Genomic DNA, 72089 nt, shown 5'->3' with positions numbered 1-72089 from the left:
AATCATTTTAATTAACTAAAGTTGTTAGTTAGTTACTTGGGCTTTAATTGGATTTAATTGTTAATTAATGGAACTTGGGCTTGTTTAAAGTAAATGGACTCATGATATTGGGCTTTCAAGCCCACCCTACTTCTTTCATGGAGTTAGTTAGCCCATTTATGTATGTAAGTATTACTTTGAATTTAAACTAAATTGGTTATGTTACATGGAATCTAGTTATCATCTAATCTCCATGCATGGCCATCCATTAACCACATTTTATGAGCTTTACATGTATAAACCTAGTGGACTATTTTCTTCTCCCTTCCCCCCATAGAAACCGTCGGTTTGGTGTATACAAGGGAGGGTTTGATCATTTTTTTTTATTTACTTCTCACTTATACTTCATTCATTTCAAAAACACACACACATACTTGCTTACTTTTCCTCTCTTTTTCTCTCTAGATTGTAAGCATTATGAACTTCTTTTCTTCCTTTTCTTTCTTACAAAACCGAAACATGAACACCCTAGATCATCATCATCATTTGTTATTTGTTACTTGTTCTTGATTATTGTTTAACTACTTGTCTTTGTTAATTGTTGTTACTTACTTACATGTTACAAGAATAAACTTTCTAGTTTGACTCTTCTTTTATCTTGTTTTACAAGAACAACAAGAACATAAACTTACTAGTTATGTTCTACATACACTTTCTTAAAAGATTGCAAGTTCATGTGTTGATTAAAATCATACTTGTAGTTCTTGAAGTAAACTTAAGGTTTACTTTACTTAAAGATCAAACTTTGGTTGAATCTTTAAAAGTATGAACAACCATGAACCTTTTACTTGTTTATTTAGTTTTACTTGCACTTTAATTTTATGATTTTGGTTGTTGTTGGTCAAGTACTATAAATTAGTCTTGATCTCATATCTCTTGAACTAAAAGTAACTTTAAAAGTTCAAGAACATGTAAATAAGTTTTCTTTAAATATAACTTTGTATACTTATGTTTGATCTAGACTTTTGGGTCTTGGATCTTCAAGATCTAACTAAGAACTATGTTCTACATCTTAAGATCTTGATTAGTTAGTTTACTTCAAGTTTGTAACTTGTTATTACTTTTACATTTCATGTATGTGCTAAATCTAAGACTTTGATGAAACTTTGGCCCATCAAAACACTTGCAACACTTAAGTGAGTTGTACTTCATGTCTTAGACTTGCACTTGGGTTATGATGGTCAAACCATGGTAAAGATGATGTAAACACATCAAAGAGTTGTACACTTGAAGCTATATGCATCAAGAATGAGAACCATGATGAACATCAAGCACCAAGACCACCGGAACACACTTTTAACTTCCTGTTTTCTGTTTACAGCCCTCTGTCCTACTGTTTCTGTAACAGACCAGTAGACCTGGGCAACTGAGACGTTGATTTTCAAATAGATCTTTTCGAGTAGATAATTTTTCATATAAGACTCGTCTTAATCCGAGTTACGGTTTAGGATTTATGGCCCTCCGATCGTCATTATGTCCTTTAACGTTGTGCAGAAATTTCTGACCTACTCGCACTTAGACCGTCGCCACGGTCAAACGAAGACGATTTTGCTTTTGTAAATTTTACCACACTTAAAGGACTCATATACGGAGTCATGGCCACTGGTCTCACCTTATTTCAGTAAGGGTAGAGGCCGTGGCGACTGATCGAAGTCAGCTTTTGTTTTAAACTACTTTCATGAACGAAACCTACTTTACACCTTTTGTTAAATGATGATGATGATGACCTTTAAGACCTTATTTACATACTTTTAAACCTAATAAGACGATTTACTGACTTAGTACTATTTGACTTAGGTTGAGGACCTTCGGACCGATTACTTGCACACCTTTTCCGAACCGACTTTACAACTACATTATCATTGTGAGTTATAGCATTCCCTTTTTACTTTAACTTATTTTGGGAACTGAGAATACATGCAGATTTTATGTTTTACATACTAGGCACGAGTACTTAAACTTATATATGTGTGGGTTATACAACGGCATAAACATTCCTTTTAGCTCGGTAACGTTTAATCATTGGTTTTTGAACCGTGAACGCGAATCTTAGATATGGATCCATAGGGTTTGACATCGCCACTCGGGCTAGTAGTGTAACGACCCGTCAAAATCGCTATTGACGCGGCACGTTAATCATTGATTCCACAGTGAGGTTTTGACCTCTATATGATACGTTTTGATAAAATATTGCATTCATTAAAATAAGTGACTTTCTAAACATAGAAAGTTATAAACATGTGGGCGAGTGCTTAGGTATAAGCAAAACCCCAAAATACATAAGTCTTTAATTTACAGGTTGACATCACAGTCCAATTATTTATTACACAAAGCAGTTTTATTTTGAATGCAATAAACTTTGTACAAAGCATGAGAGACTCCATGCAGGCAACAAGCACATCACAGCGGAAGCATTCTAAGGACCTGAGAATAAAACATGCTAAAAAGTCAACACGAATGTTGGTGAGTTATAGGTTTAATTGCTCGAGTCATAAACATATATAAAGATAGACCACAAGATTTCATCAAAAGTTTATCAATAGATTCTACGTAACAGAGTACCCTGGTAACTAAACTTAACGCTATAGTGATAATTACCCCATTCGTTTTAATACGCGCAAACCAACGTGTCTTAAACTCAAATAATATACGTCCGTTAAAAGGCTAGCGCTCTAGCTCGGACGGGGATGTCAAGCCCTATGGATCTATATACAATTATTCGCGCCCACCAGTCCATATCCTATGTACTGGCAGCTACTAGTTACCAAAGCTAAGGGATTTTCGGTTTAACTCAGTGTAGAATTTTGTATGTACTTGTGTCTTATTGCGTTTAAAATAAATTGCATGTATTCTCAGCCCAAAAATATTTAAAGTATTTAAAAAGGGAGACTATAACTCACAGTTCAATATTGAGACTCAATATTGTTGGCAAATTGCGTAGACGTAATGATGGTAGACGACTGTATGGTTGGCCTTGGATTCAAGAACAATACCCCGAACAATACCCAATATTTCCTTAGCTTAAAGCGGTTTGAAACCCGAATTAAAAACACCCTCGTATATACCTTATTATTATTAAACTTAAATTTAAAATTATAATTATAATATAAATATAAATATTGAGATTAATGTGATAGAGTTCGTCGAACAAACTGCGTATTTATATTACTTTTCGATTTACTGTAGCTCATGCGATCGCATGAGTTTTCAGTGTTTTTGCCATGCGATCGCATGGCCGCCTTTTCCGTTTTTGTTTGCTAGTTCGTCGACATCAAATAGTGTTTTACTGTAGCAAATAGTGTTTTACTGTAGCAAATAGTGTTACTGTAGCAAATAGTGTTTACTGTAGCAAATAGTGTTTTACTGTAGCAAATCACTGTAGCAAAGTCGTTTTCACTGTAGCACTGTAGCAAAATACGGTTTCACTGTAGCAAATAGTGTTTTACTGTAGCAAAGTCATTTTTACTGTAGCAATTAATGTTTTACTGTAGGAAAGTCGTTTTTGCTTGTACATCTTATAATATATATATATATATATATACATACATATATGTATATTTACATAATATTAAATCATAAAGAGAATTGGTTTAAATTAGTCGAAATTTTTCGGGTCATCACAGTACCTCCCCGTTAAAGAAAATTTCGTCCCGAAATTTTGAGTAGTACCTGTTTCATGAGCGATATCAGTGAACAAATGTGGATACTTTTGCTTCATTTGATCTTCACGTTCCCAAGTAAACTCGGGTCCTCGTCTTGCGTTCCAATGAACTCTAACTATCGGTATTTTGCTTTGTTTTAATTGTTTGACCTCACGGTCCATGATTTCAACAGGTTCTTCGACAAAATGGAGTTTATCATTGATTCGTATTTCATCAAGAGGAATTACGACATCCTCTTCAGCTAAACATTTCTTCAAATTTGACACGTGAAATGTGTCGTGAACACTACTAAGTTCTTGTGGTAGCTTTAATCGATAAGCAACTGCTCCAATTCTTTCGGTGATTTCAAAGGGTCCTACGTACCTAGGACTTAGCTTTCCTCGTTTACCGAATCGTACAACGCCTTTCCAGGGTGACACCTTCAACATGACTTTGTCGCCCACTTGAAATTCTAGCGGTTTTCTTCTTACATCAGCATAACTCTTTTGGCGACTCATGGCCGTTTTCAATCGCTGTTGTATTTGAATGATCTTTTCGGTGGTTTCATGAATAATTTCTGGTCCAGTAAGTTGTCTTTCTCCTACTTCACTCCAACAGATAGGAGATCTGCACTTTCTACCGTAAAGTGCTTCAAATGGTGCTGCGTTGATGCTTGTATGATAGCTGTTATTGTATGAAAATTCTGCCAACGGTAAGTGTCGATCCCAACTGGTTCCAAAGTCAATCACTCATGCCCGTAACATGTCTTCCAATGTTTGTATTGTTCTTTCACTTTGACCATCTGTCTGTGGGTGATAAGCGGTGCTCATATCTAATCGAGTTCCCAATGCTTTTTGTAATGACTGCCAGAAACGTGATGTGAATCGGGTGTCGCGATCAGATATGATAGAGATGGGTACACCATGCCTGGAAACTACTTCCTTCAAATATAGGCGTGCTAATTTCTCCATACTGTCTGTCTCCTTTATTGGTAGAAAGTGAGCTGATTTAGTTAGACGATCAACTATCACCCAAATAGTATCATGACTACTTGCAGTCCTTGGCAATTTCGTAATGAAATCCATGGTTATTCTTTCCCATTTCCACTGTGGAATTTCTGGTTGTTGCAGTAATCCTGACGGCTTTTGGTGCTCAGCTTTAACCTTTGCACACGTCAAACATTTGCTTACATAAGTAGCAATTTCTGTCTTCATATTAGGCCACCAATAAAACTTCTTGAGATCGTGGTACATTTTCCCGTTTCCTGGGTGAATTGAGTACCTCGTTTTGTGTGCTTCATCTAGTACTAGTTGCCTTAGATTACCATGTTTTGGTACCCATATCCTATCAGCAAAATACAGGGTTCCATCGGCTTTTACTTCAAGCTATTTTTCTAACCCTCTGCTCATTTCGCCTTTTTCATTTTCTTCTTTTAAAGTCTCTAACTGTGCTGCTTGAATTTGCTTTGTGAGATCAGTACGAATTGTAATATTCAAAGCTCGGACCCTAAGAGGTTTTACTCTTTCTTTTCGACTTAGGGCATCAGCTACAACATTAGCTTTTCCGGGGTGGTAACGGATTTCACAATCGTAATCGTTTAACAACTCTACCCAGCGACGTTGCCTCATATTGAGTTGTTTTTGATCAAAAATATGCTGAAGACTCTTATGGTCGGTGTACACTGTACACTTGGTGCCATATAGATAGTGTCTCCATATTTTGAGTGCAAAAACTACTGCTCCAAGTTCCAAATCGTGCGTCGTATAGTTCTTTTCATGAATTTTTAGTTGTCGTGAGGCATATGCGATAACTTTTGTGCGTTGCATTAATACACATCCTAAACCTTGGCGTGAAGCATCACAATAGATCACGAAATCATCATTTCCTTCTGGTAATGACAAAATGGGTGCAGACGTTAACTTCTTCTTTAATAACTGGAATGAGGATTCCTGTTCCGTGGACCAATCATATTTCTTTCCCTTTTGAGTCAATGAAGTTAAGGGTTTGGCGATTCTAGAGAAATCTTGAATGAATCTTCGGTAGTAACCAGCAAGACCTAAGAATTGGCGGATTTGTGTTGGAGTCTTCGGTGTTTCCCATTTACTAATGGCTTCGATCTTGGCGGGGTCAACTTTAATTCCATGTTTACTGACAACATGGCCCAAAAATTGTACTTCTTGTAACCAGAAATCACACTTCGAAAATTTTGCGTACAATTCTTCTTTCTTGAGTATCTCTAGTACCAGTCTTAAGTGTTGCTCATGTTCTTCCTTGTTCTTCGAGTAAATCAATATGTCGTCGATAAAAACAATGACAAATTTGTCTAAATACGGTCTACAGATGCGATTCATTAGATCCATGAATACTGCTGGAGCATTAGTCAATCCAAAAGGCATGACTAAAAATTCATAGTGACCGTAACGGGTTCTGAACGCTGTTTTAGGAACATCTTCTTCCTTCACTCTCAGCTGATGATATCCGGAGCGTAGATCAATCTTAGAATAAACACTTGATCCTTGCAATTGATCAAACAAATCATCAATCCTCGGTAATGGGTACCGATTCTTGATCGTTAATTTGTTTAATTCTCGGTAATCTATGCACATTCTCATAGATCCATCCTTCTTCTTGACGAACAGAATAGGAGCACCCCAAGGTGAAAAACTAGGACGAATAAATCCACGGTCCGATAATTCTTGCAACTGGTCCTGTAATTCTTGCATTTCTGAAGGTGCAAGTCTATATGGAGATCGGGCTACAGGTGCAGCTCCTGGTATGAGATCAATCTGGAATTCTACACATCTGTGTGGAGGTAGCCCCGGTAATTCTTCTGGAAATACTCCGGGATATTCTCTTACAACCGGCATGTCATCAATGCTTCTTTCTTCAGTATCGATCTTCTTTACGTGTGCCAGAATAGCATAACAACCTTTTCTTATAAGTTTCTGGGCCTTCATACAGCTGATAAAGTTCAGTTTTGAGTTGTTCTTCTCCCCATAAATCATTAATGACGTTTCATCCTTACGAGGGATGCGGATTGCTTTCTCAGCACAAACAACTTCCGCTCTTGTTTTGGACATCCAGTCCATGCCAACGATTACGTCAAAACTTCCTAGTTCTACGGGTATCAAATCGATTTTGAAGGTTTCACCAGCGAGATTCATTTCGCAACCATGGCAAATTTTATCGGCTTTTATCAGTTTACCATTAGCTAATTCAATAGTATATTTATCGTCTAGAGGTAATGATGCACATTTTAGTTTAAAACTAAAGTCTTTACACATATAACTTCTATCAGCACCCGTATCAAACATAATAGAAGCTAGTTGATTATTAACGGTAAACGTACCCGTGACAAGATTAGGATCCTCACGTGCTTTACTGGCACTAACATTAAATGCCCTCCCACGTGCGGGTTCTTTGTTCTTCTCCTTATCAGGGCATTGATTTATAAAGTGACCAGACTTCCCGCATCCATAACATTTCTTGACATCGGTCAATTTTGTCTTTACTTCAGAAACGGTGGCATAACAATCTTTCGCCACATGTCCTTTCTTGTTGCACTTATCACAGACCACTTGGCAATAGCCTGCATGATGTGTGTAACACCTTTTGCAGAACGGATGAGGTCCCTTATAGTTTGGACTTGCAGTTGCCCCATCTTGTTTACCTTTAAAAGTTTCTTGTTTCTTCAGGTGAGTACTTTTACCCTTATAGTCTTCCCATTTCCTCTTTCCTTCAGTTGTCTTGACTTCGGTAATTGGTGTCTTAATCGAACTCTCTGTGATCTGGTCCATGAGTTGGTGTGCCATTGTCATGGCTTCCTGCATCGTATTCGGTTTGGACGATGTAACATTTCCTTTGATATTGATCGATAAACCGTCAATATACATTTCTATCTTTCGTTTCTCGTTTGGCACCAATTCGGGACACAACAAGGCTAGTTCCATGAAACGCTTTTCATAGTTATTGAGATTCGCGCCGATAACCTTCAGATTACGTAACTCAGATTCCATTTTTCTGATCTCGTTTCGAGGACAGTACTCCTCGATTAGCATCTTTTTCAGTTCTTCCCAAGAGATATCATATGCCGTATCTATTCCTTCTGCTTTAGCATAATTGTTCCACCAAGTAAGTGCACCATCTTGCAATGTGCACGAAGCATACTTTGACTTGTCTCCGTTCGCACAATTACTGATTTTGAAAACGGACTCCATCTTTTCAAACCATCGGGTTAGACCGACTGGTCCCTCAGTTCCACTAAACGTCTGTGGTTTGCATCCTTGAAAAGTTTTGTATGAGCATCCGTTTCGTGAATTTGTGTTTACGGCTGCTGCTTTGGCTGCTGCTTCAGCTGTTGCTTTTGCTGCTTCGGTTGCAGCAATTCTTTCATTCACACGTTTCTCGACTAGTTGCTCAAACTCAGCATCCGACATTTGAGACATGTTTCTTCAATAAACACAACAGATATAATTTAATCATATAGAATATTATAGGTAAAATGAGTTGTCAATAGTTAATCGTAGCATATTAATAATATGAACCGATTATTATAAAAGCCTTTTCTTCTTATTAGCATTTTATAATTATTTCTAGGGTATTACCTACCCGTTAAGTTCATACATAATAGCTAGTACAAGGAATTAACTACTAAAATCCTAATAATATTCCACTATGAAAAATTATAGCGAGTTACTACATTATTATGTAATAATAATAATAAGAAGTAGTAATAATACAAATAATCATTCCATGCATTTATTATTAATAAACCAAAATAATACAATACCATACAATACTGATATTTTACATATGCTTATTTTACATAACAAGATAGAGTAGCACACATAAGCAATAAAATAGCGCATGGAAGATTTATGGTTGCGAGGTCGTTTATTCAGAACTATCAGAAACTTCTTCCCATTTGGTTCTCTCTGCCAATTGTTTGTGTGCACATGGTCCGACAGACATTCTGGCAGTGTATTTTATTTTTAGTTGGGGTTTTGAGGTACCCGTTGCCTCAGTGGGTTTAATACAATATGGGTGGTTACGGATCGAATGGTCCTGTTCTTTTTTAATAATTAAGGACATTTTATTATTGTGGTTGTTTTTATTATCTATAGCAAGTTGGAATTTCTCCTTAGTGATCTCTTTTATTTCATTAGCGAAATCCTCCTCCTTACTGATCTCGTCTGATGACGAACTGTCTGAGTCATGTGTAGGAGAATATGATGACGAACTGCAAGAATATGTACCGGTGGTCATGAACCGAAATCTGCCAGGCGTAATCGGCACAACCCGCCCGTCGACGGTATATCTGGACCAATGTCCATATTTGTTTAGAAATGGACGATCCTCGTTTACTCCAGGGATCATGGGTCCATGCCAACGATACTGTGGCTCCGGAAAACTAAAGCTGGGTGGAGCTGGAACCTCCTCTGGGTTTACCGGGAGTTGAGATTCCCCGGCTAACACAATTTCTTCTTTAATAGGTATTGGAACGCCCTTTTCAGTTGTGGATAGAATAGATTCAGTGTCCGATTCCGAGTCGTACAAAATGATAGGATTAGAAGAAGTCATCTATCACATAATTGAAACAACAATTACGTTAGCATATAAATATATCACATATAATGTTTTTGACCAAATAATAAGCAAAAATCAGTAAAAACAAATATGGTCATAGTCCAGGCTCACTAATGCATCCTAACAATTACCAGTTAAACACACTAATGTAATTTCTGGTTCCCTATGACCTCAAGCTCGGATACCAACTGTAACGACCCGTCAAAATCGCTATTGACGCGGCACGTTAATCATTGATTCCACAGTGAGGTTTTGACCTCTATATGATACGTTTTGATAAAATATTGCATTCATTAAAATAAGTGACTTTCTAAACATAGAAAGTTATAAACATGTGGGCGAGTGCTTAGGTATAAGCAAAACCCCAAAATACATAAGTCTTTAATTTACAGGTTGACATCACAGTCCAATTATTTATTACACAACGCAGTTTTATTTTGAATGCAATAAACTTTGTACAAAGCATGAGAGACTCCATGCAGGCAACAAGCACATCACAGCGGAAGCATTCTAAGGACCTGAGAATAAAACATGCTAAAAAGTCAACACGAATGTTGGTGAGTTATAGGTTTAATTGCTCGAGTCATAAACATATATAAAGATAGACCACAAGATTTCATCAAAAGTTTATCAATAGATTCTACGTAACAGAGTACCCTGGTAACTAAACTTAACGCTATAGTGATAATTACCCCATTCGTTTTAATACGCGCAAACCAACGTGTCTTAAACTCAAATAATATACGTCCGTTAAAAGGCTAGCGCTCTAGCTCGGACGGGGATGTCAAGCCCTATGGATCTATATACAATTATTCGCGCCCACCAGTCCATATCCTATGTACTGGCAGCTACTAGTTACCAAAGCTAAGGGATTTTCGGTTTAACTCAGTGTAGAATTTTGTATGTACTTGTGTCTTATTGCGTTTAAAATAAATTGCATGTATTCTCAGCCCAAAAATATTTAAAGTATTTAAAAAGGGAGACTATAACTCACAGTTCAATATTGAGACTCAATATTGTTGGCAAATTGCGTAGACGTAATGATGGTAGACGACTGTATGGTTGGCCTTGGATTCAAGAACAATACCCCGAACAATACCCAATATTTCCTTAGCTTAAAGCGGTTTGAAACCCGAATTAAAAACACCCTCGTATATACCTTATTATTATTAAACTTAAATTTAAAATTATAATTATAATATAAATATAAATATTGAGATTAATGTGATAGAGTTCGTCGAACAAACTGCGTATTTATATTACTTTTCGATTTACTGTAGCTCATGCGATCGCATGAGTTTTCAGTGTTTTTGCCATGCGATCGCATGGCCGCCTTTTCCGTTTTTGTTTGCTAGTTCGTCGACATCAAATAGTGTTTTACTGTAGCAAATAGTGTTTTACTGTAGCAAATAGTGTTACTGTAGCAAATAGTGTTTACTGTAGCAAATAGTGTTTTACTGTAGCAAATCACTGTAGCAAAGTCGTTTTCACTGTAGCACTGTAGCAAAATACGGTTTCACTGTAGCAAATAGTGTTTTACTGTAGCAAAGTCATTTTTACTGTAGCAATTAATGTTTTACTGTAGCAATTAATGTTTTACTGTAGGAAAGTCGTTTTTGCTTGTACATCTTATAATATATATATATATATATATACATACATATATGTATATTTACATAATATTAAATCATAAAGAGAATTGGTTTAAATTAGTCGAAATTTTTCGGGTCATCACAAGTAGCGCTAGCATTTAACGAGTGTTTAATACTTCGTAGACATATGCACTTGCCAAGTGTACTTTCAGGGGGTATAAACGTTAAGTTAGTTACCAAGTACCCACGGTTAACATATACTTTATCATACTGTTTTGAAACGCTCTTTGTAGCACTGAAATCTCGTGGCCTACCTTACTTACTGTTATACTTAAACTATAGCTCACCAATCTTTGTGTTGACGTTTTAAAGCATGTTTTTCTCAGGTGTTTGAGGTTAGCTTCCGATGTGTACTAGTCGTGCTGTAGACACCCGCTGCTTAGAGTTGTTATCGCATAAACTACTTTATTTTGCATTCAAACATTAGTACTTTTGAACTATGACTTGTAACGACCGTTGTGGTCACATATACTTATTATTTGCTTCTACTTAATGAAGCATGCTTTTGGATTGTAAAACATTCGATGCTGGTTTAGACATCACTTTATTAATGAATGCAAACTCTTTTTGAAAACGCATATAGTACTTAACCTTGTAATGATCCTGTTGTTGATGATTCGTACACGATGGTTTTGTACGGGGCATCACACTCACCATCACCATGACACTCATTGAACCCTACTGCTACTATTGTGCGTATTATTTTGTTTCAACAACCCAATCGAAACCCTTCTACTTCTAACTGTAGATCGAATTGACCACCATCAATATGAACTCCATATCACAGGTCGAACCTACCATTGTTATCTTGTGGTCGATGAAGATCACAACCTGAAACCATCGAATAACACCCTTATTAATAACAATCAAAACACGGCTGCTATGTAGACTGTGATTGCTATTCGGTTTGATAAAAGAAAACGAAACCAAAACCTGTTACTACTATTCAATGACTACTGTTGCACGCTATTTTTTTCATTCACTCGAAACTGCAACTTCCATGTTGCTCATTGTACTGGATGCTGTTATCTATACGGTTCAATTATGTAAAGGATGAAGAAGGTAAACATTAGAGTTAATAAGAGAAGAAGTTGATAGTTGATTAAGAGATAAAGCTTAAGTAAACGTATTTTATTACAATTAGTGGGATGATAAGATTAGGTGGGGTTTGAATATAAGAACAAAGTTTAAAGTAGTGAGCTAGACATTTTTTTTCTTTCTTCTATTAGACGTATCAAATTAAATGGCAGAGGGACTTGATTTATTTTAAGTATTGGGCTAGTGAGCTGCTACATGGGCCGTGATCTTTGTTTTGATGATTGGACCGTAATACTTTTCATTTGTGGGTCGTGAGGGAAATAAAACCACAAAGGGGTCGAATTAGTTACGTGTGCAGTGGGATAAATATGAGGATTAGGATGATAAATATAATATCATGTTTAAGATAAGGATGGGTAACATTTAGGATAATTGATGATGATGATTACGGGATAATATTGATTCGAATGAGGAAGGTCAGAAAACTTTGATGAATGAATGATGATAATAGGCGGTGTTAATGATAGATGATGATGTGATTTATGTGTAGATGATATTAGTGATGGTTACATACGATAATAATTATGTGATAAGTGATGATGAATATGGTGTTGTTGATGATGATGATATAATTAGAATGATAATGAAGATGTAAGTGGGTTTGGTTGTGGAAGAAGAAGAACACAGAAAACACGAGTTAGATAGATTTAATTATCAATTATAACAGAAAACAATAAGCAGAGGATTGGTTAGTCTTGTGTTTGGGGAACGAGAGGTCTTGGGTTCGAGCCCAAGCTCTGGCATTTTTTTTTTAGAAAAAGAAGAAAAAGGGGAAAGAGTATTTTACCGGTTAAATAGATTTGGTTAGCAAATTACAACAGAAAAACATGGAATGGTTCATTAGTTTGGAAAGTTATTGGAGTAGCGGGACGTCGCGGGTTCAAACCTGGACTCGGGCATTTTTTTTAAGGACTACTTCTTTGAGGTAGTTATTCAATTATTTATTTATTCAAATTATTATTATTATTATCATTATTATCATTATGTTTATTTTTATTATTATTAAGTATTAGTATTATCATTATTAAGTATATAAGATAGAAGTATTATGGCATAATTATAATAATTATTATTATTATTATTATTATTATTATCATATCATTATTAGGAATATAGGTATTATTATTATTATTATTATTATTATTATTATTATTATTATTATTATTATTATTATTATTATTATTATTATTATTATTATTATTATTATCAATATTATTATCATTATAAGTATTATTATTTTTAGTATCATAATTATTATTATTATCATTTTTAAGTATATTTACTAATATTATTATTATAAAATGATACAAATTTTTATTTATTATTATTAATATTATTTTATCAAATAATTTTTGGTTATATAATATTATAACTAATACATAAAATATATCTATATTAACATCTTATGTTAAATACTACTTATTTAGTTAAAGTACATAAAATAGAAATATTTAAATTAGTTATTAATGAAATATATAATTTATTCAAATAACAATTATATCTTTAACAGTATATAAATTCGTTCGATTACAATTATATGTGTTAATATATATATATATATATATATATATATATATATACATATATATATATATATATATATATATATATATATATATATATATATATATATATAATATAGGTTCGTGAATCCGAGGCCAACCCTGCATTGTTCAGTTGTGCAATGTCGTCATATGTATTTTTACTACAAAATACAGTATTGTGAGTTCATTTGATTCCCTTTTACTCTTTACATTTTTGGGACTGAGAATACATGCGCTACTTTTACAACTGCTTTATTAAATGCTTTTGAAATACATTTTGAACTGCGAATACATGAAATGCTTTTATAAATGTTTGACAAGATAGACACAAGCAAAACATTCCTCGAATGAATTATGTGGACGTGATAATTGCCACAATTGATATGAATATTTTTCCCCTAATTATTATTGCTTGGTAACCTAATAATTAGGGAACATCACTAATTTTGAGAATTAGTGCACGCCTAATTGACGCGAATCCTAAAGGTAGCTACCGGGTTTAACATCCCCACCCAGAATGTTCACTAGACGGAAGGGCTAGTGGGCGTGGTGTTTAGTACTTCGAAGTTTATATGATTATTATACATACGAGATGTTCTGTTTTGGGGATATTATTATGCACATTATATGTTAAGGTCGGTTACCAAGCCAAGCTATGAATGAAATGAAAAGTGAATGTTATGTATCGAGAGAATGATTTTATACACAGGTTATGTGTATGTTATTTTTGTGCACGAGATATGTGTACGGTTACTAAGATTTATGAAAGATGATTTCGTACACGAGAAAGGTGTACTGTATTTAAAAGATATCGCATGTACATTACAGGTGGGTATAGGATTCGGGCCCATTTGTACCATGCAGGATTTAAATCTTGTGGTCTATCAAAATGATGAATTTTATTGTTTTATGATAAACCTATGAACTCACCAACTTTTTGGTTGACACTTGAAAGCATGTTTATTCTCAGGTATGAAAGAAATCATCCGCTGTGCATTTGCTCATTTTAAAAGACATCATTTGGAGTCGATCATCGCAATGAGACCAGATGTTGGTGACTTCGTCCAGATGGATTAGGACGGGGTATGACATGTGGTATCAGAGCGGTGGTCTTAGCGAACCAGGTCTGCATTAGTGTGTCTAACTGATGTTGTTAGAATACATTAGTGAGTCTGGACTTCGACCGTGTCTGCATGTCAAAAGTTTTGCTTATCATTTCGTGTAGAAAATTATTTGCTTATCATCCTTAAAGTCTAGACACGTCTTATTGCATTGATTGCTTGAATAGTGTATAGACAAAATTCATATCTTAGCGTATCTGTTACTGTAGACTTTGCTTGACAATTTCCGTAGATTCCTCCGTAACTTATGGGATTTTAGTATTATATATGCATATGTAAATTATGTATTACAGGGTACTAATCTACATCCTATAATCTATTTCTTATCGAAAATCCTTCATCTGATCGTATGAGATGAATCCCTCAACCAGTTCGAGTCCCTTAGATTACGATAGCTATTCCAATAGTTATTTCGACAGCTATTCCGATATGGATTTCCACTCGAACTTTGAAAGCAGTGTAACCGGAATGGAGCAACCAATCAGCCATCCCCAATTCATCTGATGGGTTCGTAGTCGACTTAATCAATGGAGACGCGAAGAAGGCGATCCTTTTCACCAACCGAATTTACCTCTTGACGATGAACCTAAAGCACTTACCGGCGAACCTGTCCGTAATACCATTTTCTCGCTCATTTCCAGAGTATCTCGTCATGATTATATTTTATCCACAATCCTAAAACTTATTCATCCACTCGTTCTGACCGACAATCATCTCGGAATAATGGAAGAAGTCAACGAACTTCGCACTTGAATAATCAATCTGGAAAACGTGGTGCAAAACCTACCAGCTTCAGCAACAGCACCGGTAACACCAGTACCATCAACAACATCATCTGCAGCACAAACCTCAACATCTCATTCTATACCTCGAGTATAATCATCGTTCTACGTATCGTTCTACATCATTTATCTTCATTCGACATGGCGATTATGTAATCTCTAATGTTTTAGAGATTATATATTCTTGTTCTAACGGTAAATCAAATGAGTTTAATATCATATTGACTCATTAAATCCATGATTACATCTGAAAAAAATATATGTGTATATATATTTTCATAAAGATTGTAATTAAAAATTCTTTCGTACAAACTGTTAATGGTGAAAATATTTTAAAGGGTAGGTAATACCCGAGGAATATTTAGATTTCACCTTAATAAGTTACATTGTACATTCGTCGAAGCTGATTCAACAGTCATTTACTATCCTACTTACAACCACCGATATACGTATCCTTTCACCGCAGAATAACCATTTTCATTCAATTTCATATTTGAATTTTGACCTATCAGAATCCAACAAGTGGCATAATGAAGAAAATATATGACATAATAAAATTTGTTAGAAACAGACAAATTAACTATGAGAAATTTTGTTAAGAATCCACACTAACTGTTCCTAGCTAAATGATTACATTTTATTTATCGCAATTTAATTATCGCAGTTTATATTCTCGCAAATTTATTTATCGTCATTTAATTTCTGTTATTTATTTTACGCACTTTAAATATCGGGACACGTATACAAGGTTTTGACATATCATATCGACGCATCTATATATATTATTTGGAATAACCATAGACACTCTATATGCAGTAATGCTGGAGTTAGCTATACATGGTTGAGGTTGATTCTACAATAATATATATAGTTTGAGTTGTGATAGAGTCTGAGACATGTACACGGGTCACGATACGTATTAATTAATTCGAATATTATATATTAAACTATATATGAATTATTGAACTGTAACTGTGGACTATCGACTGTGGACTAATAATATTGGACAATTAAAATGAATTAAAATATTGAATATAACATATGAAACTAAACATTTCTTCAAGTTTGCCACTTGATTTCATCTTAAACCTCATTGGTATTTTGACGGTTACAATCTGCGTTCAAACCTTTCATAATTCTTGAAAACACCTGAATTGAGAGAATGAACCAACTGCATCTCATCTACGGAAGAAAAGATTTATGCATATAGTTATGTACCTGAAAAACTCTTGGAACCTGAGTAAAGGTTTAACACGTATCCGTGCTAGCTCCTTTGGCATTGTTATTACAGAAAATAACATTGCAACTCTTTTTCACAATAGTCAGTCTTGTCACAGCTCTAGCAAGTCAACTTCAACTTTTCGTTCGAAACAAACTTATTATAACCTTGATATATATGCTTGCTCTTTTATTGTTACCGGAGAACCTTTTATATTCCCCCATATTACCAGCAGATGTATAAGCAACCTCATTGCTCCTTGGTTTAAATATCTCTGACAAATCACTATATTTATCTATTGAAGTCTTATCATGAACTCATCGGCATCTTGTAACGATAATTACCATACCAAATACCGGGAGGCATCAATCGATAATCTCAAATTCCTCAGTGATTCTACGACAACATATATATATATATATATATATATATATATATATATATATATATATATATATATATATATATATATATATATATTCATTCTATCTCCTGGATTTACAAAACTTCAATTCTGAATTTCTGAAAAGCGCTTTAGTCTATGAATCAGTTTTCTGAGTTTTGAAAAATAAAAGCTAATGAAATCTGTAGCGAATACCTTGCTCCTTACTCTAAATCCTTGCGGACGAATTTCTTCATCATCTTCTGATCTTAAATATTTTAAATTCTAAAGATATCATCGTATCTTTCGTTATAAATATCTTAGATATTTCTGAAGATACCTTCATAAATATCTTTATTCGAAATTATCTATCTCTTCGTGCTATCTGTGTTACGTCATAAAGGAAACTATCTTAGTTTCTAAATTTCTTTAAAATTCGAGTTTGAATTATGAATGGTTTATGGAGAAGTGTTGGGAATTGAAGCATGAGTTAGTATAATATAATGACGTCAGGCCAATGTGGTTATATTACAGTAAGTCATACTGAATTTCTAATGGAACGTGATGATGGTTCACAGATCTTACCCTCATCATGTGCCATGATACATAACTCTTTCATTCTACTTAACCTCTAAACATATCAAGAGATTATTTTCTTAATAGTTCTATCCTTACCGTGATTCCAGCAGTTTGCTAATTAATCATGATATTACATTTTCTTTCTGATTAGAAGATTTCCTTAAATTCCTTGAATTCCGAAAATCCACCAAGACTACGTCAAAAGTTCGGATGAAACTTTTCACTCTTTTGTGATAGCTTTACTCGTACGCTTCACGTGATCGAATCGTTTTATCTATATTAATCAATAATGATAAAACTCTAACTCATATTCGACATGAAAATATTTTTATTGTTAGCCATGACGACCTCACTCAAATTTCAGGACGAAATTTCTTTAACGGGTAGGTACTGTAGTGACCCGGAAAATTTCGACTAATTTTAAATCAAACTCTCGATACGATATTGTATTTTCAACACGATAAGCAAAGTCTATTAGGTAGAGTCTCAAAAAGTTTGAACTGTTCATATAATCAATTACCTTTTGACTGTGCTCGACGATTCACGAAAAATTAATTGTAAATAGTTATGTGTGTATGTATATATAAATAATAATTCGAAATATAATTTGAGGTATTATATGTTGTTGTTAGTAAAAAATAAATAAAATAAAAATAGGATATTATAATAATTATTATTTAAAATATATCTCTATATATAAATAAAGTATATTAAAAATAAATATTTAATGATTGTAATACTCGTTTGATGTCCCGATTGATATTAAGTAAGTTAAATTCAAACTTATATGATTTTAAAATAAACGGTAATTCGAAACTGAGTTCTATAAATTTTAGGCTTATTAAAAATGTATTTAGGATCTAGTTGTTAAATTTTAAAACTTTTTATATTTTACTTGGGGTTGGGAGTGAATAATTAATGTAATTTTTATTTAATAATTAATGACCGAATTTTATACCATAATGACCAAAATAAGTAAATATAGTTAATTAAAAAATATGAGATTTTTCTGAACACTTTTATTCGCCACTGATTTTATCAACGGAGTACGATATTGCAGTTCGTGGAATCTGTCGGTACAAAACACCAAGTTATGTGATGGCTAACTGTGCCAATGATTTGCATTATATTACTGTGATGCTTGTGATTCTCTCCATTCAACTTGCATAATATAAATATATAGTATATACTACACATATTTAAAACTTATTATTATTATATTTATTTCTTACTTCTTAACTGTAATACCACTGGCAACAATCGAATCTTAATATTGTTTTTGAATTCTTGTGTGAATTAAATATCGATATATGTACTACACATTTGCATTACATACATGAACATCACCTATATCTTTTTCTATTCTTTGGTTCTTTCTTTGTGAACCTCAAAACCATCACTCATCTCAACCATCACCATAATCACCATCTCTCCCAAACTGAGAACCACCATTGACTCCATTACAACCACCAATCGATACCATCTCCCTTTCATCAAACCTTACGATCATTTTTTATTTTTATTTTTGCTTTATTAATGGATCGAGGACAACACAACCTCCACCATCCCACGACTATGCTACAACCTCAACCTTCGAATCTATTTCCTTTTTCTTTTCTATCGTGATCAACCATAATAACCACCAATTCGGAACCAATGTTACTATCTTCGTTTTATGTTTCATTCCAAGGACCACCACAACACTATCTCTCTTCTCTCCCTCCTTTCTTTAAGTGTTAAACTGTGAACCACCTTTGAACATCAAACATGATCACAAACCCACCACCACTTGCTCGATCAACTACTATCAAACCGCCACCACATCATTGTCCTCTCTCACACTTAACTTTGAACCACCACCTTCTTCATTTTACACCATGTAACCACCACCATTTCGCCACTCTACAATCTCACCACCCTCACCATCACCATCACACTCATTGAACCCTACTGCTACTATTGTGCGTATTATTTTGTTTCAACAACCCAATTGATACCCTTCTACTTCTAACTATAGATCGAATTGACCACCATCAATATGAACTCCATATCACAGGTCGAACCTACTATTGTTATCTTGTGGTCGATGAAGATCACAACCTGGAACCATCGAATAACACCCTTATCAATAACAATCGAAAAACGGCTGCTATGTAGACTGTGATTGCTATTCGGTTTGATAAAAGAAAACGAAACCAAAACCTGTTACTACTATTCGATGACTACTGCTGCACGCTATTTTTTTCATTCACTCGAAACTGCAACTTGAAATGTCCCGTTCATATTGATTATAAACGTTCCATATTAATTGATTTCGTCGCGAGGTTTTGACCTCTATATGAGACGTTTTTCAAAGACTGCATTCATTTTTAAAACAACCATAGCCTTTATTTTATCGATAAAGGTTTAAAAAGCATTACGTAGATTATCAAATAATGATAATCTAAAATATACCGTTTACACACGACCATTACATAATGGTTTACAATAAGAATATATTACATCAAAAATAAGTTTCTTGAATGCAGTTTTTACATAATATCATACAAGCATGGACTCCAAATCTTGTCCTTATTTTAGTATGCAACAGCGGAAGCTCTTAATAATCACCTGAGAATAAACATGCTTAAAACGTCAACAAAAATGTTGGTGAGTTATAGGTTTAACCTATATATTATCAAATCATAATAATAGACCACAAGATTTCATATTTCAATATACATCCCATACATAGAGATAAAATTCATTCATATGGTGAACACCTGGTAACCGACATTAACAAGATGCATATACGAATATCCCCTATCATTCCTGGAAATTCTTCAGACATGATATAAACGAATTCGAAGTACTAAAGCATCCGGTACTTTGGATGAGGTTCGTTAGGCCCAATAGATCTATCTTTAAGATTCGCGTCAATTAGTAGATCGGTTTACTAATTCTTAGGTTACCAAGCAAAAGGGGCATATTCGGCTTTGATCATTCACCCATATAATTTAGTTTCAATTACTTGTGTCTATTTCGTAAAACATTTATAAAACTACATGTATTCTCATCCCAAAATATTAGATTTTAAAAGTGGAACTATAACTCAATTTCACAGATTTTTACTGCGTCGGGAAGTAAGACTTGGCCATTGGTCGATTCACGAACCTATATAAAATATGTACATATATATCAAAGTATGTTCAAAATATATTTACAACATTTTTAATACGTTTAACTGTTTTAAATTTATTAAGTCAGCTGTCCTCGTTTGTAACCTACAACTAGTTGTCCACAGTTAGATGTACAGAAATAAATCGATATATATTATCTTGAATCAATCCACGACCCAGTGTATACACGTCTCAGGCTAGATCACAACTCAAAGTATATATATTTTTGGAATCAACCTCAACCCTGTATAGCTAACTCCAACATTACTGCATATAGAGTGTCTATGGTTGTTCCAAATAATATATATACATGGGTCGATATGATATGTCAAAACATTTGCATACGTGTCTATGGTATCCCAAGATTAAATTAGAATACATGTATAATACAATATAAGTTAGCTAGGATATGATTTGTATAAAATTGTTACAATATTTTCCGTAGCTACAACAATAAAAAAATATCCAATCTTGTTTTACCCATAACTTCTTCGTTTTAAATCCGATTTGAGTGAATCAAATTGTTATGATTTTATATTGAACTCTATTTTATGAATCTAAACATAAAAAGTATAGGTTTATAGTCAGAAAAATAAGTTACAAGTCATTTTTGTAAAGGTAGTCATTTCAGTCGAAAGAACGACGTCTAGATGACCATTTTGAAAAACATACTTCCACTTTGAGTTTAACCATGATTCTTGGATATAGTTTCATGTTCATAAGAAAAAATCATTTTCCCAGAAGAACAACTTTTAAATCAAAGTTTATCATAGTTTTTAATTAACTAACCCAAAACAGCCCGCGGTGTTACTACGACGGCGTATATCCGGTTTTACGGTGTTTTTCGTGTTTTTCGGTTTTAAATCATTAAGCTAGCATATCATATAGATATAGAACATGTGTTTAGTTGATTTTAAAAGTCAAGTTATAAGGATTAACTTTTGTTTGCGAACAAGTTTAGAATTAACTAAACTATATTCTGGTGATTACATGTTCAAATCTTCGAATAAGATAGTTTTATATGTATGAATCGAATGATGTTAAGAACATCATTACTACCTCAAGTTTAGTATGTAAACCTACTGGAAGTGACAAGAAATGATCTAGCTTCAAAGGATCTTGGATGGCTTGAAAGTTCTTGAAGTAGAATCATGACACGAAAACAAGTTCAAGTAAGATTATCACTCGAATTAAGATAGTTATAGTTATAAGAATTGAATCAAAGTTTGTATATGAGTATTACCTTGATTTAGAAAGATATATTACTGTAAACAACAAGGATTTCTTGAGGTTGGATGATCACTTTACAAGATTGGAAGTGAGCTAGTAAACTTGGAAGTATATGTCTCGTTTCGAAATTCTTAAGTTAGTAGTCTTGTTTTACATGTGTAGTTCATTGTTAATATACATAATGACATGTTTAATTATCATTTATCATGATTAAACATACTGTAACAATATCTTAATATGATTCATATGTAATTAGTAAGACGTTGTTATAACGATAATCGTTATATATCGTTTCGAGTTTCTTAATTCAATAAACACAATTTTATGTATATAACTCCTTGTTAAAATATCTAATGAGATACTTACTTATCATAATATCATGTTAATTATATATATATAATCATATATATGTCATCATATAGTTTTTACAAGTTTTAACGTTCGTGAATCACCGGTCAACTTGGGTGGTCAATTGTCTATATGAAACCTATTTGCAATTAATAAAGTCTTAACAAGTTTGATTGCTTAACATGTTGGAAACACTTAATCATGTAAATATCAATTTCATTTAATATATATAAACATGGAAAAGTTCGGGTCACTACAGTACCTACCCGTTAAATAAATTTCGTCCCGAAATTTTAAGCAGTTGGAGGTGTTGACGTATCTTCTGGAAATAAGTGCGGGTATTTTTCTTCTTCATCTGATCTTCTCATTCCCAGGTGAACTTGGGTCCTCTACGAGCATTCCATCGAACCTTAACAATTGGTATCTTGTTTTGTTTAAGTCTTTTAACCTCATGATCCATTATTTCGACGGGTTCTTCGTTGAATTGAAGTTTTTCGTTGATTTGGATTTCGTCTAATGGAATAGTGAGATCTTCTTTAGCAAAACATTTATTCAAATTCGAGACGTGGAAAGTGTTATGTACAGCCGCGAGTTGTTGAGGTAACTCAAGTCGGTAAGCTACTGGTCCGACACGATCAATAATCTTGAATGGTCCAATATACCTTGGATTTAATTTCTCTCGTTTACCAAATCGAACAACGCCTTTCCAAGGTGCAACCTTAAGCATGACCATCTCTCTAATTTCAAATTCTATATCTTTTCTTTTAATGTCGGCGTAGCTCTTTTGTCGACTTTGGGAGGTTTTCAACCGTTGTTGAATTTTGATGATCTTCTCGGTAGTTTCTTGTATTATCTCCGGACCCGTAATCTATCTATCCCCCACTTCACTCCAACAAATTGGAGACCTGCACTTTCTACCATAAAGTGCTTCAAACGGCGCCATCTCAATGCTTGAATGGTAGCTGTTGTTGTAGGAAAATTCTGCTAACGGTAGATGTCGATCCCAACTGTTTCCAAAATCAATAACACATGCTCGTAGCATGTCTTCAAGCGTTTGTATCATCCTTTCACTCTGCCCATCAGTTTGTGGATGATAGGCAGTAATCATGTCTAGACGAGTTCCTAATGCTTGCTGTAATGTCTGCCAGAATCTTGAAATAAATCTGCCATCCCAATCAGAGATAATAGATATTGGTATTCCATGTCTGGAGACGACTTCCTTCAAATACAGTCGTGCTAACTTCTCCATCTTGTCATCTTCTCTTATTGACAGGAAGTATTCTGATTTGGTGAGACGATCAACTATTACCCAAATAGTATCAAAACCACTTGCAGTCCTTGGCAATTTAGTGATGAAATCCATGGTAATGTTTTCCCATTTCCATTCTGGAATTTCGGGTTGTTGAAGTAGACCTGATGGTTTCTGATGCTCCGCTTTGACCTTAGAACACGTCAAACATTCCCCTACTTATTTAGCAACATCGAGTTTCATACCTGGCCAACAAAAATGTTTCTTGAGATCCTTGTACATCTTCCCCGTTCCAGGATGTATTGAGTATCTGGTTTTATGAACTTCTCTAAGTACCATTTCTCTCATATCTCCAAATTTTGGTACCCAAATTCTTTCAGCCCTATACCGGGTTCCGTCTTCCCGAATATTAAGATGCTTCTCCGATCCTTTGGGTATTTCATCCTTTAAATTTTCCTCTTTTAAAACTCCTTGTTGCGCCTCCTTTATTTAAGTAGTAAGGTTAGTGTGAATCGTTATATTCATAGCTTTTACTCGAATAGGTTCTCTGTCCTTTCTGCTCAAGGCGTTGGCTACCACATTTGCCTTCCCCGGGTGGTAACGAATCTCAAAGTCGTAATCATTCAACAATTCAATCCACCTACGCTGCCTCATATTCAGTTGTTTCTGATTAAATATGTGTTGAAGACTTTTGTGGTCGGTATATATAACACTTTTGACCCCATATAAGTCGTGCCTCCAAGTCTTTAATGCAAAAACAACCGCCCCTAATTCCAAATCATGCGTCGTATAATTCTGTTCGTGAATCTTCAATTGTCTAGACGCATAAGCAATTACTTTCGTTCGTTGCATTAATATACAACCGAGACCTTGCTTTGAGGCGTTATAATATATCACAAAATCATCATTCCCTTCAGGTAATGACAATATAGGTGCCGTAGTTAACTTTTTCTTTAACAATTGAAACGCTTTCTCTTGTTCTTCTTTCCATTCAAATTTCTTCCCTTTATGCGTTAATGCAGTTAAGGGTTTTGCTATTCTGAAAAAGTCTTGGATGAACCTTCTGTAGTTACCAGCTAGTCCTAAAAACTGACGTATGTGTTTCGGAGTTTTCGGGGTTTCCCACTTTTCAACGGTTTCAATCTTTGCTGGATCCACCTGAATACCTTCTTTGTTCACTATGTGACCGAGGAATTGAACTTCTTCCAACCAAAATGCACACTTTGAAAACTTAGCGTACAGTTTTTCTTTTCTCAGCAACTCTAGCACTTTTCTCAAATGTTCTTCGTGCACTTGATCATTCTTTGAGTAAATAAGTATGTCATCGATAAAAATGATGAAAAACGTGTCAAGATATGGCCCACACACTCGGTTCATGAGGTCCATGAACACAGCTGGTGCGTTAGTCAATCTAAACGGCATAACCGTAAACTCGTAATGACCGTAACGAGTCCTAAAAGCAGTCTTTGGAATATCATCCTCCTTCACCCGCATTTGATGATATCCAGAACGTAAATTGATCTTTGAATAAACAGACGAGCCTTGTAGTTGATCAAATAAGTCATCGATTCTCGGTAGTGGGTAGCGGTTCTTGATGGTAAGTTTGTTCAACTCTCAGTAGTCGATACACAACCTAAATGTACCATCTTTCTTCTTGATAAACAAAATAGGAGCTCCCCATGGTGATGTGCTTGGTCGAATGAAACCACGCTCTAAAAGTTCCTGTAACTGACTTTGTAATTCTTTCATTTTGCTGGATGCGAGTCTGTATGGAGCACGAGCTATTGGTGCAGCTCCTGGTACAAGGTCTATTTGAAATTCAACGGATCGATGTGGGGGTAATCCCGGTAATTCTTTCAGAAATACATCGGAAAATTTTTTTGCGACGGGAACATCACTGATGTTCTTTTCTTCAGGTTTAACTTCCTCGATATGTGCTAGAATGACGTAACAACATTTTTTTATTAGTTTTTACGTCTTCAAACTACTAATAAGATTTAATTTCGCGTTGTTCTTTTCTCCGTACACCATTATAGGTTTTCCTTTTTCATGCATAATGCGAATCGCATTTTTGTAACTAACGACCTCTGCTCTCACCTTTTTCAACCAGTCCATGCCAATTATTACATCAAAACTTCCTAACTCGACTGGTATTAAATTAAATTTAAACGTTTCATCCCCCAGTTTAATTTCTCTCTCCCGACATATATTATCTGCTAAAATTAATTCACCGTTTGCTAATTCGAGTAAAAATTTACTATCCAAAGGCGTCAATGGGCAACTTAATTTAGCACAAAATTCTCTACTCATATAGCTTCTATCCGCACCCGAATCAAATAAAACATAAGCGGATTTATCATCAATAAGAAACGTACCCGTAACAAGCTCCGGGTCTTCCTGTGCTTCTGCCGCATTAATATTGAAAACTCTTCCACGGCCCTGCCCATTAGTATTCCCCTGATTCGGGCAATTTCTAATAATGTGTCCCGGTTTTCCACATTTATAACAAACAGCGTTGGTATTACTTGCTCCGACACTATTCATTTCGGCATTACTTGTTCCGACATTATTTGTTCCTTTAGTTCTGTTAAACTTTGGTTCGTAGACCCCACACTTTGTCGCGCTATGACCATTTCTTTTACACCTGTTGCAAAATGTCGTGCAAAACCCCTGATGATTTTCTTCACACCTATGACATGGCTGTTTTTAGTTTTTGTTGCCGTTGTTGTTATTGAGGTTGTTGTTGGGATTGTTATTGTTGTTGAAACGGTTGTTGTAGTTGTTGTTGTTGTTGGGATGTTTGTTTTAGTTATTGTTAGGATTGCGGTTATTGTTGCGATTGTTGTTGCGGTTGTTGGGATAGTTGTTGCGAATGTGGTTGTATTTGTTGTTGTTGTTGTACTGGTGACTCTTGTCACCGTTTTCCTCTCACTTCCTCTTGAGTTGTTTCGTGTTGGCTTCTTCGGCCGCCTGCTCTTTAATTCTTCCCTCAATCTGATTTATGACTTTATGAGCCATTCGACTTGCCTTCTGTATAGAAGCGGGCTCGTGTGAACTCACATCTTCTTGAATCCTTACTGGTAACCCTTTTACAAACGCGTCGATCTTCTCTTCTTCATCTTCGAATGCTCCCGGACACAATAGACACAACTCTGTGAATCGTCATTCATATGTGGTAACGTCGAACCCTTGTGTTCGTAACTCTCTAAGTTCTGCCTTGAGTTTATTGACTTCGTTTCTAGGACGGTACTGCTCGTTCATCAATTGCTTGAATGCCGACCACGGTAGTGCGTAAGCAGCATTTTGTCCTACCTGTTCAAGATAGGTGTTCCACCACGTTAACGCAGTACCTGTGAAGGTATGCGTAGCGTACTTAACTTTGTCCTCTTCAGTACACTTACTTATGGCAAACACCAATTCGACTTTCTCGGTCCACCGTTTCAATCCAATTGGTCCTTCGGTTCCATCAAATTCCAAAGGTTTGTAGGCAGTGAATTCTTTGTAGGAGCATCCTACACGATTTCTTGCGCCGTTAACTGCATTGCTAGATTCAGAGTTATTGTTGGTATGTAGCGCAGCCTGTACTGCGGCTATGTTTGCAGCAAGAAAGGTACGAAATTCCTCTTCGCTCATATTCATGGTGTGTCGAGTAGTCGGTGCTATTTCCTTCAAAATAGCCAACTGAATCGAGTTAATCATACAGAATATTAAGACTAGTCAATAGTATTTCGTAGCATAATATGAACTCATTTATAAAAGGTTTTTCTTTATATTAGCGTTTTATAAGTTTAAATTCGGGTACTACCTACCCGTTAAGTTCATACTTAGTAGCTAATATACAATTCAACTATTACAATTCCATATGAAAAACTGATTATAATAATATATCACATTCAAATATTCTTCAAACTTACAACTTCGCTATATTACATATAACATGAAATATAGTACACTATGATACATGACAGTTTTGAAGATAAATCTAGTTAATACGCAAGTTGTTCAGCAAAGGAAATAAAGACACGTAATTCATAAGTCCAGAAACAAGTCATGCATTCTGGTTTTACTAAGACGACTTTCCATCCTTGGTCTTGTGGAAAATAACCGTTATGACCATTGGCTAGGTAGCATGTTGTAATGTCGTCAAAAGGACGAGGGTTTCGTAATGTCCAACAGCCCCATAATAATCTAAAAACCTTGTTTCTCACCCCAACTACTGAATCCGTCACTTGTGGGAAGGTTTTATTTAAAAGTTGCAATCCGATGTTATTTTTCTCACTTTGGTAAGAAGCGAACATCACTAACCTGTAAGCATAACATGCTTCTTTATGTTGCATGTTAGAAGCTCTTTCTAATTCACGAAATCCTATGTTGGGATATGTTAATTCAAAATAGGTTCTTAACCCGTAGCGTAAAATTGCATTTGGGTTCCCCGCATTTAATGCTTTAAAGAAAACACGGTGTAACTTACGGTCTCCCCAATGTGATATACCCCACCTATCAAAGGAAATCCTTTTATAAACTAAGGCATTTCTGGAAAGTCTTTCAAATGTTTGACAAGTTAATTTCGCCATAACTAAATGTGCTGATGAATTCTGACCGACTCTAGACAAGATTTCCTCAATCATATCCTCTGGTAGATCTTCTAAAATATTCGGTTGTCTACCCTTAACGTCCATTTTATTTTTATACTGTAAAATAGACAAGGATTAGATTCGTAATAACAAACAATACAAGTAATTTTTACATAGAACATAAAAGTACATGCACACTACAATACATATAATACACAACATGATTACAACCCTCTAATCTGAATCACTGGTTTCTTCTTCTTCGTACTTGATTCGTTTTCCTAATTTTCTTGGAATATTTGGTGTTCTTCTAATACGAGCCGTCGTTTTCCATAATGGTTTAGAAAAACCTGGTGGTTTAGAGGTTCACAGGTCATTGTTACATTTTAGGAAATACGGATGTTGCCGATACATATAAAGTTCATCGGGGTTGGAATCGGGTTTCTCTATTTTTATACCTTTTACCTTATTATTTTCTTTCGCTTTATTAAATTGGATCGAGGTAATTTCTATAACATCATCGGAATCCTCATCAGGATCCGATTCATTGGAAAATTGGTAATCTTCCCAATATTTTGCTTCTTCGGCGGAAACACCATTGACCATTATTAACTTTGGTCCGTTGGTTGAGGATTTTATTTTATTTAATCGATTTACTATAGGTATCAATATTTCTTCCTCCAAAACCTCTTCTTCTAGTTCCTCCTCTTCCGATTCCTCCTCTTCTGGTTCCTCCTCTTCCGGTTCCTCTTCGAGAATTTGTGAATCTTCCCAAAATATATTCGACTCTTCATTATTGTTAGGTGAATCAATGGGATTTGTACTAGAGGTAGACATCTATCACACAATATCAAACACGTTAAGAGATTAATATATCACATAATATTTACATGTTAATAATATATAGTTTCCAACAAAAAAAATGTTAATCAATCGTTTTTGAAGAAAAACACGGTCGAAGTCCAGACTCACTAATGTATCCTAACAAACTCGGTAAGACACACTAATGCAATTTTCTGGTTCTCTAAGACCAACGCTCGGATACCAACTGAAATGTCCCGTAAATATTTATTATAAACGTTCCATATTAATTGATTTCGTCGCGAGGTTTTGACCTCTATATGAGATATTTTTCAAAGACTGTATTCATTTTTAAAACCACCATAACCTTTATTTTATTGATAAAGGTTTAAAAAGCATTACGTAGATTATCAAATAATGATAATATAAAATATACCGTTTACACACGACCATTACATAATGATTTACAATAAGAATATATTACATCAAAAATAAGTTTCTTGAATGCAGTTTTTACATAATATCATACAAGCATGGACTCCAAATCTTGTCCTTATTTTAGTATGCAACAGCGGAAGCTCTTAATAATCACCTGAGAATAAACATGCTTAAAACGTCAACAAAAATGTTGGTGAGTTATAGGTTTAACCTATATATTATCAAATCATAATAATAGACCACAAGATTTCATATTTCAATATACATCCCATACATAGAGATAAAATTCATTCATATGGTGAACACCTGGTAACCGACATTAACAAGATGCATATAAGAATATCCCCTATCATTCCGGGAAATCCTTCAGACATGATATAAACGAATTCGAAGTACTAAAGCATCCTGTACTTTGGATGGGGTTCGTTAGGCCCAATAGATCTATCTTAAGGATTCGCGTCAATTAGTAGATCGGTTTACTAATTCTTAGGTTACCAAGCAAAAGGGGCATATTCAGCTTCGATCATTCACCCATATAATGTAGTTTCAATTACTTGTGTCTATTTCGTAAAACATTTATAAAACTGCATGTATTCTCATCCCAAAATATTAGATTTTAAAAGTGGGACTATAACTCACTTTCACAGATTTTTACTTCGTCGGGAAGTAAGACTTGGCCACTGGTCGATTCACAAATCTATAATAAATATGTACCTATATATCAAAGTATGTTCAAAATATATTTACAACATTTTGAATACGTTTTACTGTTTTAAATTTATTAAGTCAGCTGTCCTAGTTAGTAACCTATAACTAGTTGTCCACAGTTAGATGTACAGAAATAAATCGATATATATTATCTTGAATCAATCCACGACCCAGTGTATACACGTCTCAGGCTAGATCACAACTCAAAGTATATATATTTTTAGAATCAACCTCAACCCTGTATAGCTAACTCCAACATTACCGCATATAGAGTGTCTATGGTTGTTCCAAATAATATATATGCATTGGTCGATATGATATGTCAAAACATTTGCATACGTGTCTATGGTATCCCAAGATTACATTAGAATACATGTATAATACAATATAAGTTAGCTAGGATATGATTTGTATAGAATGGTTACAATATTTTCCGTAGCTACAACAATAAAAAAATATCCAATCTTGTTTTACCCATAACTTCTTCGTTTTAAATCCAATTTGAGTGAATCAAATTGCTATGGTTTCATATTGAACTCTATTTTATGAATCTAAACATAAAAAGTATAGGTTTATAGTCAGAAAAATAAGTTACAAGTTGTTTTTGTAAAGGTAGTCATTTCAGTCGAAAGAACGACGTCTAGATGACCATTTTGGAAAACATACTTCCACTTTGAGTTTAACCATGATTCTTGGATATAGTTTCATGTTCATAAGAAAAAATCATTTTCTCAGAAGAACAACTTTTAAATCAAAGTTTATCATAGTTTTTAATTACCTAACCTAAAACAGCCCGCGGTGTTACTACGACGGCGTATATCCGGTTTTACGGTGTTTTTCGTGTTTTCCGATTTTAAATCATTAAGTTAGCATATAATATAGATATAGAACATGTGTTTAGTTGATTTTAAAAGTCAAGTTAGAAGGATTAACTTTTGTTTGCGAAAAAGTTTAGAATTAACTAAACTATGTTCTAGTGATTACATGTTCAAATCTTCGAATAAAATAGTTTTATATGTATGAATCGAATGATGTTAAGAACATCATTAATACCTCAAGTTTAGTAGGTAAACCTACTGAAAGTGACAAGAAATGATCTAGCTTCAAAGGATCTTGGATGGCTTGAAAGTTCTTGAAGTAGAATCATGACACGAAAATAAGTTCAAGTAAGATTATCACTCGAATTAAGATAGTTATAGTTATAGGAATTGAATCAAAGTTTGTATATGAGTATTACCTTGATTTAGAATGATATCTTATTGTAAACAACAAGGATTTATTGAGGTTGGATGATCACTTTACAAGATTGGAAGTGAGCTAGTAAACTTGGAAGTATTCTTGATTTTATGAAACTGGAACTTGTAGAATTTATGAAGAACACTTAGAACTTGAAGATGGAACTTGAGAGAGATCAATTAGATGAAGAAAATTGAAGAATGAAAGTGTTTGTAGGTGTTTTTGGTCATTGGTATATGGATTAGATATAAAGGATATGTAATTTTGTTTTCATGTAAATAAGTCATGAATGATTACTAATATTTTTGTAATTTTATGAGATATTTCATGCTAGTTGCCAAATGATGGTTCCCACATGTGTTAGGTGACTCACATGGGCTGCTAAGAGCTGATCATTGGAGTGTATATACCAATAGTACATACATTTAGAAGCTGTGTATTGTACGAGTACGAATACAGGTGCATACGAGTAGAATTGTTGATGAAACTGAAAGAGGATGTAATTGTAAGAATTTTTGTTAAGTAGAAGTATTTTGATAAGTGTCTTAAAGTCTTTCAAAAGTGTATGAATACATATTGAAATACTACATGTATATACATTTTAGCTGAGTCGTTAAGTCATCGTTAGTCGTTACATGTAAATGTTGTTTTGAAACCTTTAGGTTAACGATCTTGTTAAATGTTGTTAACCAATTGTTTATTATATCTAAAGAGATGTTAAATTATTACATTATCATGATATTATGATATATTAATATATCTTAGTATGATATATATATATATACAGTTAAATGTTGTTACAACGATAATCGTTACATATATGTCTCGTTTTGAAATTCTTAAGTTAGTAGTCTTGTTTTACATGTGTAATTCATTGTTAATATACATAATGACATGTTTACTTATCATTTATCATGATTAAACATAGTGTAACAATATCTTAATATGATTCATATGTAATTAGTAAGACGTTGTTATAACGATAATCGTTATATATATCGTTTCGAGTTTCTTAATTCAATAAACACAATTTTATGTATATAAATCATTGTTAAAATACCTAATGAGATACTTACTTATCATAATATCATGTTAATTATATATATAATCATATATATGTCATCATATAGTTTTTACAAGTTTTAACGTTCGTGAATCACCGGTCAACTTGGGTGGTCAATTGTCTATATGAAACCTATTTTAATTAATAAAGTCTTAAAAAGTTTGATTCCTTAACATGTTGGAAACACTTAATCATGTAAATATCAATTTCATTTAATATATATAAACATGGAAAAGTTCGGGTCACTACACAACTTCCATGTTGCTCATTGTACCGGATGCTGTTATCTATACGGTTTAATTATGTAAAGGATGAAGAAGGTAAACATTAGAGTTAATAAGAGAAGAAGTTGATAGTTTATTAATAGATAAAGCTAAAGTTAACGTATTTTATCACAATTAGTGGGGTGACAAGATTAGGTGGGGTTTGAATATAAGAACAAAGTTTAAAGTAGTGAGCTAGAATTTTTTTTTCTTTCTTCTATTAGACGTATCAAATTAAATGGCAGAGGGACTTGATTTATTTTAAGTATTGGGCTAGTGAGCTGCTACATGGGCTGTGATCTTTGTTTTGATGATTGGGCCGTAATACTTGTCATTTGTGGGCCGTGAGGGAAATAAAACCACAAAGGGGTCGAATTAGTTACGTGTGCAGTGGGATAAATATGAGGATTAGGATGATAAATATAATATCACGTTTAAGATACGGATGGGTAACATTTAGGATAATTGATGACGATGATTACGGGATAATATTGATTCGAATGAGGAAGGTCCGAAAACTTTTATGAATGAATGATGATAATAGGTGGTGTTAATGATAGATGATGATGTGATTTATGTGTAGATGATATTAGTGATGGTTACATACGATAATAATTATGTGATAAGTGATGATGAATATGGTGTTGTTGATGATGATGATTTAATTAGAATGATAATGAAGATGTAAGTGGGTTTTGTTGTGGAAGAAGAAGAACACAGAAAACACGAGTTAGATAGATTTAATTATCAATTATAACAGAAAACAATAAGCAGAGGATTGGTTAGTCTTGTGTTTGGGGAACGAGAGGTCTTGGGTTCGAGCCCAAGCTCTGGCATTTTTTTTTTAGAAAAAGAATAAAAAGGGGAAAGAGTATTATACTGGTTAAATGGATTTGGTTAGCAAATTACAACAGAAAAACATGGAATGGTTCATTGGTTTGGAAAGTTATTGGGGTAGCGGGACATCGCGGGTTCAAACCTGAACTTGGGCATTTTTTTTAAGGACTACTTCTTTGAGGTAGTTAATCACTTATTTATTTATTCAAATTATTATTATTATCATTATTATCATTATGATTATTTTTATTATTATTAAGTATTAGTATTATCATTATTAAGTATATAAGATAGAAGTATTATGGCATAATTATAATTATTATTATTATTATCATATCATTATTAGGAATATTGGTATTATTATTATTATTATTATTATTATTATTATTATTATTATTATTATTATTATTATTATTATTATTATTATTATTATATTATTATTATTATTATTATTATTATTATTATTATTATTATTATCAATATTATTATCATTATAAGTATTATCATTTTTAGTATCATAATTATTATTATTATTATTATTATTATTATCATTTTTAAGTATATTTACTAATATTATTATTATAAAATGATACAAATTTTTATTTATTATTATTAATATTATTTTATCAAATAATTTTTGGTTATATAATATTATAACTAATACATAAAATATATCTATATTAACATCTTATGTTAAATACTACTTATTAGTTAAAGTACATAAAATAGAAATATTTAAATTAGTTATTAATGAAATATATAATTTATTCAAATAACAATTATATCTTTAACAATATATAAATTCGTTCGATTACAATTATATGTGTTAATATATATATATAAATAATATAGGTTCGTGAATCCGAGGCCAAACCTGCATTGTTCTGTTGTGCAATGTCGTCATATGTATTTTTACTACAAAATACAGTATTGTGAGTTCATTTGATTCCCTTTTACTCGTTACATTTTTGGGACTGAGAATACATGCGCTACTTTTACAACTGCTTTATTAAATGCTTTTGAAATACATTTTGAACTGCGAATACATGAAATGCTTTTATAAATGTTTGACGAGATAGACACAAGCAAAACATTCCTCGAATGAATTATGTGGCGTGATAATTGCCACCATTGACTTATGTGGACGTGATAATTGCCACAATTGATATGAATATTTTTCCCCTGATTATTATTGCTTGGTAACCTAAGAATTAGGGAACATCACTAATTTTGAGAATTAGTGCACGCCTAATTGACACGAATCCTAAAGGTAGCTACCGGGTTTAACACCCCCACCCAGAATGTTCACTAGACGGAAGGGCTAGTGGGCGTGGTGTTTAGTACTTCGAAGTTTATATGATTATTATACAGACGAGATGTTCTGTTTTGGGAATATTATTATGCACATTATATGTTAAGGTCGGTTACCAAGCCAAGCTATGAATGAAATGAAAAGTGAATGTTATGTATCGAGAGAATTATTTTATACACATGTTATGTGTATGTTATTTTTGTGCACGAGATATGTGTACGGTTACTAAGATTTATGAAAGATGATTTCGTACACGAGAAAGGTGTACTGTATTTAAAAGATATCTCATGTACATTATAGGTGGGTATAGGATTCGGGCCCATTTGTACCATACAGGATTTAAATCTTGTGGTCTATCAAAATAATGAATTTTATTGTTTTATGATAAACCTATGAACTCACCAACCTTTTGGTTGACACTTGAAAGCATGTTTATTCTCAGGTATGAAAGAAATCATCCGCTGCGCATTTGCTCATTTTAAAAGACATCATTTGGAGTCGATCATCGCAATGGGACCAGATGTTGGTGACTTCGTCCAGATGGATTAGGACGGGGTATGACATATACATGATGTCATAAATAGAATTATTTTTACAATTAAATTAAATCTACTTAATGATATCATAAATAAGAATTATGTAATAATTGTAATTTTATTTTTAAAAATTTATCAAAAACCATTTGTTATTATTAATAATTATTATTAAAAATATAAATACTCAATTTTAAAAAAAACTGTATTATTATTTATTATAATTATAATTATAGTTATTATAGTACTATTATTCAAATATGGGTGCTTCTTACGAGATTAATTACATTACATATGTATGCGAAATAAATGTCTCAATAAAAAGTTGTAATGTAGTCTTTTATGACAAAGTTAAGTACATCACGATTATTTATTCTGACCAAGTTAAGTACATCAATATATATGTAAAAACAACGACAAGTTTCTTAGTCGGAATTCGTTGTTTCACGGGTCATTAAACTAAATGATGAAATGCCCCGTTCATATCGATTATAAACGTTTCATAATAATTGGTTTCATTGCGAGGTATTTGACCTCTATATGATACATTTTACAAACATTGCATTCGTTTTTAAAAGACCAACTTTCATTACAACGAAAGTTGACAGATATACATACCATTTCATAATTTATCCAAACTATAACTGTCTTAATAATAATCTTGTGGAACTCAACGACTCGAATGCAACGTCTTTTGAAATATGTCATGAATGACTCCAAGTAATATCTTTAAAATGAGCAAATGCACAGCGGAAGATTTCTTTCATACATGAGAATAAACATGCTTAAAAGTGTCAACCAAAAGATTTGTGAGTTTATTAGTTTTTCATAATCATTCATTTTCATCATTTTAATAGACCACAAGATTTCATTTTTCATAAGTAACATACAGGCATATAGCAATCTGTATAAAAATCATTCATATGATGAACACCTGGTAACCGACTAACAGGATGCATATAGATTATCCCCCGCATACAGGCACATCGCAATCAGTACGTGAGACAACCCGAAAATTTCTGACCAAATTTAAACTTTAATCTTTATATTATTTCGACACGATAAGCAAAGTTTGTTAAGTTAAATCTCAAGAATTTTAAACTGTATTCATACATTCAATTAACCTGAACCAAGTTTTGACGATTCACGAACCAATTCATAAGTGGATATGATTATATATATATATACATATATATATTATAACTTAAAAACATCAACAAAGTATTAGACGTATAATACTTTACATGAACGTATTTGTTTTAAAATATATTTAAAATAATTATCGACGGAATTAAAAGATAATATCAAATGATTGAATTATCAGATACATTGAATTATGACTACGAGTCCCTATTAGGAGGTCCACTTTGATTTAGGAAACCTTTCCTTTTTAACCATATTCGGAAAATGGTAAAGTGATTTCACAAATAAGAACAAAGAGTCAAGGGGAAATAGACAAGAGTTAGTGAAGATTCCTATTTGATTTTCAATTCATACATTACATCATTTTTCTCGTGATTTTAATAAGATAATTTCGTACGTTTATCTAACCTTTAGACTTTATATCACGTTGCACCAATGAACGTTAAAAACTTGAAATCTATTAAAAAGTATATTTAATTTTACTTTTCTAAAACGTTTTACGATATAACAACTTTTACTATTTTAACCTTTTAATAAAATGATTATTTTATATATCTAGTTTTAGAAAACAAAGTTATCATATTTGATTTAAACATATAAAAACGTTTTAGTTTAAAAAGAACTTTATTAATTAGGACGTTTATTAAGATATGTTGTATATGACCTTTGGGGAATTTAAATAAAGCTTATATTATAAATTACAAATATATAAAGTGTTTCAAAAACGTAAACGTGATTTGATATAATACTTTTCTATTATCAAAATGATTCCAAAATGAACTTTAAAATATAATTAGTTTTGAAAAAAAAATATTGTATTATTAAGTAAATATTTCAATATGAACAAATTTATATTAAAGGATATATATATTTTACAAGTGACGAAAATATAATATTTAATGGTTGATTTAAAATAATATATTTTGGTAAACAATGAGACATTGATTTATAGAAGCAAAAACCACAACACTCAAATGAATAAGTTACATTTTGAGTGGGTTAATTTTTCATTGAATTGAATGTTGTTATTTATAAAAATACTCGACACGAAACATAAAGGGCTAGTTTTCTAAACGTACGAAACATTGTTCGATAAACCGGAACTGGTACGAAAGTCGAGTGACAACGTACAAGATATTGGAACTAAAATTACAAGTCATCTATATTCGTAAATATAATATAATATATAAATAATTATACAATTAATTAAATATATTAAATATTAAAATTTACCGTTGGCAGCCTCAAATGATTGAAGTATGAGCTGGAAAAGAGAGCTCCGCACTCGCGGAGCTAAGAACCACACAAAGGCCGCAGTCGCGGAGCTATGGTTCATCGAATGGGGTGATAAAGCTCGAGCTCTTCTGCGATTCATTTCACCAAACATATTACTCCGTATATGTATTATATATTATTATTATTATTATTAACATTATTATTAATATTATTATTATTATTATTATTATTATTATTATTATTATTATTATTATTATTATTATTATTATTATTATTATTATTATTATTATTAATCCTAATATTATTATTAGTTGTATTAGTATTAATACACATAAAATACGACGACGAGGGTATGCACGAGCGTTTTCAAAATGTAATTTTCGAAAGGGATAGAGCTAAGGAAATTATGGGTTATAGCTATGGAGGTGATGGGTAATGTTCGAGGGTATGCTCGTGAGGTTAATCTAGTGTTTATCGACTCTGTTGCATCTACGTACTTTCCTGCAATATTGAATCTCAATATTGATACGTGAGCACTCATAACTTAACTTTTATATATTAATAGTGTATCCTTGACTAGTGCTCGAGTATATAGGATTATGCATGCTTGTACTTTTGATATTGCTGTTAGATAGGTTATGTTAAATCCTGAACTAGTTACATATGCGGTTAAGATAAGGTATATGGTATGCATGTCGTTGGAAAACTGACGAAAAATTAAGAACTTTTCATTTAGAACTCGAATGATTTCGATGAACGGATAAGAAGTTATAGTCAATTGAATTTTTGTATTATTATTAAAAATTATTATTATTATCGTCGTTATAGTTTTTATCTAATTATTATTATTATTATTATTATTATTATTATTATTATTATTATTATTATTATTATTATTATTATTATTACTATTATTATTATTATTATTATTATTATTATTATTATTATTATTATTATTATTATTATTATTATTATTATTATTATTATTATTATTATCATTATCAATAAAAGGTATTATCATTAAAAATTGTTATTTTTATTATTATTACTATCGTTATTATCGTTAAAGTTATAATTAGTATTATTATTATTATTATCATAGTTATTAGTATTATCATTAATATTATCATAATCTTTATTATTATTAGTATTATTATAATTAAAATTAATATTAGTAACACCCAATTATTATGATTAGTATTATTATTATTATAAACGCGATATAAAAGACGATTAAAAGCTATTAACAAATTGATTAGGAAATAATGAGTATGAGTATCATGATAAAATTAAAATATTGTAAGATATTGATTTAGATAAAATTATCGTTCTTATTACTTTATCATTATTATTATTATTAAAAGTATAGTTAGCATTAAAACTATTATTTTAACAAAAATTATCATTTTAATAGAAATGTCATTGTTATTATAAAATATCATTATTATTATCATTTTAAATAGAATTAATAATTTAAAGTTAATATTAAAAAGTATTGTAAATATTAAAGTTATCGTAATTAGAATTATCATTTTATCATAATATCATTTTTAGTAAATATAAATATTGATATTTTTTATTAATAGAATAATAATAATTATTACAAAATAATACAACTTGTACTTATTATTATTATCAATGTTATTTTATCAAATAAATATGTAATACAAATAATATAATTACCTTAATAAAACCTATCATAATATTTTTATGATATTAAATGAACTTTATAAATTTTATTACTTAATATATATAAAAGTATATTTTTATATAAAATTCTATTTATTAATAAATGAATTATATTATTTACTTTAATAAATCTTTTAATAATATTTAAAAATATAAAATGATGATATTTAAACTATATAATAATCATGTATAAATTTTGGAAATTATTTAGGGACAAATTGACTTTTGTTGACTTTTGCATATTAGTCTCGAGCATTAGGATTGTGGTACACTATGACTTGACCTATATTGTTAGACAAATATTGATCATTATATAAATATATATACTTAATATAGGTTCGTGAATCCGAGGCCAACCTTGCATTGTTCAATGTCGTCATATGTATTTTTACTACAAAATACAATATTGTGAGTTTCATTTGCCTTTTTACCCTTTATATTTTTGGGCTGAGAATACATGCGAAATTTTTATAACTGTTTTACGAAATAGACACAAGTACTGAAACTACATTCTATGGCTAGATTATTAAACCGAATATGCCCCTTTTTAGTCTGGTAATCTAAGAATTAGGGAACATACACCCTAATTGACGCGAATCCTAAAGATAGATCTATTGGGCCCAACAAGCCCCATCCAAAGTACCGGATGCATTAGTACTTCGAATTTATCATGTCCGAAGGGAGTCCCGGAATGATAGGGGATATTCTATATGCATCTTGTTAAGGTCAGTTACTAGGTGTTCACTATATGAATGATTTTTGTCTCTATGCATGGGACATATATTTATGAAAACAGGAAATGAAATTCTTGTGGTCTATTAAAATGATGGAAATGAATGATTATGATAAACTAATGAACTCACCAACCTTTTGGTTGACACTTTAAAGCATATTTATTCTCAGGATTTAAAGAAATCTTCCACTGTGCGTTTGCTCATTTTCAAGTTATTACTTGGAGTCTTTCGTGGCATATTTCGAAGAACGTTGCATTCGAGTCATTGAGTTCATCAAAGATTGTTGATGCATGTTCTGTAAGTCCCTAGACCTCTTGCCGATGTTTGTGATTAGTACTTCAGTTTATGGGATACCATGATCGCTCGTTATTATCTTATCTGTGTTTGTATGTGGTTACAGGTACTGCAGGAACGCGATACGGATGTTTGACTATGTTAGACTTAGTCAGACGTACGAGTGAAGCATCACTCGTACGGCTGACAGGCTCATACGTACGGTTGATGCTGAGCTAAGTCATAATTATAACATGAAGGAGAAGACACGAGTGAGTGATCACCCGTACGGCTGATGAAGCCAACTCGTACGTGTGATGGATGACTCGTACGGGTGAGTCAATAGCAGGGGTATATAAAGTCTTATGTTCTTCATTTTAGGTTAAGCCTCTCTCACACACAATCACTCAGATTTGGTTCACCTGATCCGATTCTCTCTCAACCCAAATCACTCCAGGTAGTGAATAATAGCTCTAGGCATTAATCTAATCACAATCCTTGTTGTGGTTTGACTAATTTAATCCCAAAAAGCTACCCATATTCACTTTGATTGGTTTGATTCACTAATTCTGCCTTTGTGTGAATTAAATATGTTGATCTCGAAGTTCCTAGTCATGTTTCATCATTGGTATCAGAGCATTGGTTGTGATTTCAACATCATCAAGTGATTTTTGGTGATTAATAGGGTTTATTATTTGGGTTTTTGAGATAAAAGTGATTCTAATTAAAAAGGAATCATTTTTACGTGTGTAATTGTAATTAGAGAGTGTGTTTATGTTTGTTTAGTGCTAATCCAGTTTTTGGACGAGGAAATTGAGGTTTAACATCAATTTTTAGGGTTTTTGGGTGATTTGAGCTGAACAGCAGCTCACACGAGTGGGTCAAATTTTTTGACCATACGCACGGTTGACCACACAGTTGATTGTCACTCGTGAACTCACACGCACGGGTTAGCATAACCTTTTGAGGTTAAGTGACTACAGTCTAATCACACGAGTGATCAAACAGTTGATTGTGACACGTATGAGTAATCACACGGGTGATTGTCACGTGCACGGTTGTTACTTAGTGTTCAGTTTTGTTGGTTAAGTAGTAACACGTACGCTTGAGTCTGTGACACGTACGGTTGATACTTTCACACGTACGGTTGATACTATCACACGTACAATTGATACTATCACACGTACGATTGATAACCTGAACCGCACGGTTTACCCTTTGGTAAAGTTTTCAAGATGTTTAATTCAAATGATTACGTGTTGGCCACACCGTTAGTTCAGAGCATTACGAATATGACTCAATGATTACTTCTTGCTGAGAGTGAATCAGGAAGTGGTACGAAATGTCCGAGGTTACTGAATATGGATAATTATTCTACTTGGAAGTCGAGGTTTAAGATTTGGTCTGATGGTCAGGACACGAAGCTTTGGAAGTACATTGAAACTGAATTTCAATGGCCACGTTCACTAGTTACGAATGAGTTTTATACATTACACAACATGCCTTCTGAAGAACGTGAGGGGTATAACTTGGAGAAAAAGATGTACTGTAATTTAACGAGTGCTCTTGATGGTCCGATTTTCCATCAATTTTTGTGTCATGATAATTCATTCAAGATACGTGAAGCACTTTGTACTTTCAATGAAGGAAATTCATCTTATAGAACTAGAAAAGGTTTAGAGTTGAAAGCTGAGTTTGATCGTTTTCACTGGCAAGTTGGAGAGTCTATTACAGAATTGGTTGAAAGATTTCGTCATTTGCTAGCTGAAATACATAAGCATGATGTAACTATTGATGAGAAAGACAAAGTGACATGTCTAGCTGGAGCATTACCGTTAGAATGGAATGGTTTTGTATTAACTATGAAAACTAGTGGAGAATTAGCTACTGCTACAGTGAACTCGTTTATCGCAAGACTTCAGGAAGAAGAACTAGAGTTGTTAAACAAAGTCAAGAGGTCTAAACAAGTTCAAGACACCAAAATGTACTCTCCAAATGGTTACACACCGCCTAAGTCAGCTCATGCACCATTTCAAACAGCTTTTACTACGAACAATCAGAATATATATGGTTTGAATGTTAGTAGTGCACCTATTCAACAAACTTCGTATCCACCACAAGTTTCACCATGTTCACTCAACAATCAATCACAGCCTACTTCGAATACTACTGAGTCATCTACACCGACTGCATCAGATGTCCTTTCTGCACTTAAGATCGAAAACATGAGGAAAGCTGGGAAAGAAAAGATTAGTGAAGATATAGCTTTTCTGTCAAGCCTTGTTAATTCTTATGATAGTTATCTTGATGGTCACGTAGGTAATATTCATCTAACAACTGAAGATGATCATCAACTTGATAAGAATGAAGCCGAGAAGATGGATATTATGTGGGGTATGGCAAATCTTGTGAGACGTGCTAGAGATTATGAAGAGCGAATTGGGAAACTGATCAGTCTGACCAAAGATACAAAACTGGGTTTTGATATGAATACTGTTACTTGCTTCAACTGTGGAGAATTAGGTCATTTTTCAAGGCAGTGTACAAAACAAAAGAAGCAGGGTAATCGTAATCCGTTCAAGAATCAGAATTATACTTCTCAGAGTCATTCAACTAAACGTGAGATCTACATTAATGATAAAGTAAATGAAGCTGATGCAGCTAAAAGTCCGAACAAAGCTTTGGTTGTTGTTCATGGAGACGATGATGATTGGTCTATGAAGTTAAATGTGGCTGACCAACAACCTAAAGCCAACATGGCAAAGATTACCAAGTAGAAGAAGACTGTGTCACTAGTCAAAACATAATTGAGAAGCTGACTGCTCGTGCTGAAAGAGCTGAAGAATTGTCAAGAACCATTCGAAGAGAGAAGGTTCAGAAGCAAGTTGAGAGCAAATTCAAAAAGGCACGTGATTCGGTTCCTCGTACACCTGAATCTGGATGTGTTTTACCGACATCATCAGAGGACTACTACTTCAACAGTTGGAAGGATAAGTATGGTGATACCTCAGTATTTGAAGACAGTCTAGAAGCAGATCATAGTGAAGAAACATTGGTTGATGCTGATAAGGAATTAGACGAATGGGGTAGAATGAATGCTATTGAATTGGAAATGTTAGTACTCATGGGTGAAGGTTCAGATCTTGAAAGTGTAAGTTCAGATGTTGATGATTCGGACAAGACGTTAGAATCAGAGGTTGAAGATAAAGCTAATCATACTGGAGTAGATCAATCTGAGTTTGAAGCATTGAACAAGCATGCAGTTGACTTACTGAAGATGTCCTTATCAGGTAGTGATCTTGAAAAGGTTTCCGGTTTGACAAGAGCTAAGGATATCTGGGATAGACTTGAAGAGATTCATTTGAGTAAAGATGCTGATACTTCATAGTTTCTTACAGACTCGTCAGAATCGGAAGATGAGCATGATGAAGGGAAGAAAACAAACCTCTTTGCATTTATGGCTGAGACTTCCTCATTAAATAATGCTCAACAGGTATCTTCTGATCCATCTACTGTTATTGAATGTGTTAAATGTGCTGAATCTAAGGTAACAATAGATAATTTAACTAAGGCATATGCGGAGATGAAAGAAAAATGGCATGCTGACCATGTGACCACTAAGGTTGAAAATGAGTTGAAAGAGCAAATCAAAGTTTATAAAAAATAACTTCACGATCTTAAATGTTATAACTTTGATATAAATCAAGCTTTAGTTAAATGTGTTGACATAATAAACGAATTGAAGAAAGAAAATGAATGTGTTAAAGCTGATTTAGAAGCTATGTCAATTAAGATGAAATGTTAGGCAAGCGCGTCAAAATGGAATGCATTAATGGTGGAATTAAATGGCACCAAGGGAAAGGTTATTGGATTAAAGGCCGTAGCTCCACCGTTTCAGAACAAATTTGTTAATGCAAATGTTGTTGATGGATGACCAGAAGACTGTATTCCACCTAGTTATGAGGACTATGTTGAGAAGAACAAAAAGTGTAGCTCAACTGAGAATGCACCTTCTGATGATACCACTGAAGGATCTTTAGATCATGAGGAAGATAATAAAACTGGTCTAGGAGATAAGTCGGAGAAAAGGAAGGTGATAACACCTGATGAGCCAATTCGGATTATGAAAAATCTAAATTTTGCTAATAGAGTGGTTCCACCGGTTACACCTAAACCCGTATCTAAACCTGTTCCTAGAAAGAGATCAAACAATTCTCCTGTGTTTCCAAAAACACAAGATCCCTCTTCCTCTAACTCTAATAATCAATATCAATCTAGAGGATATAGAGAATTTCGACAATGTTTTAGTTGTGGTGTGTTTGGACACATTGCTGCTAACTGTCCTACAAGGTATAGAACACCAAGACATAAGATTGACCTCACATATGATGATCACCGATCACATCATGCTCATAAAACAGGTTCACCTATTCGTGATGAAGTTCGTACTAGAAGACATACGACAAATGTTGTCTATGGAGACTATAAGAGAAAGAACTTCAATAGGTCAATTTCCCCTGTGAAGATTAAGGTTCCTAAGAAGGATACCGAGGCAAGAGTTTCCGAATCAAGTGATCGAGGTAAAGCCTATGAATCTAAGTCACGATCACCTTCGCAAAAAGCTAGTCGTAGGAAATACTTTTCCCGTACCAGACCACGAGTGAATCGCTCTGAAGATGAGCAGAATGTGAAAAACCAGAAGAGTAATGTTGCTTCTTCTAAACTATCTAAGTTTATGGTTTTAGACAATGAGGTTCCACCTGACTCAAATGGGAAATGGATGGAAGTTTAAGCTATGGGTGTTAATGGACAACCTACTGCCGTCCAGACGTGTGTTTCCATTATCAATTAATTCTTTTAATGTGATATGCAGGGAACCAGGCTACCTGCAAACAACACCTGGATAGTGGATAGCGACGCTTCGAGACATATGACCGGAAAGCTATCTCTTCTCTCGGATGTACACCCAATTAAGGGAGGTTATGTTGCATTTGCTGGAGATAAAGGAGGTCACATTTCAGCTCAAGGTTTATTGAAGAATGATAAAGTTAGTTTCGACAAAGTAAACTACTGTCAAGAGCTTGCAAACAATTTGTTGTCGGTTTCACAAATCTGTGAAAAATCCTTCAAAGTAACATTGGATGACGAATTCAGCTACATTTTGAAACCAGAGTTTGTGATTCCTCCAGAAATGATTTTGATGAAGGCTCCTAGACAAGCTGATTTATACATACTAGATATGAATGTTGCTACTTTAACTGCTGTACATCATCAAACTTTTGTTTCTAAAGTGACTGAACAAGATTCTATTACATGGCACAATCGCATGGGTCATTTAAGTTTTCGGAAGATGAACCATCTGGTTCACAACAATCTTGTAGAAGGTGTTGATCTTCGATCTTTTCAGATTCCATGAACATGTGTTCCGTGTAAGAAGGGTAAGCAGAGCAAGAAAGCTCATAAGTTGGTGAAGTACAATCCTATCTCTGCTCCACTTGAATTGTTACATATGGATCTTTTCGGTCCAATCCGTTTTGAAAGCATTGATGGAAGTAAGTATTGTCTGGTGGTAACTGATGATTATTCAAGATTCTCTTGGGTAATGTTCTTGAAAGAGAAGTCCAATACGTTTGAGAACTTGAAAGTGCTAATCAATCGATTAGAGACAGGTTTTAATTTGAAAGTCAGAAAGATTCGTTGCGATAACGGTACAGAATTCAAGAATCAGTTTCTTGCAGGTTTTTGTATTGAAAAAGGTATCAATATGCAGTTCAGTTCTGCATACGCTCCACAGATGAATGGTGTTGCTGAAAGAAATAATAGGGTTCTGATTGAGACTGCTAGAACTATGCTAGCTGATTCATCTTTACCTGTTCATTTTGGGGTGAAGCTGTTGCAAATGCTTGTTACACTATGAATCGGGTATTAACTGTTAAACGACTGGGTAAGACTTGCTATGAGTTATTACATGGGAGAAAAGCATCATTGAAGCATCTAGAACCATTTGGTGTGCCGTGCACCATTTTGAAAAGAAAACCAGGAAGTAAGTTTGATTCAAAAGTGGTTACTGGAGTATTTCTCGGTTACACTTCTCCTAACAAGCGAGTTTTCAACAATGAGACGAGATGTGTTGAAGAATGGTCTGAAGTTGATGTCCAGAGGAATCATACGAAAAGTGTTCCGAAGAGTCATCCTTGGATTTTTAACTACGATGAGCTGATAGATTCATTTAATCTTGCTCCAGATCCAGCAGAGAATGAATTAGAGTTACAAATACTGTTTGATTTGCAAAATGAACTAAAAGTGGCTGCCCCTACTTCAACTCCATTACCTACTGTCGTTGAACCAGCACAAGATTCAGATCAAGATGTTGATCCAATGTACGATACCTGCGGATCTGATATTTCGAGTGAAAATTCTGGTAATCCTGAAGATGGAGATACCACGAATCTACATCGAGAAATACCTGTTCTCGCACACCCAGTTCCCAGAACTATAGCTGCTCATTCTAGAGAGAACATTATTGAAGATCCGAATGCATGTGTTAGAACAAGAAGACAAGTCCAGTTTGATGGTCAAGTTGATTCTCATATGACAGCCGCTGCTGCATATTACGAGTACTCATGTCATATTTTTAGAATAGAGCCAAAGACAACAAAAGAAGCTTTGAAGCATGTTGATTGGGTGATGGCTATGCAAGAAGAGATTCAACAATTCCATCGTCTAGATATTTGGAAGTTAGTTACTAAGCCGCATGGTGCAAAAGTAATCGACCTCAAATGGGTTTGGAAGTGCAAATTCGATGAAGATTGCAATGTTACCCGTAACAAAGCAAGATTAATTGCTAAAGGTTTTCAGCAAGATCCTGAATTTGATTACGATGAAGTTTTCGCTCCTGTTGCCAGATTGGAAGCGATTCGCATTTTCTTGACTTTCGCGTCTTTTATGAAGTTTAAAGTTTATCAAATGGATGTTAAGAGTGCATTTCTTTATGACAAGCTAAATGAAAGAGTATATGTCAGTCAACCTCCAGGTTTTGAAGATCATCTTCATCCTGATAAAGATTACCGATTACGTCAAGCCCTTTATGGTTTACATCAAGCTCCTAGAGCTTGGTACGGACGGTTATCGAGTTATCTGATTGAAAAAGGATATCAAATGGGCACGGTAGACTATACTCTGTTCACAAAAGTTCAAGATGATGACATTATTTTAGTCCAGATTTATGTTGACGATATTATCTTCGGTGCTACTAAGAAGGAACTCGTTGATGAGTTCGAACAGGTGATGAAGGACAAGTTCAAAATGAGTAAATTGGTTCTCTTACACTACTTTCTTGGTTTACAAGTCGAACAGACTAGTAATGGTATTTTTCTTCATCAAGCAAAGTATGTAAATGATATACTCGAACGTTTCGATATGACTCAAGAACGTCCCGTGTCAACTCCGCTAGCTGTTAATCATGGTATTTCGTTAGATTGTGAAGGGGAGCCTGTTAACCCTACATACTGTCGAGCAATCATCGGATCGCTCATGTATCTCACTGCGTCTAGGCCGGATATTATGTTCGCAACATGTCTGTGTGCTCGTTATCAAGTTAATCCGAATACAGTTCATCTTACAGCTGCCAAAAGAATTCTACGTTATTTGTTGCATTCGCCAAATCTCGGCATCTGGTATTCGAACGATGAGAAGTTCGATCTTGTAGCTTATAGCGATTCAGATTATGCTGGTTGCAAAATCAACAACAAGTCTACATCAGGAGGATGTCAATTTCTAGGTGAAAGGCTGGTGACCTGGCAATGCAAGAAACAAACTGCAGTTGCTCTTTCCACGTGTGAAGCTGAATATATAGCTGCTGCTAGTTATTGTTCGCAAGTTGTTTGGATCCAACAACAACTTCGCGATTACGGGCTAAGAATCTCTTTCTCTCCTCTTTATATTGATAATACTGCTGCTATAGCAATTACTAAGAATCCTGTACAACATTCTAAGACTAAACACATAGGTGTTAAATATCATTTTCTTAGGGATTGCCATGAGAAAAAGATTATTGAGGTTAAGAGAATAGGTACTAAGGACCAAAGGGCTGACCTATTCACTAAGGCTTTTGATAAACCTAGGTTCTTACTCCTACTAGAGATGAATGGAATTGTTGATCGAGACAAAGTAATTACGAATGTTGTGTGCGAGGGTTAGTCAAACTTTTAGACTTTGCATGTAGGATGCATGACATGTAGATTTTTGGTTGTTAATTATCTGTATTGCATATTTTTGCTTCCTGTCTGCATTTCTTTACATAATTTCTTTCATGATTGCATGCTAGTCTGTAGATATTTTCTGTTTGGTTAAAATGCTAAAACACAAAAAGATTTTATATTTCAGCATTTTAGCGGGAGTATATGTTATCAACAGAAAATACCTAAAAAGTGAAAAATGTCTCACCAGAAAATCTTAAAAAGTTGAAAAATCCGAAAATGAGCTTGTTTTGATTAATATGTTGGAGATGAAGAATTTACTGTACTGAGAATTGATATTTTTGATTAGTAAGGACTGATTTGAACGTATATGTTTATCTGTTGTGTGATGTATTGATAGATGTGACTTATAAATTCCTGGCATTAGACAATCATAATAAGAATAATGATCATCTAAGATTCAGAAGTCATGGACGATCTATAGTGTTTGAAGGTAATCACCTAATTATCTCTGAAACTGTATGAAATGATAGTTGTTGAGGAACTCAACGATCAATTGAGGGTATCCCCTATCATAATTGATAATTGTTAGAAAAAGTTGGTGTTGGATGTCCCCAAGCAATATTCAACGTTGCTCTACCAATTCAGCTTCACAACTATGAATGGGACTTTCAATAGATCATTTAAGGGGTTGAGGATTATCATTTTTGGCTGGTTCATACCACGTTGTCACGGGCCTGAGACTTAATAATCGAAACTATACCCTGAAAATATAGAGAAAATTAGTGTATGTTGAAGTAGGTATTCCTTCTCGCTTAAAGTTGAAAAGTATGATTCTCTATTGTGGACTGTTCAAGCATTTAAGGGAGAACACTTTCGAGTGATCTGAGCACACAACAAAGAAACATGAGTTCATGCATAAAAATGGAAAATCCATTCATGATTGCGTTCAAAATCAATATATCAAAAGACAGTGATATGCTGAAAAATAAAATATCAAAAGAAAATCAATGTCAATAAAATTGGCGTATCAAGATGGCAAAGTCCTGAAAGTATGAAGAATGCTGATTCATGATGTGCTCATAAAGAACTCAGATCATTCTTAGTGTGACACCCCCACGCAGCTTGAATTGTTTAATCACGACGTTCACACTGAACTATCAAGATTCTTGTCGTCTGCAATTTAGATTATATCCATTAAGACTGTAAGTTGGAAAGATACTTACCTAGATATACTCTAATACTTATTTATGAAAGTTTAACTTTCGATTCCGTTTTCCATGACAACTTGAACATAAAGAAGTTAAGGGCCTCGAGATTTATTTCGTGTGATGACTGGTCATCAGGCAAGTCTACTTTAACTGTAGACCAATCCCCGCGGTAAATAGTACGCCTATTCGGATAATCCAATATACTCTGAGATCAGCAGAGCCAACTAGATTGAAGATTGTCAACACATTGGTAGAAGCCAAAGGCTGACAGGGTTATTCAAAATGCCGTGAGAACCATCCTGTTCAATTTGAATGAAGTACATGGAAAGAGATAACGGAAAGTTACGTGTAATGAATTGACAACCTAATAAAAATGCACAATCATAAGTGATGGAAGAATCAAGGATTAATGAACTTAGCATGATCTCAAAAATCATTGCTTTATAGTGTTCAAGTAATTAATGCCAACATGATTGTCGATATGTCCGGAATGAATATGTTCATGTTTAATGAGGATTGATATCAGTAATTACATGATAATAGACATAGACTGGATAATTAGGAATGAACAACAGAAATTGATTCAATATGTCAGTTCTGATCCATTTTTAAAATAGTTAATCATCTTGCTCACAAAAAGAATGTGGATTTGTATGTCTTATATATCTGTACTGTTAATTTGTTTGCATTGAAAACTATAAAACAACAAAAAGATTTTGGTTTGCATGTTATTGCATTTCATGATAGAATGTCTTTCATTTGCATAATTTTAGCTGCATGACTTTTTACATCAGAAAATTCATAAAGATTCTATCATTTCCTTGTTTTTCTGATTATCCTCTGAGTGCATAACGACATCTGAAAGAACTTTGATGAGATCAAGATATTGGGCCACCAAATCCACAAGATAGAAGTTTGTAGAGCTTGTGACTGTTTGAAGAACATTGATGATTTAGATTGCTAATGAACTTAAGTTGACATTACACTGTAGGATTTACTCTTGGAACACAGAATGATTAGAGTAATAACCTTGTTTAGGTTAGGATTTTTTTTATCTGCCTAAGTGTTAATGGTCATTTCTTGAAGGTTTAGTGATTTTCGACTCAAGTTGAAAGTGCTTGTTAGATCTAAGATTGCAGAACGAGTCGAAATCCTAAGGTTGTAAAATTTTGAAGTTTTGAAATTGCCTAAGTTCTCACACGCACGCTTGATGTGTGAATTGTACGATTGACCACACGTTTGAGGTTAACTGTACTGATGACCCTGATCAAACTTGTCCTAAGACAATTGGGTCACACGCACGTTTGATTTAGGTAAGACGCGCGTTTGATGGTGGATCGTGTGATCAACCGCACAGTTGATCACGAGAGTATAAATAGGGGTGATGAGCTCAGAAGGTCACACTTGTGCACCCAACTCTTTTTCTCTCTCTAAATTCGATCATCACCGATCAAGCATTCCTTTACAACGAACATTAAGCATCTTTAGACGAATCCAGTGCCACCTATTAGGTATGATTTCATCGAGTTTAGATACCTTAATTTGTTGTTTTAATGAGTCCAAACCCTAAGGGTATATAACTTGAATTTTGTGAAATTGAAGGTTGTTTTGATGTGTATCTGTAATTGTTTTGTGTTTAATGAAACATTATTATGCTATCGTGTTGTAAATCGGTCCATAAAATGCACAATTATGTGATCTTGATGATTTGAAAAAGGCATTTAATACGGGTTTCATCAGACATGCACGAGTGACGTCACTCGCACGCGTGAGACATGACTTGCACGAGTCAGTGCACGGTTGATGATCAACCGTGTGGACCTTTGAGCTCACTCATTTGTCTTGAATTTATTGATCACTCGTTTGCAAGAGCTGACACATGTGATTACACGCACGAGTCACCACACGGTTGATTCAATCGCTTATGTTTTAATGCATCAGCCGTGTACCCTGTCTGAAACCATATTACTGTTCAAACATGTCAACAGTGACATGAGTGACTATATCACTCGCACGGTTGATCTCTCAGCCGCACGTGTGACACTGTAACTGGCACGTTTCATCCTTTTTAACATATTTATGACACGTTGATGCAAATGCTTTAATGCTTTATGTTGATTGATTTATATAACTAACATCTCTGTTAACGTTTCAGTTTCTGTTTAGATATCATCAAATGGTAGAACAACAAGTAAACGTTCCGGTTGTTAACATTGAAGGACAGGGGGAGCAACAAGTTAATCCACAAGCTAATCCTCAAGCTAATCCTATCAATCCACCTGCTCAACAAGAGATTCCGTTAGAAATGGGCAAACTGAATAATCAAGTCGCTCTTTATGATACTACTCTTGAAAGAGGTTATCACTTTAAGGAGATTGTCGAGTTTCTTAAGAGATCAAGGATACACACTGCTATTTCTACTGAATGCACTGCATACTACAGTCATCAGAGAGAGTTCTGGAGAAATGATATGTTGGATGTTGATGAAGATAAGCTTGTTAGTAAGATTCAAGGTTATGATATTACTGTTTCTAAGGATGTGATTAGAAGGAATTTGGGTTTCAATGACAAGAACTGCTCCCATATGACTATCATTAGAGAACGAATCCATGGTTGTTTCAGAAGATGTGCTTATTCTGGTTACATTGGCAGCAAATTTGAGCTGGTGAAGACATGTCTGCCACCACAGTTTAGATATATTGATCATGTGATCATGCATTGCTTAAGTGGATGCAAATTGGGTTTTGATAAGCTGAACGAGAAAGTACAGAGTATGTTTGTGGCACTTGTTCTCAAGGTTCCATACGATTTTTTGGGTTTTGTTTTCTACTATTTCAAGGCAAACCACTTCAGTTCTTCCCAGAAGTATCTGATATACGCCCATTTTCTACAATTGATCATTAATGATGCTGCACCTGATTTACCTAAGCTTGAAGAGGATATTATCCACCTTTTACCGATGACTCCAATTACTTTCCGAAGAATGGAAGAGACAAGGAATGAGGATTTAAATCCCGACTTTAATAGGAAGCTTATTTGTCATCTTGTCAAGGAGAACTATCGATGTCCAACAGGTAATGCGTGGAGATATGATAATTCTGACTCTAACTATGAAGCTACTGATGAGGAAGAAGGTCAAGGTGATAATCAGAAAGCTACTGGTAATGCTCAAGGAGGAGGTAATGTTAATGATGAGATTATCGAGGGTGATGATGAAGCAACTGTGGAGGATACCAGTTTGATTCAAAGGAAGAGGAAAGGAAAAGATCCTATGCCCGCAGAGCAACTAAAAAAGAAGGAGAAAAGAACGAAGTATTCTTATGATTCACCCCAGAAATCATCACAGGGAGGTTCAAAACAACAGGCTCAGAGGAAACCATCCGGGTTTATGAAGGATGCAAGAGCTGCTGTTACCTCACCTAAACCTGCAACAACAACCCCTCAGGTCACGTTAGATGAATACAAGACGCAACAAAATTTGTTGATGTCATTGATCATAAAAATAACCAATCTGGAGAATCAAGCTACTGAGGAGAAGAAGATCAGTAATGCTAAGATTGATTCGTTGGTGGAAGAGAACAAGAGGTTATCTGATAGACTGGACCGTCAGAAGGAAAGGACAGATAAATTGAAGAAGAAGTTTTCGGTGATTAAGAGTGAGAACAGGGAGAAGATGAAGAAGTTGAATGAAAGAATCGAACAGCTTACCAAGGGTAAAACCAAGTTGATAACGGAGAAAGGAGAAGAGTATTCTTCTGATTTGGGAGAAGGTGATGAAAGAGATGAAGAAGAAGATGCTGGAACTGGAGGACCCTCTTTTTAGATACCGTTAGTGATACCTATTCAAAGCTTTAATGAATACGGTGAGGTCTTTACTGCTGAATATTATATGAATTATTCAAATGTTTTTAATGATGCAGAAAAGGGGGACGTTCTACCAAGTGATTTTCCATTGGAACAGCTTGCTGCTCTGGCATATGACAGTGAAAATAATACAGAGAATGCAGAGTCAGTTGAAGCTGAATGCGAGGCTCTACAAGAAGAGCCAGCTGATGAAATCCCTCCCGAATCAATCCAAAATATCAACTTAAGCGATTTCAATAATTTGTTTGCTGATGAGAAGAGTGAGGATTATGTTAGTAAGGAAAGTGGTAAAGAGGATGTGATTATTGAATCCGAGGATGAATTTGTAACAGAATACGATGATGAAGAAGAACAAGAAGAAGAAGTTGAGATTGTTATGCCTTCGCTTGCACCATACTCAAATCCGTTACTCAATACTTTAAGTGACTTCTTCAATTTGAGTAGTGATGTAAAAAGAAAGAACTTAGAAGATTTAGAAAAAGCGAGGAAGGTATACAAAAAACAAGTGAAAGATGTTGATGCTTTAATTGAAAGAAACAAGAAGATCCGTCATGAGAAACTGCTCGTGGAGAAAAGAAGAAAAGAAACTGAGTTGAAAAAGAAGAGACTCCGAGCTGAACAAGCCAAGGCCGAGGGATGGAATGAAATTCAGGAATGGTTCGTACGTGATAGGGTTAAGGTAAACAGAAACGTTAAGGAAGACGAAGATCGCCAGAGTTGGTGGAGACAGAACGTTGTTAACCCTGATCAAGTAGATAAGCCAGAGCTCGAGCTGAAGTTTGTTAGTTTCTATGAGAAAGGAAAGAGAACCAAGAAGTATTCCAAGGGTAAAATACTAAGCTGGGGTTACTTCAAGGAGATTAATTGCTTTGCTATCAAGAGGGAATGAGGAGTTGATTATATGGCACGTCCTAGCCACTTCAAAACTCTACCTTACTTCGAGATTATGCAACTTGCTAAGCTGAAGATGTTGAACGCTGAATATAGTGACCTTTCCAAGTGGTTTCAAAGAAAACTCAGATATTAGTACAAGATAGGGAAATGGGATTTCTTTAAGTCAACAGCCGCCAGATTTTCCATTCATCCAACAAAGAAGAATTCTAAGGGAGGACCTGTACGTGTTGTTAAGTTTCATCCAGCTAAGTACATGAAGCCATCTCCTTTGATGCCCTTACCCAAGGATATTTGTAAGAACTTCAGATGGTGGTTCTATGATGAATTGTCAGAGGAAGCAGTGATCTTGACTGCGATTGAGAAGAAGGATGGAAGCATACAGTTCGACAATGTGAGGATTCTAGATCCTATGTGGCTGAGGAACTTGTCGAGATTTGATGTGGAGACTCTTCACCGCCATCACATTACATTCAGAGACGATCGAAAGGAGGAAGCTATGAGATATCAAAGTGTGATCGATGTCCTCTATGCATACCTCAATAGAGAAAGTGATGCTCAAAGCTCAAACCAAGTTCAAGCCAGCTAATGTGTGTCGAATACTGTGATACTAGTTAGTAATTTTGTTTGTTTTTTTTTTGTTTTTGATGATGATGTATTTTGGAGATCGAGAGAATCTGGATATGTAATTGATATTAGACTGATGCTACTTTTAGACTTATGTGTATTTCACGAACGTTTACTTTATTGTAATCGATGTTCTAGGTCCTAGGGGGAGTTGTTGATGCATGTTCTGTAAGTCCCTAGACATCTTGCCTACGTTTGTGATTAGTACTTCAGTTTATGGGATACAATGATCGCTCGTTATTATCCTATATGTGTTTGTATGTGGTTACAGGTACTGCAGGAATGCCATACGGATGTTTGACTATGTTAGACTTAGTCAGAAGTATGAGTGAAGCATCAATCGTACGGCTGACAGGCTCATACGCACGGTTGATGCTGAGCTAAGTCATAATTATAACCTGAATGAGAAGACACGAGTGAGTGATCACCCGTATGGTTGATGAAGCCAACTCGTACGTGTGATGGATGACTCGTACGGGTGAGTCAACAACACGGGTATATAAAGTCTTATGTCCTTCATTTTAGGTTAAGCCTCTCTCACACACAATCACTCAGATCTGGTTCACCCGATCCGATTCTCTCTCAACCCAAATCACTCCAGGTAGTGAATAATAGCTCTAGGCATTAATCTAATCACAATCCTTGTTGTGGTTTGACTAATTTAATCCCAAAAAGCTACCCATATTCAATTTGATTGGTTTGATTCACTAATTCCGCCTTTGTGTGAATTAAACTCGTTGATCTCGAAGTTCCTAGTCATGTTTCATCAAATATTATTATTAAGTCAATTTATAATTGGATAGTGGATATTATGAAATGGTATGCATGCCTGTCAATTTTCGATATAAAGAAATTTGTATTTTAAAAATGAATGCAATGTTTGTAAAATGTGTCATGACCCGGGTAATTTCGACTAATTCTGAAACAAACTCTCGATACGATTTAGTATTTTTGACACAATAAGAAAAGTCTATAATGTTGAGTCTCAAAATCTTTGAACTATTTTTATGAATCCATTTGACATTTGATTATTTCCAACGACTCACGATACGATTGCTTGTAAATAGATATGCATATATATATGTGTGTGTATGTGTAATAATATGAAATATTATTTGTTGTAATTGTTATAATTAATTTTGTAAAATAATAAATTTTATTTACAAAGTATCTATAAATACATAGAATATATATATAGGATTTCGAAGTTATTTAGTAAACGGCGGCAACGCTCAATTGTGATTTGATTGATAGTTAACAGGTTAAAAACGAACTTATGTGATTTTAAAATAAAGGATGATCCGAAAATGAGTTCCATAAATTTTAAGGATTATTAAAAATGTATTTAGGACCTAATTATTAAATTTTAACACTTTTTATATTTTACCCAAAATTGAGAGGGACAGTTGATGTATTTTTTTTTATCTAATAGTTAATGACTAAATTTTATACCATAATGATCGAAATAAATAATGTTACTTAAAATAAAAATTTGGAATTTTTCTGGGTAATTTTATCCATCACTAATTATCAACGGAGTACGAAACACTATCCCTGTAAAGTGTCGGTACAACAATAATAAAAAGGAGACTAATCATTCAAGTGAATTATGTTAAAACACTGTTTTGCTTTTGTTCTTTGACTATCAAACACATATTGTAAATATTATCTACACCATGTACATGTTCATATAATAATGCAAATCATACTAGCATTTACTCGATCAACCTTCATCACCCTAGGCCTCCCACCATCCACTCACTACCATCACCAAACCACCCTTCATCCGCCACTAGACCACCTTCAAACTAACCACCACCTTCAACCACCTATCTCTCACTTCCCCTCTCTCTCACGTTTTGATTCGAGTTTGAACAACCAAAGGAGCATCAAACCAACTGCGGCTCAATCACAACTCCAACACCAACCCCATCGGCACCCTTATCAACATAGGCTGCAGAAGTTTACTATTTATGTGGGTTTATTACATTAATCGAGCAACCAATCAAACACCTTCATCAACCATCTTTTATTTTGCTACTGCTATGCGTGATTTTCTGTTTCTATACAAACCGGCAACCACCCAAGTCATCACTAAACCATGTTTAATCAACATGATTCACCATCGAACCATATAATTTATTACTGCTCGATCACTGTTGTTAGCTGCCGTTTTCTGTCGATATTAAAATCTTCTGCCATAATCGATCCCTACTACTATTTGTTGCATAGTCTCGCTCATTAAAACCCACAACTGCAACAATTGTTTCTGCTGCTACAACACCACAAACACCCCGTCAACTGCCACTGTAGCTGCTATCTTAATTTTCTGTTTTTTTTTTCTGTTTAAAATAAGTCACCCGAAAACTACTATTTCAAACACCACACACATATTAACTTATATTTCTTTTTCTGTCATGCAAATCATCCCAAGAATACCCTCGTTAACCCATTGGTCACCACATGCTAACCGTGACCAAGATCATCACCTGAAACCACCCGAAGGTGCTGCAGCTGCTATCTTGATATTTTTTTTTTCTCTTCGAAGCTTGAACAAGAAAGGATGGTGAAGATGATGAGTAGTAAACATGAAATAACGAGGAATAGGAACGGTTATGATGATGATTAGATACGATGGTAACAGTATAAAAGACGATGATGATGCGTTACATATAAGGAGATGGCAATTGAAATAATGGTGAAAAAAGTGATACAGTAAATAAGGAAGATGATGCTTTTAGTCAAACTAGATGAGTGATACTGTGTGAGGATTCTATAATCAAGTTAACCGTGATTTTCCTATTAATTATCCGGGCTAATTGGAATTTAAAGGGACTAGGCTCTATAATGGGTTTACTAGTGGGCTTAGATAAATTATATGGTTGGGCTATCATGTTCCTAGTTAGGCCGTGTACTGATTTCTTAATTGGGCTGAAGTGTTCAGTTTCTTTTTAGGCCGAGATCATCCTATGTTTTCTGTTGTTGTTCGATGAAAGAAAATGAAGAAGAAGGAAACACGTATTTATGGGTTAACTAAACTTAGGTGTCAATTAATTCAGAAAAACAGGAATGAATCAATGGTTAGGGTGTGTTTCGGGTTAAGCGAGAGGTCGAGGGTTCAAGCCCGGGCGATGATATTTTGTTTTAGAAATGACCTATAAGGTAGTTCCCATTATTATTATTATTATTATTATTATTATTATTATTATTATTATTATTATTATTATTATTATTATTATTATTATTATTATTATTATGATTATTATTATATAAAAATATTAGTTATATATATATATATATATATATATATATATATATATATATATATATATATATATATATATATATATTCCATATATCATAACCAAATTAATATTACATACAAATTTTTAAATAAAATGTTATTATCTATAAATATATAATATTAACTAGGTTAATCTAAAATATAAATATATTTTTTTAAAGATAATCATATATATAAATGTTCATTTTAATACATTATATAATATTTTTAGGTAGTAATATATAATATTTATAATAAATAGCATATGTATATTCTAATACTTTAATAAAGAACCTGATATATATATAAATATTAGTTGTTTATTTAAAAGCATATAAAATAAATATATTAACTAAGTTATTAATAAAACATATAATTTATTAATATAAAAATTCTATCACTAATAATAATGTATAAATTTGTTCGATTACGATTATACGATTTAATATATATATACAAATGATATAGGTTCGTGAATCCAAGGCCAACCCTATACTTGTTAAATGTCGTCATATGTATTTTTACTACAAAATACATTAGGTGAGTTTCATTTGCTCCCTTTTTAATTGCTTTTGCAATATATATTTTTGGGCTGAGAATACATGCGCTGTTTTATAAATGTTTTACGAAATAGGCACAAGTACTACAACAAATTCTATGTGGGTTTAAACCAGAAATATACCCTTAGCTTGGTAACATTAAACTACTTGTCTATGTACGGTAGGCGCGAATCCTAAAGATAGATCTATTGGGCCTGACAAACCCCATCCTGGCTATGGGATGCTTTAGTACTTCGAAGTTATATTAAACACACCTGGTCTGGTGTACTTCAGAGGGTAAAACATGAACGTTAAGGCTTGTTACCGGGTGCCTACAACTTATAGAATACTTTTATACACTTGCGAGTGTACATATATTTATAAATGGAAATCTTGTGGTCTATTAACATATTGAAATGATTGTTATGATAAACCTATGAACTCACCAACCTTTTGGTTGACACTTTAAAGCATGTTTATTCTCAGGTACGAATTAAGTCTTCTGCTGTGCATTTGCTCAATTTAAGGACATTACTTGGACTCGATCTTCATAATGGGACCAAATGTTGATGACTTCGTCCAGGTGGATAAGGACGGGTTGTTACAGTTGGTATCAGAGCGGTGGTCTTAGCGAACCAGGTCTTGCATTAGTGAGTCTAACTGATAATTGTTAGGATGCATTAGCAAGTCTGGACTTCGACCTTAGCTACATATTATAAGTATTGTATATCATTCCTAGTGGAAAATTGCCTGCTAATCATTCCTAGGTCTAGACACGACTTCCTGCACTTATTTGTTAGATAGTGTACAGATAAATTCATATCTTAGCGTATCTGCTAATTCATATCTTAGCGTATCTGTTACTGTAGACTTTATCTAACATGTTTCCTTAAATTCCTTCGTAATCTACGGGATCTTCTGTACTATGTATAGGTATTATATATAATTAGAATATGATCCGATATCCGAAAATCATCTCATATCGAAAAATCCTTTATTCAATCGTACGCAATGGAACTCACCATTAGATCAAGTCCCTCGGATTCCGATATGGAGTCCCACTCCAGCCCCAGAAGCAGCGTCACCAGAATGAATCAACCAATCATCCATCCTCAATTCATCTGATGGGTTCGTAGTCGACTTAACCAATGGAGACAAGAAGAACGCGATCCTTTTCACCCACCAACCTGCACCCTCGGCGAAGAACCCGAAACACTTACCGGCGAACCTGTTCGAAGCACCATTTTCATCTTCAGTTCCCGAATATCTTGCCACGATTATATTCTATCCACAATTGTAAACCTTATTCACTCGCTCGTTCCTACCGACAATCATCCTGGAGTAAGAAGTCAACGAACTTCGCGCTCGAGTTGTAGATTTGGAGAATATGGTGCAAAACTTAACAGCTTCAGCAATATCACCGCCACCCATAGTACCATCAATAACAGCACCAGTACCATCAACAATCTATGCCTCAACATCTCATTCTGAACCTCGAGTATAATCATCGTTCTACGTACCGTTCTACATCAATTATCTTCGTTCTTCATGGCGATTATGTAATCTCTAATGTTTTAGAGATTATATATTCTTGTTCTAACGGAAAATCAAATGAGTCTAATATCATATTGACTCATTAAATCCATGATTACATATGAAGAAAATATATATGTATATATGTTTTCATAAAGGTTGTAATTAGAAATTCTTTCGTACAAACTGTTAATTGTGAAAATATTTTAACGGGTAGGTAATACCCGAGGAATATTTAGATTTCACATTAAAAAGTTACACTGTACATTCTTCGAATCTGATTTAACAGTCAGTCACTATCCTACTTGTATCCATAGATATACGTATCCGTTCACCACAGAATCCATTTTCATTCAATTTCATATTTGGATTTTGACCTATCAAAATCCAACAAGTGGCATAATGAAGAAAACATCGGACAAAGTAAAATTTGTTAGAAACAAACGAACTAACTAATTGAAATATTATTAAGAATCCACGCTAACTGTTCCTAGCTAACTGTTCCTAGCTAACTGGTTACATTTTATTTATCGCAATTTAATTATCGCAATTTACATTCTCGCAATTTTAATTATCGTCATTTAATTTCTGTATTTATTTTACGCACTTTAAATAATGGGACACGTATACAAGGTTTCGACATATCATATTGACCCATCTATATATTTATCTTGGAACAACCATAGACACTCTATATGCAAATGACAGAGTTAGCTATACAGGGTTGAGATTGATTCCAAAATATATATATAGTTTGAGTTGTGATCAATACTGAGACCGGTACACGGGTCACGATACGTATTAATTAATTCGAATGTTATATATTAAACTATATATAAACTATTGGACTACTAACTTTGGACAATTAAAATGAATTAAAATATTGATTATAATATATGAAACTAAATAATTCTTCAAGTTTGCCACTTGATTTCATCTTAAACCTCTTTTGTATCTTGACGATTACAATCTACGTCCAAACCTTTCGTAATTCTTGAAAACACCTCAATCGAGAGGATGAACCAACCGCACTTCATCTACAGAAGAAATGATTGATGCATATAGTTATGCACTTGAAAACACTCAGAACCTGAGTAAACGTTTAACACGTATCTGTGCTAGCTCCTTTGTCGTTGTTATTACTGAAAATAACTTTGCAATTCCTTTTCAAATTAGCCAATTTTGTCACAGCTCCAACAAGACAACTTCAATTTTTCATTCAAAACAACCTTATTATAACCTTGATATATATGCATGGTCATTCATTGTTACTAGAGAACCTTTTATATTCCACCATATTACCATCAGCGTTTAATCATCTAAAAACACAATTCTCTTGAAACTCCCGCGGATTGATAACCAACGATTTAGATATGGCTGCATTAAATACAGAGGAAACAGTAAAATGGTAGATGGCCTAAATGGCCAAGAGTTTGATGATAAAGAATGGAGTGTTGGAAACGCTCGATTAAAAATTTGGTACTGAAAAACGGATTGAGCTAACCATGAAGGAGACCAAGGATAAATACAAGGACCAAAACCTATATTCAAAGAATCCAGGTAATTCTGGATCCGCCGAAATCTTTAGAGATTATCTTGTTCCGAAGTCATGTTAAAATCTTGCGAAAATTTTTCTTCATCAACTTTCGAACTTAGAAATTCCAAAATATCATCATAAATATCTTCGATATTTCTGAGGATATTTTCATAAATATTCTCGTTCGAAATTATATACCTCTTCGTGCTATCTGTAATACATTATACTGGAAAATTCTGTAAAATCTAAGTATAAATTATGAATGAATTGTGGAGAAGTGGTGGGAATTGAAGCATGAGTTAGTATAATATAATGACATCAGGCCAACGTGGTTATATTACAGTAGTCATGCTGAGTTTCTAATGAAATGTGGTGATGGTTCACAGTAGATTATACCATCATCATGTGACATGTTACGTAACTTTTTCATTCTACATAACTTCCGAACATATCAAGAAGAATATATTCTTGATAGTTCTATCTTCTGTAATTTTGATAAATTTGAAAATCAAATTGTGCTATCACGTTCCTTCCTGCTTAGAACATTATAATCATTCAAAACTCTATATATACGAATTCTGGACCATTATTCGCTTGACTTGGGGTCGAGAAGAGAAAAGTCGATCACAAACACAGGAATTACAAACCGTGTATATCAATGTTTATCGCAACATAAAGACACGGGAGAATTAAAAGCATTATAACCCCAAGAGCAAAGTAGAAGAAAACGGATTCCTTCGGTGGTAATTGGAAAAGGAAAATGATTGTTACGATAGTGAGGATAAGAACAAGAATCAGAACTGGATTAAGTATTTTCACAATCTTTTGAATTTAGAAATTGAGTATAGAAGTGATGGAAAATAATGGAACGGAAGAAGTTCATTTATAGTGGAGATACCAGACAAAGTAATCGAGACAGATGATCGCATTTAATTATAGAGATCTTAATTTCCATAAATCCCGAAGAATCAGATCTTATAGATTTCCAAGATTTTCTTTTAAATCCCTTGAATTCCGGAATTCAACCAAGACAACATCAAAAGTTAAGATGTACCTTATTTTCTAAATTCAACAGTGCTTACGTCAAAAGATAAGATGAATCTCTATTTTTTTTAATATTTAGTGATAGATTCATTCGTACACTTCGAGTTATTGAATTGTTTTATCCATATTACTCACTAATAATAAAATTCTATTTATCAGCTCATATTTGTCATGAAAACATTCTTATTGTTAGCCATGATGACCTCACTCAAATTTCGGGACGAAATTTCTTTAACGGGTAGGTACTATCATGACCCAGGAAATTTCGACTAATTCTGAACCAAACTCTCGATACGATTTAGTATTTTTGACACAATAAGAAAAGTCTATAATGTTGAGTCTCAAAATCTTTGAACTATTTTTATGAATCCATTTGACATTTGATTATTTCCAACGACTCACGATACGATTGCTTGTAAATAGATATGCATATATATATATATGTGTGTGTGTGTAATAATATGAAATATTATTTGTTGTAATTCTAATAATTAATTTTGTAAAATAATAAATTTTATTTACAAAGTATCTATAAATACATAGAATATATATATAGGATTTCGAAGTTATTTAGTAAATGACGGCAACGCTCAATTGTCATTTGATTGATAGTTAACAGGTTAAAAACGAACTTATATGATTTTAAAATAAAGGATGATCCGAAAATGAGTTCCATAAATTTTAAGGATTATTAAAAATGTATTTAGGACCTAATTATTAAATTTTAACACTTTTTATATTTTACCCAAAATTGAGAGGGACAGTTGATGTATTTTTTTTATCTAATAGTTAATGACTAAATTTTATACCATAATGATCGAAATAAATAATGTTACTTAAAATAAAAATTTGGAATTTTTCTGGGTAATTTTATCCATCACTAATTATCAACGGAGTACGAAACACTATCCCTGTAAAGTGTCGGTACAACAATAATAAAAAGGAGACTAATCATTCAAGTGAATTATGTTAAAACACTATTTTGCTTTTGTTCTTTGACTATCAAACACATATTGTAAATATTATATATACCATGTACATGTTCATATAATAATGCAAATCATACTAGCATTTACTCGATCAACCTTCATCACCCTAGGCCTCCCACCATCCACTCACTACCATCACCAAACCACCCTTCATCCGCCGCTAGACCACCTTCAAACTAACCACCACCTTCAACCACCTATCTCTCACTTCCCCTCTCTCTCACGTTTTGATTCGAGTTTGAACAACCAAAGGAGCATCAAACCAACTGTGGCTCAATCACAACTCCAACACCAACCCCATCGGCACCCTTATCAACATAGGCTGCAGAAGTTTACTGTTTATGTGGGTTTATTACATTAATCGAGCAACAAATCAAACACCTTCATCAACCATCTTTTATTTTGCTACTGCTATGCGTGATTTTCTGTTTCTATACAAACCGGCAACCACCCAAGTCATCACTAAACCATGTTTAATCAACATGATTCACCATCGAACCATATAATTTATTACTGCTCGATCACTGTTGTTAGCTGCCGTTTTCTTTCGATATCAAAATCTTCTGCCATAATCGATCCCTACTACTATTTGTTGCATAGTCTCGCTCATTAAAACCCACAATTGCAACAGTTGTTTCTACTGCTACAACACCACAAATACCCCGTCAACTGCCACTGTAGCTGCTATCTTAATTTTCTGTGTTTTTTTTTCTGTTTAAAATAAGTCACCCGAAAACTACTATTTCAAACACCACACACATATTAACTTATATTTCTTTTTCTGTCATGCAAATCATCCCAAGAATACCCTCGTTAACCCATTGGTCACCACATGCTAACCGTGACCAAGATCATCACCTGAAACCACCCGAAGGTACTGCAGCTGCTATCTTGATATTTTAATTTTTTTTCTCTTCGAAGCTTGAACAAGAAAGGATGGTGAAGATGATGAGTAGTAAACATGAAATAATGAGGAATAGGAACGGTTATGATGATGATTAGATACGATGGTAACAGTATAAAAGACGATGATGATGCGTTACATATAAGGAGATGGCAATTGAAATAATGGTGAAAAAGGTGATACAGTAAATAAGGAAGATGATGCTTTTAGTCAAACTAGATGAGTGATACTGTGTGAGGATTCTATAATCAAGTTAACCGTGATTTTCCTATTAATTATCCGGGCCAATTGGAATTTAAAGGGACTAGGCTCTATAATGGGTTTACTAGTGGGCTTAGATAAATTATATGGTTGGGCTATCATGTTCCTAGTTGGGCCGTGTACAGATTTCTTAATTGGGCTGAAGTGTTCAGTTTCTTTTTAGGCCGAGATCATCCTATGTTTTCTGTTGTTGTTCGATGAAAGAAAATGTAGAAGAAGGAAACACGTATTTATGGGTTAACTAAACTTAGGTGTCAATTAATTCAGAAAAACAGGAATGAATCAATGGTTAGGGTGTGTTTCGGGTTAAGCGAGAGGTCGAGGGTTCAAGCCCGGGCGATGATATTTTTTTTAGAAATGACCTATAAGGTAGTTCCCATTATTATTATAATCATTATTATTATTATTATTATTATTATTATTATTATTATTATTATTATTATTATTATTATTATTATTATTATTATTATTATTATTATTATTATTATTATTATTATTATTATTTTGATTATTATTATATAAAAATATTAGTTATATATATATATATATATATATATATATATATATATATATATATATATATATATATATATATCATAACCAAATTAATATTACATACAAATTTTTAAATAAAATGTTATTATCTATAAATATATAATATTAACTAGGTTAATCTAAAATATAAATATATTTTTTTAAAGATAATCATATATATAAATGTACATTTTAATACATTATATAATATTTTTAGGTAGTAATATATAATATTTATAATAAATAGCATATGTATATTCTAATACTTTAATAAAGAACATGATATATATATATATATATATAAATATTAGTTGTTTATTTAAAAGCATATAAAATAAATATATTAACTAAGTTATTAATAAAACATATAATTTATTAATATAAAAATTATATCACTAATAATAATGTATAAATTTGTTCGATTACGATTATATGATTTAATATATATATACAAATGATATAGGTTCGTGTATCCAAGGCTAACCCTATACTTGTTAAATATCGTCATATGTATTTTTACTACAAAATACATTAGGTGAGTTTCATTTGCTCCCTTTTTAATTGCTTTTGCAATATATATTTTTGGGCTGAGAATACATGCGCTGTTTTATAAATATTTTACGAAATAGGCACAAGTACTAAAACAAATTCTATGTGGGTTTAAACCAGAAATATACCCTTAGCTTGGTAACATTAAACTACTTGTCTATGTACGGTAGGCGCGAATCCTAAAGATAGATCTATTGGGCCTGACAAGCCCCATCCTGGCTATGGGATGCTTTAGTACTTCGAAGTTATATTAAACACACCTGGTCTGGTGTACTTCAGAGGGTAAAACATGAACGTTAAGGCTTGTTACCGGGTGCCTACAACTTATAGAATACTTTTATACACTTGCGAGTGTACATATATTTATAAATGGAAATCTTGTGGTCTATTAACATATTGAAATGATTGTTATGATAAACCTATGAACTCACCAACCTTTTGGTTGACACTTTAAAGCATGTTTATTCTCAGGTACGAATTAAGTCTTCCGCTGTGCATTTGCTCAATTTAAGGACATTACTTGGACTCGATCATCGCAATGGGACCAAATGTTGATGACTTCGTCCAGGTGGATAAGGACGGGTTGTTACAAAATATATCATAAAGGTCAAATACCTCGCGATGTAATCAACTATTGTGAATCGTTTATAATGTATATGAACGAGTCCTTTCAGTTGGTATCAGAGCGGTGGTCTTAGCGAACCAGGTCTTGCATTAATGTGTCTAACTGATAGTTGTTTAGATGCATTAGTGGGTCTGGACTTCGACCGTGTCTGCATGTCAAAAGTTTTGCTTATCAGTTTGTGTCGAAAATTATTTGCTTATCATCTTTAAAGTCTAGATACGTCTTACTGCATTTATTGCATCGATAGTGTATAGACAAAATTCATATCTTAGTGTATCTGGTAAATCATATCTTATCGTATCTATTACTGTAAACTTTGCCTGACATATCCCGCAAATTCCTCCGTAATCTACGAAATCTTTTGATCTATATATATATAGATATCCTATGTAAATAGAATACCACCCGATAGCCGGAAAAAAATCATTTTATATCGAAAAATCCTTTATCCAATCGTACGAAATGGAATTCGTCATTAGTTCAAGTCACTCGGATCCCGAAATGGAATCTCACTCAAGCTTCGAAAGCAGTGTGACTGGAATGGATCAACCAATCAGTCATTACCTATTCTAGATGAATTGAGGATGGGTTCGTAGCCTCCTCAATCATTGGAGACAAGAAGATGGCGATCCTTTCCATCCATCACATTGCCCTCTTGACGAAGTACCTGAAGCACTTACCAGCGAACCTGTCTGAAACACCATTTTCTCTCTCATTTCCAGAGTATCTCGTCACGATTATATATTACATCAAATTTTAGATTTTATTTATCCGCTCGTCTGAACCAACAATCACCCCGGTGTAATAGAAGAAGTCAACGAGCTTCGCGCTCGGGTAGTGGCTTTGGAGAATACGGTGTAGAGATTACAAACACCAGCACCAGCACCAGCAGCATAACTAGTACCACCATCATCAACTCCAATAGTACCATTACAACCTCTAACCACAACCGCGTCGTAAACCTCAACTTCACAATCTGTCCCACGAGCATCAACGTCATACGCACTATAGATACCAAGGAGTACCAACAACAATAACTGACGAAGTATTAACTCATAACTTCATTGGAGAAACATTCCACGGCGATTATGTAATCTCTAAAGTCTTAGAGATTATCTAATCTAGCCCTATCCATAAATCAGTTAAGCGAACCAAAATGATAGAAGGAAGAGTAGAAACCCTGACAAAAATAGTGTGTGGTTAACAAGCTAAACTTGTTTTACCAACAACATCATCAGTACCGTCATCGTCACCAGCATCGTCAGTGCAGTCATCATCATAATCAACAACACCTATAACATCACAAACTCTGTCAGTTCAAGAATCACTGTGCACATCATTACGAATCAATAACGTGTATATTGTATCAACGAGTTATGAAGAATTAACTCATTCCCTCTGAAGAAATTATATGTATATTTATATATATATATATATATATATATATATATATATATATATATATATATATATATTTTTTGAAATAAAAATAAATTTTTACGTGCTAAGCTATTGTGTGTGAATCTTAACTACTCGGTTAATTCATATTACAAATATGCAATAATGTACGTTCTTCGCCCGCAACTTAACCATCGTTAACTACAATCTCTGTCTCAATTCAACAAATTCCAATTCATAATAAATCAAGTATATATTTGATTTTACACTTTCATCATCGATGTACCCGAAACTTTTCAGATAACATCGTTCGTACTTTGCGAAGTTCACAAGAATTTAATGAAAACCAACACCACACCTCAACAAATAACGAAGTATTGATTCATAATTTCCATATTATTGAAGAAATACTTATGTAATCTCTAAAGTCTTCAAGAGATTATTAAATTCTAGTTCCAACCGTAAATCGAATGAGTTTAATTTAATATTAACTCATTAAAATCTATGAAGAGAATATATACATATATATTTTCATAAGGACTGTAATAAAATTCTTTTGTACAAAATATTAATTGTGAAAATTTTTTAACGGATAGGTAATACCCGAGATATATATATATATATATATATATATATATATATATATATATATATATATATATATATTCACAATTAATATGTTACATTCTTCGAATCTGATTAAGCAAATTATCAACTATACTTCCTACTTTCACAATAATATACATTCTTTCATAGAAATTAAAATAACCATACTCATTCAAACCCAATTACATATTCTGATTTTGAAACCTCAGAATTCAATTCGAGATATAACCAGTATCATCACTTTTAGATTCCTACATCTTTCAAAGTTATACTTTGACTTCAAAACTGTGTTAGAACATCAAATGTATATTAACGATTACAATCTGTGTTCAAATCCCTCGAAATTTCCGAAGACACTTCAAATAATGAGCAATCGAGATGATGATCCAACCACATATTAACCACGGTTATGTACTTAAAAAGCTCTCGAAACCAAAATCATAATTCAACACATATCTGTGTCAGATCCTTTGGCATTTATTTGCAAAAATAACCTTGCAATTCCTTTTCAAAGTAGCAAATTCTATCACAGCTCCAGCAAGACAACTTCGATTTTTCATTTGGAGTAGCCTTATCATAATCTTGATATATATGATTACCCTTTTGTTATCGGAGAACCTTTCATGTTCCACCAAATTAGCAATAAACTTATTCACAACTTTACTGATTTTTGACCTTCCGGAGAATCATTATATTTATCGAAACCCCATCATTTACTCATTCGCATCTTGTAACAAGAATTATCATACGAATCATCGAGAATTAGCAATCAGTATTTTGAAATCTCACAGCATGTCTATGCCAACAGTTATATGTGTATATATAACGTCTATCTTCTGGACTTAATTTGAATGTGAAGTTTCTGAAAAACACTCCGAACTACGAATTGGTTCTCCGAAAATGGAAAAATGCTGATGAAGCAGCAAAAACTATAAACGACTTTAACAGTAAAAGTTTGATGATAATGAATAAGTGTGCTGGCAAAGCGCATAAAAAGATCTTGGAACTGAAAACCGGATTGAGCAAAGTATGAAGGAGGCTGTGGACAAATCACAAATATTGAACCTGACTTCAAAGGATCCAAATAATTCAGTACCTGCTGAAGTTATTAACAAATACCTTGCTCCTAACTCTAAACCCCTGCAAACAATACCCTTCATCATCCTCTGATATTAGAAATTATAAGATATCATCGTATCTTTCATTATAAATATTCTCCATATTTCTGAAGATATTTCCATAATCATTTTTATCTGAAATCATTTACCTTTTCGCGCTATCTGTATTGCATCATAAAAGAAACTATTTTAATTTCTAAATTCTGAAACATTCGAGTTTAAAATAGGAATATTTTTGAAGTAGTATTGGGAGCTGAAGCATGAGTTAGTATAATATAATGACACTTGATCAACGTGATTATATTACAGTAAGTCATGCTGAGTTTCTAAATGGAACGTAATGATTCACAGATCATAACATCATCATGTGCCATGTTATACGACTCTTGTATTCTATTTAACCTCTAAAATATGAAGAAAATATTTCTTGATGATTCGGACTTTTCCGAGGTATTCTGGTAATTTGACAAGTCAAGATCGTGCCATTACAATTTCCTTCCTAAAAAACTAACAATGTTCATTCCGAAATTCATATCTGCGAATTCTATACCATTACAAGCGGTGCTTAATCACAAGAAGAAGAAACGAAAGGACAAAGCTCCGAAACAGAAAATTGGGATATAAATCGCAGCAAATAAAAGAGAGCATTAATTGGAGATGAAAATGATTATAGAAGACAGAAACAGGGACATCGAAATATAAGGGAAGATATAAAACCCAACAACCACCCAGAAATTATAAACCGTATATGTCGATGCATATAGCAATATAAAGACACGGGAGAACTAGAAACACTATAAACCCAAGAGTATAGTAGAAGTAAATAGATTCTTCTGGCGGTAGATGAAAAAGAAGAATGACCGATATGAAAGTTAGAAGTATATCGAGAATCAGAACTGGATGGAGCATATTGACGAATACTTTAAAATATGAGTTGAGGAAGAAAGAATAGAAGGTGTGAGTTGTAAGGAAACGAATGAGGTGGATTTATAGGAAAATCTCCAACAGAGCAATCAAAATGGATGATCGCATTTAAAGCGGATCCTAATTCCCTTGGTTATCGAAGAATCAAATCCTATTACGAAGATTTTCTCCAAATCTCTTGAACTTGGAAATCAATCCTATCTACGTCAAAAGATATGACGAATGTATACCTACTCATTTCACTCTTTTGGTAATAGCTTCACTCGTACTCTTTACAAAATTAAATGGTTTTATCCATATTACTCAATAATGATAAAACCTTAATCCTCAGCTTATATGCGTCATGAAAACATACTTATTGTCAGCCATGACCATCCCAAGCAAATTTCGGGACGAAATTTCTTTAACGGGTAGGTACTGTGACAACCCGGAAATTTCCGGTCAAATTTAAACTTTAATCTTTATATTATTTTGACACGATAAGCAAAGTTTGTTAAGTTAAATCTCAAGAATTTTAAACTGTATTCATACATTCAATTAACTCGACCAAGTTTCGACGATTCACGAACCAATTCATAAATGTATATGATTATATATATATATACATATATATATATATATTATAACTTAAAAACATTAACAAAGTATTAGACGTATAATATTTTACATGAACGTATTTGTTTTAAAATATATTTAAAATAATTATCGACGGAATTAAAAGATAATATCAAATGATTGAATTATTAGATACATTGAATTATGGCTACGAGTCCCTATTAGGAGGTCCACTTTGATTTAGGAAACCTTTCCTTTTTAACCATATTCAGAAAATGGTAAAGTGATTTCACAAATAAGAACAAAGAGTCAAGGGGAAATAGACAAGAGTTAGTGAAGATTCCTATTTGATTTTCAATTCATACTTTACAACATTTTTCTCGTGATTTTAATAAGATAATTTCGTATGTTTATCTAACCTTTAGACTTTA

The sequence above is a fragment of the Rutidosis leptorrhynchoides genome, chromosome 1 (assembly GCF_046630445.1).
Source record: "Rutidosis leptorrhynchoides isolate AG116_Rl617_1_P2 chromosome 1, CSIRO_AGI_Rlap_v1, whole genome shotgun sequence".
NCBI classification, from domain to species: Eukaryota; Viridiplantae; Streptophyta; class Magnoliopsida; order Asterales; family Asteraceae; genus Rutidosis; species Rutidosis leptorrhynchoides.
This window is presented reverse-complemented; position numbering follows the sequence as displayed.